Source organism: Nicotiana tomentosiformis, chromosome 1 (genome assembly GCF_000390325.3).
Source record: "Nicotiana tomentosiformis chromosome 1, ASM39032v3, whole genome shotgun sequence".
Taxonomy (NCBI): Eukaryota; Viridiplantae; Streptophyta; class Magnoliopsida; order Solanales; family Solanaceae; genus Nicotiana; species Nicotiana tomentosiformis.
In genome coordinates, this window is record NC_090812.1 from 3,828,163 (window position 1) to 3,888,048 (window position 59,886).

Sequence of the window (59,886 nt, forward strand, 5' to 3'; positions counted from 1 at the left end):
CCTTAGATGTACCTTTGGATCACCTGTCCAGTCGAACATTTCGAACTTAGGAGGTTTGTAACCCTCTGGCAGTTCTACGTCCGATTGAATACATTAATCCTCATAGTTCAAACCTTCGATGTTTTACCACCTTCAACACCTTGGACTCGACTTGTATGCTTCTTAAGTTCTTCCGCCATGTTCTTGATGAGCAGGACCTTCTCATATTACAGCGGCAGACGAGAATCCCATATTAGACAGGATTATGAGAGGATTTAGGGGGGGCGGCTAAGGTTCTTAGGAGGGAGAGGGGAGGAGAGGGATATTAGAGCGGCAGACGAGGGAGAATGAGATTAGGGTTGGGATTTGGGTTAGTTTAAAGGGCAGGGTTTAATATGGGGCGTTGCTCTCAGAGATCAACGACCACGATTAAAGGGTAGTTGGGTCTGGTTATTAGAAACGAGTCGCGACCGGGTTAGGGGATGGGTTAATTTGGTTTGGACTGGGGGTTGTTTGGGCTAGTGTATTAGGCTTTGGGCCTTTGTTAGGTCCGAAAATAAGTTCAAGAGTTGGCTAGTTTTTAAATACCCAATATTTTAGCAAAACAATAATTTATAAAAGTAATTAATAAAGAAAGAAAATATTACTTGTGCACTAAAATGATTACAAATAATAACTTATATTATAAAAATATAAAAAGTTACTTTTTGCATAAATAGCATAATTATACATGAATATGGGCTATTATTGCAATAATGTGCAATTAGCCTAAAAATGCAAATGTAATTATAAATAATGCAGTAAATATAAAAAAAAACATACATATGGGTGTAAATGATAAGTTTGGATGATTAAATCATCATAAAAATAATTTGAAGGATAATTATTGGATATTTATACAATAAAATGAAAAAAGAAATTGAATTAAAGCCTTTAAAAATTATGGAAAAACAAAACTTGTATAGATTTATAAACTAAATGATAATGCAAATATACTATTTTGAAATTATATATATATTTTAAAAAATAAGGGAAAAATTGGGTATCAACAAATGCCACGAATCATCGGGACCGGGGACTGCACAGTCAGCCCCGAAGAAACAAGTTATACAAGATAGCCACAAGTCATGGCAACTTATTTTCTACATAGCAAAATGCCTATGTAAACTATGAAAACAGAAGGAATGAAATGAAATCTTTTTGCTTTTATCTTGTTTCTTGTCTGCACGATAAGCTAATTTTGTTATTTGAAAGTTAAACTAGTACTTCAAATGTTAGTACCATAATGAACAGAAGACGTCCTTTTCAAGAGCACCGTAAACATAAGAGGACCCTCTCTTATAAAACCCCCCATGTTAAAGGGTTAGTTTCGAAAGAATATATCCCCGAAACTAAAAATACTATTGGGGAAAAACACACCCGAAGCCATATATGAAAAAGACGCAGAAACCAAACTTGTGCAAACACTTATAAAAAACCCTCATGTTAAAGGGTTAGTTCTGGAAGAATATATCCCCGAAACCAAAAATACTATCGGTAAAAAATACACCTGAAGCCATATACGAAAAAGACGCAGAAACCAAACTTGTGCAAATACTTATTGAAACCCTCATGTAAAAGGGATAATTCTCGGAGATAGAAGTGCATAGAAGAAAATGCACCCGAGACCACATGCAGATAAACAAGAAGACATGCATAAGGGCTAAAAAACTTGAACAGATATCCAAACAAAGTAAGACTCTGCCAAATAGTTAAGCAACAATACGTCTTTATTTACAAAGGTCTACCAAAGGGGAATACAAGACATGGAAAGAAAAAGCTAAACTACAACGTCACCAAAATCAGAAGGAAGAGAAGTATCTGCATTCCCGGGAGCAGTAGCCGGTTCAACCGATGGCACAACATCTTCGCCAGCTTGATCTTCGGCATCATCGCCTTCCGATTACTGTTCAGTGTCCGAAATCTTCGAACCAGAATCCGAAGGACCTGGAACGTCAGACCGCGTTGGGAGTCCTTTTTTGCAGCTAACTCAAGCTCGCATGCCTTAGCGATTTCGGTATTAATATCATTAATGTCAGCTTTAGCTGCTTCCAAGGTTTTTCTCCTCATGCTATACATGGTATAAGTTTTTTCAACAACGAGGGAAACCTCTCAGCACCTGAGTTCTTTTTTGAGTTGAGCGGTCTCGACAAAAAGATTGTCCCGGGCGGACCTAACAGACTGGAGGCTAACATCGAGACCACGAACAGTTGAACTATAGAGCCTGTTGTGCTCGATAGTTTTCTTATGCTTCTCCTCCAACCAGGCATATCTTGCCTCCATAGCAGTAAGCGTTTCGAATTTAAAATTCAAGGCTGCTTCTAAATTAGTTACCCTTTTGGCAGCAACAGCCTCACGGTCATTGGAAGCAAGAATGGCATCCTGGACCTCAGCCCATTTAGCTTTTACTTTATCAAAACTAGTCCTCAGCGTCCCAATTTTGTGGCTAAGGATCTCTACTTCCTACTCACTTTGCTACAAGCGGGCTTCCAAAGCCACGACCTCAGTGGCCCTGGTTTCCAGTTCCGAAAGGCGAAGAACGGTCTGGTCCCGTTCAGCCAAAACCCGATCCCGCTTAGAAGAAAGTTCCTCCTTCTCACAGATTAACCGTTGTAGGCCCTCGGAAGCAAGAAAATTGGCCTACGAGATAAAAAGTGGTAAAATTTAAAATGCACTCATTCAGAAGATGAGAAATAGCAAGAGAAAGACAGAAACATACCGATGCGGCATTATGCATGGCATTGTTCAACAAACACTCTCCCAAGAGTGTCTGAATCTTTTCCCAATCCTTCTCTTAAGCCAAGGGCTTCCAATAATTTGCAAGCTCCACCTGCCGGGAAAGAAGGTTGCACCCGGTAGATACCGAAAGGGTAACACTCCTCCTCCTCTGAGGATCTTCAGAAGGAGTAGCATAAATTTGCCCCAAATTCCCATGAACAGGGGACTGAGGAAGAGGAACGCCTTCAGCACAGTCAGATACGGCCGTTGGAGATGATGTTATTGGTAGAAACGTGGATGAAGACGAAAATGATATAGCAGTTGCTGGTGGCGAAGAAGGTGGTGATAAAGCTGGTGAAGACGAAGAATGGGAAGCAGCTACACCAAAGGCAGCACTGATAGTTGGGTGCTCACCGACCGAGGACGGCAAGGACCTGGTACTCTGCCTCGTAGTACCGGATACAATGATTGGGGCACGAGAACGAGAGTTGGCATTTTCCACCAAAAAAAACTCTCCCCAAAGTGCCGAGACATCATCCTCGGCGGATTTGACTGCATCAACAGGTTGAGCATCCTTTTGAGAGGATAAGGATCGTTGTATTCTATGAAGAGAAGCTCCCTCATCACTATCTTCTTCATCATCAATCACTACGGTGTCTATGACCGGCCCGGAGGGAGGACTGACCAACGTCGCCACCTGGGATGATTCATGGGGCATCAACCTTTGCCCTCTTATTCTTCTCCTTGGACGCAGAAGAAAGCCTTCTTTTTGGTTGCTTGTTCTCTAGCCGGGGACTCAGTGAAGAAATATTTGTGCTCGTAGTAGACCCGGAGGGACCCATCCGAGCAATTGCCTCCTGGAGCAACCTCGCCGCATCAGCAGGGGCAGCCAACACATCCTCTTCGGGGATCTCGACTGAGCCCGGTGTAGACCTAATTTGACAAACAAGTCAGGAGATTCAGCTAAAATCCACATATGCAAAAACTGAGGCAGAGCAAATTATAGTTACCATGATTTTTGGCCTTCCATCCATATTTAATGGGCAGTTCTTTCCACAAGTGAATTTCGGGCGTGGTGATATCCAAGATCTTTTGAACCCACCGGTCCAAGCCTTCTACCACATGTGGGGCCCATCGGGTCGCTATAACATACAAAAGTTGAAAGATCAATACAGGCATAAAAAAACATTTCGGAGGGGAGAACGTATAGAAAGAAACTCACGGGAACAGTTCCAAGCAACCGGAAATGATGAGGCCGTTGTTGGAACAATATCACCGGAGGCAACTGCAACAAACCGTTCCATCCACCCTCGGTCATTGTCATCATCCATGCTGGAAATCAAAGCATGGTGACCATACTTGCAAAGATTTATCATCCCTCCGGAAGATCTTAGGGGAGTACAGATTCATCATATGAGCCAGGGTCAGCTCTTCTCTTGTTTCAAAGCACAGGCGCCGAAGGCAGGCAACCGTCCTCCACACGGAGGGGCTTACTTATGCCAAACATACCTGGTAGCGAAGGAAAAATTTCGCTAACACAGAATCAAGCTTCACACTCAAAGAGAACGTACGCAAGGTAAAAGGGTAGGTGTAAAAATATGTAAAACCCTCTCTGGGAAGGGTCACTCGCTCCGATAGGTCGGGAGCGATGATATCCAAATTTGGGCAACAACAGTCTTCCTTCACATTAGGTATACTGGAAGGACGAATGGAAGATGGATACCTACTAATCCCCCAAGTACGGGGGTTATCAGTGGGAAATTTCTCCTCCAAATCCTTTCAAGTATTCAGCCTTTTGGGGATTATGGAACTCTTTATTAGCGGAACAGAATCTTTGTTTTTGTTCTTATTTTTCGAAGAACCAGAACATTTAGATGAAGAAGCCATTAAAAGAGGGGAAGAAGAAATTCTGTGTTTGGAAAAAATTAGAGAAGAGATGAAGAGCAAGAATGCAGGTTGGAAGTTCAAGCAACTGGTAAGACCCAAAGGAAAATAGAGTTGATACGTATAGGTAAAGTTTTGGGCGGCTAAAATACTTGGCTCTAATTACCTCGATAACCGACAGAAGGCGTGCTAAATCATAGGAGGACGCATGTTCTAGGCATTAAATGCGGTGAGACAGGCATCTAATCAATCGTCAGTAACCTACAAAAGGGATTATAGTAATTCCCACCAAAAGAGGATTCTAACCAACTTCCCGGTAATACAAAGTTGTGTCACCGGAAAGCGGGGGGACTATCTGTATTGGATAAAATACGTTATGCTACGTGGCCACCTAAGAAGGGACACGTGGAATAAAAACCGGGAGGATAAAAAATCGGGCACAACTACCTCGTGTGTCACCGAGAAAGGCAAGTTCGTAAGGGCATTAAGCATGCTGCGCCCGATGGCGTTTAATGAAAAATATTTCACAACATTAAAGATTAACGACTCATTAAAGAAATCTGAGCATTTATGTTTAGCGTTTGGCTTCCATTATCAAACTCCAATAATTGTCATTAGTGGTGGGCCCGACCATTACGCCCACTGAGCTATAAATAATAGGCTCAACTATCATTGTAAGGGACAGTGTTTCTGGAATACATTGACTAAATTTCACACAACAATCTGATACCTTTTTTTCTCTCTTTCTCGCTTGTTAATCTTTTCATCATTGTGTCTGGAAACCTTGTTCCCAGACTCTTCGAATCCATCATTTCATTTACATTTTGAGCTAAGTATCTTAAATCTAATCTATTGATTCATTATCTTTTGGGATCAAATTAATTCATTTGTCTAGAAACCACGAACAAATTTAACTGTACCGTTTTGCGGGCAAACAGTTATATGCCTTGAACTATTATATTACGGGTGTTAATAGAATTGAAAAAAAATCAAATCAAACTGGCTTTGATAAAACTATTTATACTTTGATTTGATTTAGATCGTTATTAAAAAAAAATTATATAGTAGAAATTGACAATATTTTGTTTAGTTTGTACTAACTAATTATTACCAGGAGAATTGTTTTTATTTTATTTACCAGGAGGAATGTATGTATTATATATAGTACCCCTAAATTAACTAGAGGTATCAATCGTATTTGTAACGCCGTCAATTCCATTGACGGTGAGATGAATTTATAGCAATTAAGAGACATATATGGGATAATCTAAAGGCACCGATCGGTTTGTTGGACAAGGAAATCAATATTCTCTATGGCAATTAAGAGACAATTATTACAGTTATTAGTCTTTTCTAATTTTGCTTTAGATCTTTTTAGGAGTTTAACTTCTTTGCACTTGTATTTTAATTTTTTTTTACATGTAAAATATATCCCAAGGAACAATATTTATTCTCCATTGGGGAACAACAAATAAAAAGAAGAAAGGCTATTAATATCTTCGTTTGCTGCTTCATATTTCAAACACACTAAATTCAAGAAAAAGTATGAAACTTAGATTTGGTTAGAATGACACAAAATGTTAGTCATCCTGGATCCACTCTTTAACTCGTTATGATGGCCCTTATTTCTACGATAATTAGAGCAAGAGTTGATATGGGTATTTGTCGTAAATTCATGTTGCGAGTAAACATAATATTCAAAATATTTTGCAAAATCTTAAACTATGAACATCATAATCAAGATTTGCATTGTTTATCGGATGTCCCCGAAGGGAGTAAGATTTGCATTGCCCTAATACTTTTTTCTATCATGCTGAAAAAAATTATTGAAGAAAGAACATAAAAACATACATGTAACGTTGTTAAGTGTTAACAACGATGGATCAATAGGCAATAATCATAAATTGAAATCAGATCTGGGTGGGTTGACAAATCAATAGGCAATAACAATTAGAGGAAGATTAACCCACGATTTGTATTTTCTTGATTTCTTTAAGTACCTGAATTGTCATTAGTACCTTTCTTTATTTTTTTAAAAATCAAGCACCATTGGGAAAAAGAAAAGATTCATACTCTAAACATCTTAAGCAGTTGAAGTGCGGCTACAAGTAATATTTAGTACAAGATATATGAAAACTATCTAACATTAAGAAAATTATACTTAGCAAGCAAATACAACACTACAAGAAATTCGGCAAAAACCAATCAAGATCGACCGACCAACTTTGGTCGGTCAAAAAACCAGCCAAAAAACCGACCAAAGTTGGTCGGTTTTTCAAAATATTTTACTTTTTAATTTTTTTTTACGAAACCGACCAACTTTGGTCGGTTTTCTTTAGTGCAAAAATGCGGAAAACTATTTTTGAGTTCCGCGAAATTTATTTTTCAAGAAGCCGACCAACTTTGGTCGGTTTTTCAATTAAAATAAAAAATAATTAATATTAAAAAAATCGACCAAAGTTGGTCGGTTAATTCGGCCGGTCATTTTAAAAAACCCACCAATTTTGGTCGGTAATTTTATTTTTTAATAAAACCGACTAACTTTAGTCGATTATTTTCATGCGAAAATATAATTAAAGAGTATAAATCAAATAAAAGACAGTCTTAAAACAAAATGCACAAATAGTCTAGTAGTAGAATAGTATCCTGCTACAGTACAGACCCCGGTTCGATTCCCAGATGTTGAATCTTTTGATTACATAATTAAAATACCGACCAACTTTGGTCGGAAAAAAACTTTCCGCCCAACTTTGGTCGGTATGCCTTTCCGACCCCTAAAATTTGATTACATAATTAAAATACCGATCAACTTTGGTCGGAAAAAAACTTTCCGCCCAACTTTGGTCGGTATGCCTTTCCGACCCCTAAAATACCGTCCACACGTACATGATCGCGTTTTGGATAGTTATTGACCATTACCGATCAAAGTTGGTCGATTTTTTGGTCGGTTTTTACCGAATTTCTAGTAGTGCAACAACGTTAAACCGAACATGCCTGTGTATTTCGGAGATCAATATTTATTGTTCATGAGTTTGATTCAAAGGCTGAAATCACATTTGAGTAGTGTGATAGACTCACCGTCAATGTGTGAATCTATGTGATAGTATGTGTGAAGCTAGCACACCACTCAAATATGGTATCAGACAATAAAAATCTTTTTCATCTCTCATTTTCAACTTCTGGTTGTTCATTACTATTCATTCAATATCCATATACCTATATGGAGTATAATAATAGTATGGTTGGAGCAGCATCGCCTAAGGATTCACATATGGTAAGTTTGCACTACGTATATAATGCGATATTAGATATTTAGAAGGGGCGGCTACATCAAAAGTTTCCGCAAAAAAGAAGAAGTCACATTAGGGTTAGCATGTGCTGCTACTAAATGGAGTAGGTATTTTTGAAAGGAAAACTAACCCTAGAGAAAGAGAAATATATTTAAAAATTTTAACGTAAGAGCTACGCATAACTCATTAGTTACCAAAAATGAAAACAAAAGTAGGCGGTGCCTTTGTTATATATAGCCATATAAGCTAGCCTTCAAGTAACGAAGTCTTAGGAGGGAGATGAAGAAGCTTTCATACATTGAAGTTTTATCTGAGTGGCATGGCAGATTCAGGACAAATGATCATCTATATTTGAATATGCCATCCTACTCAGATCTGATTTCAATCTATGATTAGTGCCTATTGATAACAGGTATGTTTTTATTTTCTTTCTTCAATAGTTGGCTTCGTACGCCCATGAAGGTGAAGGTTGCCAATGGGCAAATCGTTGATTGCCAAGAAGTTTGCAAAAAAATTAATTGGAGGATGGGTGATGAGGAGTTCCTTTTTGGTTTTGGATTATTAAAAGTTAGGGGTGTGATATGGTGTTAGGAATGGATTGGCCTGATACCATCGCTCCAGTGGTGTTACATACTCAGCCATTGAGTATTACTTTTATAAAGGATAACAAAAGAACAACACTCGTGGGGACAAGGAATCACAAACCTTGTCTATAGCAGATGATAAAACTATACATCGATTGCTAGTGACAGGCCAGTGCAACTGTGTGGGCCAGCTCTTTGAAATGGCCCATGAAGATCCAGACCAAATTCCTGTAGAGGTCCAAAGTTAGAGTTATATTCCAAGAGCTGCATTCCAAGCCTTAATGCATAATATTTTTGGGCCTTATCTCACGCATTTTTTCTTGGTATTTTTTTATGATATCTTTGGTCTATAGTCCAACATTACAAGACCATGAGAAACATTTAGATACTGTCTTTAAGGTTCTGAGAACAAATCAGTTGGTGGCCAAGAAATCAAAATGTACCTTTGCTAAAAACAAGTGGAGTATTTGGACCATATCATTTTGGGAGATGGTGTGAGCACTGACGAAGCAAATGCTGCAGCTATGGTTAAGAGGCCACAACCCAAAACATTAAAAGAGTTAAGGAGTTTCCTTGGGCTTCTGGGCTACTATAGGCGCTTCATCCGGAATTTTGCTACCATCAGTAAACCTCTCACAAGGCTGCTTAAAAAGGAAAATTTTCATTGGAATGAAGAAGCCACAAATGCTTTTGATGAACTGAAGCAAGCAATGAGCAACGCTCCAGTATTGGCTTTGCCAAATTTCACAACACCTTTTGTGATCGAGGTCGATACTAGTGGTAAGGGAGTAGGTGCGATTTTGACTCAAAATGGCAGACTCATAGCTTATCTAAGCCAGGCCTTATGTTTGAAACACTTGGGACTCTCAATTTACGAAAAGATCTCATAGCATTACTAATCGCGGTGGAGAAATTGAGGCATTATCTTCAACCTAGACATTTTGTGATCAAAACAGATCATTTCAGTCTCAAATTCTAGAGAGACCAAAGGATCTCTACCTCGTTACAACAAAAAGGGTTTACAAAATTATTGGGATTAACATATGAGATCCAATATAGAAAGGGAGTTGAGAACTTGGCAGCAGACGCTCTATCAAGGATATTCGAAGAAATAGGTAAAGGAGAGTGTTTTGGGTTGTCCACAATTCAACCAAAAAGGATGTTAGAGGTGATTGAAAGCTATGAAAATGATGCCAAGGCACAAGAACTACTCACCAATCTCCCTATAGATCAAAATAAAGTACCAAATGTTTCCCCTTCAACAGTGGATTTTAAGGTACCGCAACAGAATATGGGTGGGTGGTAATGGCAATTTGAGATCAAAATTAATCACTGATATGCATGACACTCCATGGGGAGGGCACTATGGTTCATTAGCAACACTACAAATATTAAAGGCCTTATTTTATTGGCCTGGTTTGCCTAATAAAGTTAAAACACAAGTGCAGAGTTATGAAGTTTGTCAATGCAACAAAGATGAGAACGTGGATACCCCGGCCTCTTACAACCACTGACAATTCCCTCAAAAACTTGGAAACATATGGCTATGGATTTCATTGATGGATTACCGAAATCTGCTAGCAAAGACTCCATCTTGGTGGTCATTGACCGTTATACCAAGTAAGCTCATTTTTTCGCGCTTTCATATCCTTACTCAACTAGCCACATTGCACAGTTATTTCTTGATAATATTTGCAAGTTACATGGGTTACCCAATTCAATTGTCTCGAATAGGGATCCTATTTTTGTAAGTACATTTTGGAAAGAACTCTTTAAAGGATTGGGGTTGCAGTTGAGGGTGCGTTCTGCTTACCATCCTTAAACTGATGTGCAATCGGAAAGATTGAACCGATGTTTGGAAACATACTTGAGGTGCATGACTAGTCATCGACCATCGGAATGGAGAAAATAGATAGCATTCGCAGAATTTTGGTACAATTCAAACTTCCAGTCATCAATTGGCATGACCCCTTTTAAAGTACTATATGGTTGTGACCCTACGCAACCATCATTTGAATTGGTTGTCTAATCCTCATTGAGTCCATCTGACCAAGTCATCAAAAGTAGGCAGGTGATGTCTCGAGTTCTCAAGGATAATCTCGAAAAAGCTTAGGTTAGAATGAAACAAAATGTAGATAGGCATAGAGTTGATAAGAAGTTTGAAATTGGGGATTGGGTTTTCCTTAAGCTATAGCCCTACCATCAAGTCTCTGGCAGTGAGGAGAAATTTAAAGTTAGCAGCCAAGTTTTTCGTCCCTATGAGATCATTCAGAAGGTGGGACCAGTAGCTTACAAGCTTAAGTTACCTTCAAATTCTCGGATTCACCAAGTTTTTCATTTCTCCCTACTGAAAAAGAAGATTGGGAATCAAGTTTTCACAACTCAAGATCCTCCAATTTACAACCAGAAGGGTCAAATGTTAGCTGAACCAGTGGCTATCCTCGTTCAAAAAATAGTGAAAAAGGGAACAGAGCGTCAACTCAAGTACTCGTTCAATGGGCGAACTTAAGCCCATATGAGGAAACATGGGAAGAATACTCTTTTCTAAAATCTCAATTTCCAAACTTCGACGAACCTTGTAGAAACCAAGGTTCTTGCTGAAGAAGAGTGGAATGTGGTGATTAGAAATCATCACTGCTAAGTAAGGAGAATCAAGAATGATTTGGGAGTTAGTGAAGTACTGATAATATCAGTCATTGTAATTAAAGAATTGACTTTTCATTTTTAATCCTTAAGTTTAGCCTTTTCCGTTTTGGTCCATAGGAAAGGGCTAGGAAGGGTTCTAGAAGATTACACGCGTCTATTTCTGATTTGGGGAGTACAATTAGAATAGATGTCTTTTCATCCTTAAAAGGATAGAATCTGAGCATTGTAAATAGCGTAATGTCATGAATACCAATCCTCTTTTTCTCTAAATCTTCTTATTTCTCTGTTAATTTCCTTTATTTTTCAAGTAGAATTGTTACACCGTCAATGTGTGAATCTATGTAATAGATTTGTCATCAATGTGTGAAACTAGCACACCACTCAAATATGGTATGAGGCAATGAAAATCTTCTTCATCTCTCCTTTCCAAAACTTCTAACTTGCAAGGGGTTATTCATTACTATTCACTCAATATCCATATATATATATATATTTACATATATACTAGTATCTATGAACGTGCGTTGCACGTTAATAATAACGCGTGATGATTTAAATATTTATTTATATGAAAGAACAATAAAATTTAATTAATGAGAGAAATTTTATGTATAATAATACAACAATCATCTAAATGCCAAAAAATATTATTACATTAGCATAATACATGAATTTAAAATAAAAAGACATCATCAAAACTTACACAAATGATCAATTTTGTCATGTTAGTTAGATAATTATGTATTATAATTAAAAAGTATTTAATATGATGGTATCTTGACGAACCCTTCTTTGTGGACAATATTTTTGTGTGTATGTTTCCTCCTAATGCCTTGGTTTCTCTGCCTTAACCAGAACTCTTGTTGTCGATCTTGATATTCCTCTTGATAGTGCAACATACAGTTATTCGTGCAAGAAAATATATTGCGGTAAATATAGTTCAATATTTAGGATGTTTGTCCTTGTCCTTTATTTATTATATTTGCAAAACATAAACATACTAAAAATTATTTTCACACAAATTTAAAAGGATATTCCTTAATTTCGAAAGACGAAAGTTTAATTCACGGATAAGAATATACTTAAAAGCACATTGATCAGTATCATAATTTTTGCACGTATGACTGTCACGACCCGACGATAATAACCTGCTAAACCCAGAAAACTCCGGATCTCTGTAACTGAAGTAGGTCTAGGCTAATTCTGAACAGGCTCAATCTTCTTAGGATCCACCTTTATGCCTTCTGCCGATACAACATGCCCCCAAAAGGCAACTGAGTCCAACCAAAATTCACATTTTAAAAATTTGGCATATAACTGATTATTCTTCAAAGTCTGAAGCACACTCCGAAGATGCTGCTCATGCTCCTTTCGACTGCTGGAGTAAATCAAGATATCATCAATGAATACAACCAAAAAAGTATCCAAATAGGGTTTGAACACCCGATTCATCAAATCCATAAATATTGGTGGGGCATTTGTCAACCCAAATGACATCACTAGGAATTCGTAATGCCCATACCGAGTCCGAAAAGCTGTCTTATGGACATCAGATGCCCTGATCTTCAACTAATGGTAACCAGACCTCAAATCGATCTTCGAAAATACCTTGGCACCCTGAAGCTGATCAAATAAGTCATCAATCCTTGACATCGGATATTTGTTTTTAATAGTAGCTTTGTTCAACTGCCGATAATCTATACACATCCGCATATAGCCATCTTTCTTCTTTACAAATAGTACTGGTGCACCCCAGGTCAAGACACTTGGTCTAATGAATCCCTGATCAAGCAATTCTTGTAACTGCTCCTTCAATTCTTTCAACTCCGGCGGGACCATACGGTATGATGGAATAGAAATGGGCTGAGTGCCCGGAACTAAATCAATACAGAAGTTAATACCTCTATCGGGTGGTATCCCCGGCAAATCTGCAGGAAATACTTCTGGAAATTCACGAACAACTGGTACTAAGTCCATAGAAGGAACATCCGCACTGGGATCGCAAATATAAGCCAAATAGGTTAGACACCCTTTTTCGACCATACGCTGAGCTTTCATATAAGAAATAACCCTGCTGGTGGAATGACCAGGAGTTCCTTTCCACTCTAACCGAGGTAACCACGACATGGCTAGGGTCACTGTCTTGGAATGACAATCCAATATAGCATGATAATGGGACAACCAATCCATACCCAAGATGACATCAAAATCTACTATATCAAGAAGTAGAAGATCTACACTAGTCTCAAGATTACCAATAGTAACCACTCACGAATGATAAACATGATTTACTACAACAGAGTCTCCCACCGGTGTAGATACACACACAGAAGCACTCAGAGAATCACAAGGCACAACCAAATATGAAGCAAAATAGGAGGACACATAGGAATAAGTAGATCCTGGATGAAATAGAACTGAAGCATCTCTATGGCAAACTGGAATAATACCTGTGATCACAACATCAGATGACTCGGCCTTAGGCCTAGTTGGAAAAGCATAAAATTGGGGATGGGCCCTACCACTCTGAACTGTGTCTCTAGGAAGGGTTCTATCTGGCTGGACTCCACCTCTAACGGTCTGACCTCCACCCCTAATGGCCTGACCTCCACCTCTAGATGCCTGACCCCTACCTCTAGCTGGCTGAGCAGGCGGTGAAGCAACCGGTGCCGGTATGATGGCACGAGAATCCTGCCGAGATCTGTTACTCGCCAACCTAGGGCAATAACTCCTGATGTGACCAATGTTCCCACACTCATAACACCCATCCTGATATCGTGGCTGCTGAAGCTGAAGCTGACCCAAATGGGCCGGATAACCATTGTAGTAACTCTGGAGTGGTGGTGCACTGATAGGAGCTGAATGTGCATTGAATGCTGGCTGCCCATAGTAAGGCACAATAGGACCGTGACTCCCTGAAGCACCGTGAGATGCATGAAGTGCTGAATGAAACGGTTTGGGAGGATGACCCCTACCAAAATTACCCCTGCCCCCAGACGAGGAACCACTGAAACCACCAAACTGACGAGGCCTCTTATCAGACCTCTGCCCTCTCTCCTATGCAAGAACCATCTCGATCCTCCTCGCGACATTAGCAACCGCCTGAAAAGAAATCTCACTTCCGGTCTCCTTGGCCATCTGAAGCCTGATAGGGTGAGTGAGTCCCTCAATAAACCTCCTCACTCTCTCTCCCTCAGTAAGTAGTAAAAGGAGAGCATGACAGGCCAAATCCACAAAACGGAACTCATACTGAGTAACAATCATACTGCCCTGCTGTAGACGCTTAAATTGCTTGCGGAAATCCTCTCTCAGTGTGATAGGAAGGAACTTCTCCAGAAATAGCTGAGAGAACTGCTCCCAGGTAAGTGCAGGCAATCCAACTGGTCTAGTCAATGTATAATCTCTCCACCACCTCTTGGCGGAACCCGTCATCTGAAATACAGCAAAATTAACCTCATTGGTCTCAACTATACCCATGTTCTGCAGCACCTCGTTGTAGCGTTCAAGATAATCCTGTGGGTCCTTAGAATGAGTACCACTGAAGTGAACTAGAAAGAGCTTAGTAAACTTATCCAGTCTCAATAAGGCCTCAAAATACATGGCAGACCTATCACCGGTCTATGCCGCAACAACTGGCTGAACTACCCCAACTGGCGGGGCTACTGGAGCCTGATTCTGGGGAGTTATCTGCTCCGAAGCAGGAGTAGTGGGAGTTTGTGCTCCTCCCCCAGCCTGTGAGACGGCTGGCACCACTGGAAATGTACCATTCTGGGCCACGCTCTCCATAAGACTCACCAACCGGACTAGAGCGTCCTGAAGCACTAGAGTGGCTATGAATCCTTCCGGGACGTGAACTAGTTCAGCTGGTACATTCTGAACTGGAACCTTCTCCTGAAGGTCCACCTGAGGTTTCTATAACAGGTGCAACTGCAAAATCTCTGGACTGAGCTCTACCTCGACCTCTAGCACGACCTCGACCTCTACCCCTGGCCATAGTTGCCACCGGGGGCTCTGGTCCCTGTCCATCGGTAGATGTATTACGTGTTCTCACCATCTGCGAGAGAATAAGAGTAGAATGGTTCAATCATCGATGATAGAATAAATTCACTCGACAGAATGAGAAAGAAGTGATGTTGTTACTAAACTTCATAGCCTCTGAGAGATAAGTACATACGTCTCCGTACCGATCCTTCAGACTCTACTAAGCTTGCTCGTGACTCGTGAGACCTATGTAACCTAGTGCTCTGATACCAACTTTTCACGACCCGAAATTCCCACCTTCGGACCGTGATGGTGCCTAACATTTCACTTGCTAGGCAAGCTAACGTTAGAATAATATTATCCATTTTAAAATAATTTTTTTTAAATTTATTAATAAAAAAGAAATAAATGCGTAAGTAAAGTGTGAAATGTAGTGAATAATCCATAAAAGAAACGGTGTCTAAATACCATCCCAGAATTTGGTGTCACCAGTGCATGAGCTTCTAGAATAATACAAATAAGGGTCTGAATAAAATAAAGCTGTCTGAAAATAAACACACAGCTAAAGTAAAGTAGACAGGGACTTCAGAACTGCGGACGCCATGCAGTTATACTTCAAGTCTCCTCTAAGTAGCTGAGATCCGAACAATTCTATGGTACGCTGCTAGGACCAACTCCGCAATCTGCACAAGAAGTGCAGAGTGTGGTATCAGTACAACTGACCCCATCTACTGGTAAGTGCTGAACCTAACCTTGATAAAGTAGTGACAAGGCTAAGACGGGTCACTTACATTAACATGTACGCAATATTAGTAACAACAACAAATAGTAAAAAATAAATCAGGTAACTCATTTATAATAATTGAAGCCAACTCAGTAGTCATAACCAATTTTTATTTTCATCAATTTCCGTTGCAGCGTGCAACCCGCTCTCACAATATATTCATATTCAATTTTGTTGTAGCGTGCAACCCGCTCCTCCAATATATTCATTTTAATCAAGTCTGTTGTGGCGTGCAACCCGATCCCCCAATATATATTTATATATCGACTTTTAAATAAACTTGTTGCGGCGTACAACCCGATCCTCCAATATGGAGTTTTAATAAGTCTGTTGCGGCGTGCAACCCGATCCTCCAGTATATTCATTTCAATCAATTATGTTGCGGCGTGCAACCCGCTCCTCCAATATATTCATTTACCAATTCTTATAGAAGAATTTTCGCAAATAAATGCAACAATTAATATAAAATTATAAGACAACAAGCATACAATAATTATGATTTAATTATGAAATAAACAATGACAAATAGCAAGTTATTATGGAAATCAGGGAGAAAATAGGCAGTTTAATATTTGATATGCTAAATGTCAAATAACAATTAAGACACATAATTCAAATAGCATTGTAACGACCCGACTTGTCTTTTTAAGAATTAACGTCTTGTTCAGTGACTTAAGGTCTCGAGCAACTTTGTAATAAGTATTATGACCCGCGGGGAGTGATAGAGTTTGATTTTCGGAATATTCGGAAATTAATTAAACGAACAATTATTATTTTAGAAGCTTAAAAGAAAAGATTTGACCGAGGAGTTGACTTTTTGATATCGGAGTCGAAATCCAATTCTGAAAATTAGAATACCTACAGTATGTTATTTATGACTTGTGTGCAAAATTTGAAGTCATTCCGGATTGATTTGATACGTTTCGGCGCAAAACATAGAAGTTGGGAGATTCGAAAACTAATAATTTGATTCGAGGTGCGATTCGTAAATTTGACATTGTTTGACGAGATTTGAAGCCTCCACTAAGTTCGTATTGTATTTTGGGACGTGTTAGTATGTTTGGTTGAGGTCTCGAGGGGCTTTGGTGTATTTTTGGATCATTGGTTGAGAGATTAATAAAGTTAAGAAATTTTGGAGTTTGGCCATGGTCAATATCGGGTCAAGACGACCTCTTTTCAGTACTTCAAGTGCGCGATCAGGTCCGTAGCGTGGTTTATAATTGAAATTCATATATGGTTTATGTCTGGGAGGTTCCGGGTAAGGTTCGAGGTGAGTTTTGAGCGAGTTCGGATATTTCGGCACTCTAATGTTGTTCTGACACTTTTGAGGGTGCGGACCGCACATTTTGGGGTGCTGAGGTGAAGGAGAGGCACGGACAGCAGCAGAATTTGACGGCCGCGCTTGGAATTTCGCAGACCGCGGCAAAATTTCGCGGACCGCGACAGAATTTCGCGAACCGCTGTTGAAAGTTATGCAGATCCGCTGCTCCAACTTCAGAAGCTTATATCTTTTGCCCTACAAGGAATTTTGAGATGATTCAAAAACAAAAGTTGTAGCCCTTCGTGTCTAGTTTCCAAAAAAATAAAGAAGTCATCATTTGGACTTCTGCAGAGAAAGTTATGGCTAAAATACTAAAGCCTGGCAGTGCAGCCCTAAGAATTTCGCGGACCGCACCAAATTTTCGCGACCACGGGACCTGGGGCGCGGCCGCGCTTGGAATTTCTCTGACCGCGAAATTTGAGTTCAGAGGATGTACTATATATCCGAGATTTAGGGCATTATTTCACATTTTGGACCTTGGGAGCTCTGTTTGTGGTGACTTTTTGTGGAGTTTTCAAGAAATTCATCGGGTAAGTGATTCTAACTCGAATTTGGTTAATATACATGAATATATCACTGATTTCATCATTTAGTTAGTACTTTGAGATGGAAATTGAAAAAAAATTTAGATACTTCATAAACCACAAATTTAAGATTTGAAAGTTCATTTGACATCGGAATCTGATAATTTTAGTATGGTTGAACTCTTATCGGAATGGGCGATTAGATTTCGTGAAAATTATGTCGGGTTACGAGAGGGGTTCCCCGTGTTGACTTTTGTTGACTTTTTGAAATAAAATTTTAAGTCGACGTATTATTATCCGAAATTTTTTTCGATAAATTTTAATGAAGTTATACAATTAAAGCAAGAAGTCGATTTTGGAATATCGGCCTAACGTCAAAAAGGTAAGTGTCTTGCTTAACCTAGAGTGGGGAAAATACCCCTTAGGCATTGAGTATTATGTGTAAATTATGTAATTGAATACCATGTACGCGAGGTGACGAGTACGTACTTGGTTTATGTGTGCAAATTTCGTTGATTAAAATCCCTAGACGCCCTTATATATTAAGTTGGAAATTAATTATACTTATTAAATCCTCTATTTGTCATGCCTAGATCCTTGTTTGTTGAAATTATTTTTATATGATGATTTGGTGTGATTGCCACCTTGAATTTATGTGAAATATTATTTTGTTGAGATATTCACTCCCGGATATTTTTGTTAAGATTTTTGTGCACATTACGGTCGAGCCATGTGCTCCTTATTGTGGAAAATGATGTAGTGTTGGTTTTCGTGATATGTTGTAATATTTGAGCACTTGATGAGCCATTTGTGATATGTGAGCACTTGATGTGCAATTGTTGAAATCATATTTACTTTGGGACTATGGAACGGTATTCCGGGAGATCCCCCTGCCCTGCATATTTACTTTGGGACTACGGAACGGTATTCCGGGAGATCCCCCTGTCTTGCATATTTATTTTTGGGACTACGAGGCGGTACCTCGGGAGATCCCCCTGTCTTGCATATTTACCTTTGTGACTACGAGGCGGTACCTCGAGAGTGTCCTTTTGTTGATATTTTTCTATGAATGCACTTGCCTTTGATTATTTTATTTTTTCGTGATATGTAAATTTTTGTATTCTTCCATGATGTATTATTTGATTTTATTATGTATTTTATGTTCCTTGTTGTATTGTGTTGGCTTTGGCTCTTCGTACAAGACTCTGCAGATTTGTGTTTATGGTTTTTACTGGTTTTCGAGAATTGAGTTATTTTGAATAAACGAAATTGCTATTATATTTTAATTTAATAAATTTTACATCCAAATTAGTAGTCATCAGATGCTTCATTTTAATTAAAATGTCATTTTCTTCACTCAAATGATTTCTAAAATAAATTCATTCCTTTGTGAAATGAGGTGTCACATTGTGACTTTTACTTGAAAATATATTTATTAGAAAGTATTATATCCTGAAGATTAGTATTTGAAAAACATATAGGCGAAAGAATTTATATTTGAAGGACTTGATTAATTGGTTGTACTTGTGTTCCTTATTCGTCTAAGCAATAATTATGATGTTCTTGTTGCATTGTTGTTATATCACTGGTTGATTTTGTTGTTATCATTGCTAGTTATTTTTCTGTATTATTTTGTATACTATATTGCAAAGATTATTAGACTAGTGAGTGTCTTGACTGTACCTCGTCTCTACTCCACTGAGGTTAGTCTTGATACTTACTGGGTACCGACCATGGTGTACTCATACTACACTTCTGTACATTTTTGTGCAGAGCCATGTATTGGAGGTATCGGACCCGGAAAGAGTTAGAGTGTGATCGCAAGGATTCAAGGTAGAGCTGCTTGGTCGTCGCAGTCCCTTGGAGTCTTTTCATTTCATTGTACTGTTAATTTGTAATCAAACAGTATTGTGTATTCGGTCCTCGTAATCATTCCATGTATTCAGTTAGAGTTCGTGACTCAGTACTACCAGTCTTGGGAGGTTGTATATTCATATTTATTCCGCTGTTAGTTTTGGTTACTTATTTAATTCAAAAATAAATAAAAAATAGTTTCAAAATGTAATTGAAATCGGCTTACCTAGTCTTAGAGACTAGGTGCCATCACGACACCTGTGGTGGGATTTTGGGTCGTGACAAGCATGTAATAATTAATGCAGGAATTCAAGAATTAACATTTGACAAAGAATAGGAAAGAAATAATTATTATAATAATTAATTCATAATTTAAAATAATTTATGATTTTTCAAGTAATTATGCAAACAATTAATTTGACGACGTATAGACACTCGTCACCTCGCCTATACATCGTTCACATGCATTTCACATAACAAATAGTTTAAGAGTTCTATTTCCTCAAGTCAAGGTTAACCACGACACTTACCTCGCTTTGCAAATTCCAATAATTTATTCGACCATAACCTTTCCTTTTGAATTTATCCCCAAAACCATTAAATCTATTCACAAACAATTCGATATACTCAATACAGATCATAGGAATTAATTCTATATGAATTTACTAATTTTCCGGATAAAAATCCAGGAAGATTTTATAAAAATCTGATTTTTCTCCCAAAATTTCACGGATTCATGCTATAAAGGAGTATGGAATCATGAAATATAATCAATATAGGAAAAGGAATACTTACCCCAATATTTTCTCGTGAATATCGCCCAAGAATCGCCTTACCAGAGCTCAAAAATTGGAAATGGTTGAAAATGGGTCGAAACCCCATTTCCAGAACTTAAGTTCTGTTTTTCAGATTTTTATTCATCGCGATTGCGTAGAACAACTTTTGCCCAGGTTCATTTTACTCTTCGCGATCGCGAAGCACATCTTGGCTGCCCAGACTTTTAACTCTACGTGATCGCGTAAATGATCATGCTATCGCGGAGTACCTTTTCTCAGTCTTACGCGATCGCGTACTTACTTGTGCGATCGCGTAGCACAATTGACGTGCCTAGCTTCTGCCCTCCTTCCTTCTACGCGATCGCAACTGGTCCCTCGCGATCGCAGTGCACTGGGAGTACCTTCTGCGATCGGGTTCCTATCTTCGCGAACGCAAAGGGTAAAACTCACTACTTACAATTTCCTCTTCGCGATCGAAGGAATGGCTTCGCGATCGTGAAGCACAATGCACCAGATGACAGCAGAAGCTCAAAAACCAGCTTTTCTAAGTTCAAAATCATCTCGTAGTCTATCTGAAACTCACCCGAGCCCTCAGGTCTTCAAACCAAACATGCATACAAGTCCTAATACATTATACGAACTTGCTCGCGCAATCAAATCGTCAAAATAACACCTAGAACTATGAATCGGACACCAAATCAAAGGAAATTTTCAAGAAAACTTTAGAACTTATATTTTTACAACCGGACGTCCGAATCACGTCAAATCAACTCTGATTCTCACCAAATTCGGCAGACAAGTCATAAATATTATAGTGGACCTATACCGGGCTCCAGAACTAAAATACGGATCCGGTATCAATAAATCCAACATCAATAACTTCTTCAAATCTTTAAGCTTTCAAACGTTTAATGTTTCATCAAAATTCCATATCTCGGGCTAGGAACCTCAGAATTAGAATCCGGGCATACGCACAAGTCTCAAATCACGATACGGACTTACGAAATTGTCAAATCACTGATCCGAGTCTGTTTGCTCAAAATGTAGACCAAAGTCAACTCAGTTGAATTTTAAAGCTCTATTTCACATTTTAATCCATTTTTCACATAAAAACTTTCCGAAAAATTATACGGATGCGCACGCAAGTCGAGGAATGATAAATAGTACTTTTTCAAGGTCTTAGAACACATAATTAATTATCAAATTTAAAGATGACATTTTGGGTCATCACAATGACGTTATTATCAAAACTTCTATATACCATGTGTGTGCTATTACCTAAGCTATTTGGCGTATCTAAATTTTTCAGTAGCATGACGGACATATTTTTCTTCAAAATAAAACTATATACAATGGAAGATCAATTTTAACTTAGTCTATTATATATACGGTGACATTAACATACGTACAAAATAATAAACTTGACAACAAACATGTATGGTAGAAGGTCATTTGGTATTTAAGTATTCTTCTTGGTAGTAATTATTGATATCATTTTCTGCTAAGTCAAAAATAGAAAAATATTTTATTTTTACTATAAAATTTTGCAATAAACCTTTTATTTAGTTTATCAACATATTCATTTCTGCTAGCTAAGATATCTTTTTAATTCTATCATGTGATTTGCACAAATTGCGTTTTAATCTAATGATAGAAATATTTCTCTTATTAAATGCACTACTATTACCATTGGGATTGATAACCAAATGTTCATGAAGAATCAAATGATCTTTTATTGGATGCTCTTCTTCGTTTCCGACATGAAGCAAGAAGACACTTAATACTGGATCTGTTCTTACTTTATATTTCTTGCCAGTTGAATCTTTTTCATTTGATGCCAGAAGTATAACTTTGGCAAGCTAGCTTTTACAGTCTCTGCTTTTGTCAATTTTGGAATTACTGGTAGTACTTGACATAAATTACCTCCAAAATCATTAATATTTCACCAAACGGTTCATTAATATCCAATATATATCTAGAACTCCGGGCAATTATTTCGATCATTTGACATTTAGCCATAAGTGCTTCATCCTATATTATCATTTTTGCTTTCCTTATTAATTTAGCATCATTGCTCTACTTTGATATATTTGTGATAGTTATTTAAGTTGTTTGAAGAGGTATATCAAATCTAAAGTGGGTGGCCTTACAATAAAATCTTTATTGGTACACCACTTGCTATTATTGCTAACAGTGTCATGCCTCTTGATATGATATTTGCAAGTAATGCATGACGTAGAAATATTATTTTGATTCCGCCGGAGGCACTTACAAAGAATAATCCCGTTATAGCAGAGTCGACTCTTTATAATATAGTCTTGAAAGCTTGTTCTTGTTTAGGATTTAGCTTTGATTGTGCTTTCTCAGACACGTGTATATCATTTTGATTCTTAATAATATACTAACCTTTTTACTTTGTGTTCTAACGCTCTTTTTATGGAATAAATTTATGTACCCTAAGATTTTTATTTAACTTGAATAAGAATTTTAGCGATTAATTTAAAAAATAATTGAATTGGGTTCTCTTGCTAAATAATTAATTAAAAGATTTAATTATTTGGTTTTAACATAAAAATAATTTATTCTATGTTGATTTAGATCTTAATATTAGTTCATCTCTTGTTTTGAATATTTAATCTTAACTATAATTTTATCCACCATAGATTTTATTTTCAAAGTGTAAAAGATTGATATGATATTTCACTTTTAGATCTTTATGTATGTAGAATCATTAGTGGTATTGACTTTTACAAATCACTTTTTCTTTTTCTCACACATTTATATTGCAGTTATGTCCTTTCCCTGTGAGTTCTTCTGTTTAATATTTTTGGTTTATTTTGGTATATTAATATTGTATTTATGCTTTTATAATAATATTGTCACGACCCCAAAATTCCAACCTATCGTGATGACGCCTATCTCGATACTAGGCAAGCCAATAATCTCTATAAACCATAGTTTCTCTTAATTTTGAAAATATAATAATTTAATACAATACAAAATCCCGTAAATATTGACACGAACACTCCCTAAAACCTGGTGTCACAGAGTACATGAGCATCTAATATGGATTCAAATCTGGAACTTAAGGTCTATAATAGTCTAAGACCAAAATATAGTAAACAATGAGATAGGGAAAGAGAGACAAGGTCTGCGAAACACGACAGCTACCTCGGAATCTCCTGAAAATCAACTGCGCGAAATGATCAACACCCGCTATGTCCGGGAACACCTGGATCTGCACAGGAAGTACAGGGTGTAGTATGAGTACAAACAACTCAGCAAGTAACAATAATAACCAAGGAACTGAAGATAATGACGAACTACACAGTTACAGTTCACTTTCAGTAATTCCAGAAAAGAATAGACATGCTTTCAAATCCGACAGTTTAAGTCAAAACAATTTTTATACAATTCAATTTCATGTAATCCGGATATATAATTTTTTTTTAGAGATTTCACAACAATGACAGATAGCAATCAAGTGCAATAACAAATGCAAAGCAAGTACAACCTCTCAGGCAAAAGTCACTCCACTTATCTTTCGGCTCTCAGCACTCACACTGAATGGGTACCCGTACTCACTGGGGGTGTACAGGCTCCGGAGGGGTTCCTACAGCCCAAGCGCCATAATCTGCACGGACAACTCACGTGCTATTATATCCTGCACGGACAACTCACGTGTCATAATATCCTTACCTCACCGACAGGCCCTCAGCCTTTTTCAGTCCTCAACCTCTCTAGTCTCTCGGGCTCTCAGAAATTACAAAGATCATCCCAAACAAAGATAACATAATGCATCAATAAATATCAAGAAAGACTGAGGTAAGATACGCATGTAAAATCATGATTGAGCACAAGATACAAATTAGCAATTGATTCAATAAGTACGTGCCCTCTATGGGTCCCAACAGTACTATCACATAGCCTAAGCATGATTTCTAACATTATTTATAGTCAAATGTCTTCAACACATAGAGAGCATATAGCTTAACAACAAATTATTCAACTTTACAGTTTCACGGGACGGACCGAGTCACAATCCCCTCGGTGCACGCCCACACGCCCGTCACCTAGCATGTGCGTCACCTCCAAAATAATCACATGACATAATATTCCGGGGCTTAATACCCTCACGACCATATTTAAAATTGTTATTTACCTCAGAACGTGAAATTCTTTACTCTGCTACGCCTTTGCCTCGCAAATCGGCCTCCGAATGCCTCGAATCTAGTCACAAATAATTCGTTTCAGTCAATAAAATTTATTGGAATTAATTCCATAAGAAAATGCTAATTTTCCATAAAAATCCGAATTTTAGCTCAAAAATTACCTGTGGGGCCCACGTCTTGGAACTCGACAAAAGTAACAAAATCCGGAAGCCCATTCAACCACGAGTCTAATCATACCAATTTTATCAAAATCCGACCCCAACTTGACCCTCAAATCTTCAATTTAAACTAAGAGGGTTTTCAAACTTTTCCAACTTAATTCACCAATTCAATGATAAAAACAATCATGGATTCGGGTAATTTAACCAATATTGAGTTAAGAACACTTACCCCGTTGTTTTCCCTGAAAAACTCCCAAAAATCGCCTCTTCTCAAGCACAAATTGGGACGAAGTCCCATTTTTAGAACTTAAACTCTCTGTCCAAACCTCTCTTTTTCGCGAACGCGATAGGTCCTCCGCGTTCGCGAAGCACAACTCGACTGCCCACAAATTTAACCCTTCGCGAATGCGACACCTCTCACCCGCTCGCGATGCACACACATACATACCTTCGCGTTTGCGTCATCCCCTTTGCGGACGCGATGAACAAAATCTCACACTCAGAAAACACTCTTCGCGAACGCGAGGGCCCACTCGCGAACACGAAAGAGAAAATCAGAAAAATGCAGCAGCAAATATCATCAATCTCACCAAGGCCAAAAATGATTCGTTAACCATCCAAAACTCACCCCGAGCCCCTCGGGACCTCAACCAAATATACCAACAAGTCCTAAAACATCATACAGACTTAGTCGAACCCTAAAATCACCTCAAACAACGCTAAAACCATGAATTACACCCCAATTCAAGCCTAATGAACTTTGAAATTTCTAATTTCTACAAACGACTTCGGAACCTACCAAATCACGCCCGATTTACCTCAAATTTTGCGCACAAGTCATAAATGACATAACAGAGTTACTCAAATTTTCAGAATCGGATTTCGACCCCGATATCAAAACAATCAACCCCCCGATCAAACTTCCCAAAAATTAAACTTTCGGCATTTCAAGCCTAATTCCACTACGGACCTTCAAATAATATTTCAGACACGCTCCTAAGCCCAAAATCACCATACGGAGCTATTGGAATCATAAAAATTCAAATCCGAGGTCGTTTACACATAAGTCTAAATCCGATCCACTTTTCTAACTTAAATATTTAATTATGAGACTAAGTGTCTTATTTCACTCTGAATTCCTTCCGGACCCGAACTCACTAGCCCGATAAGTCATAAAATAACTATAAAGCATAAATTGAGTAGTAAATAGGGGAGCGGGGTTGTAATACTCAAAATGACCGGCCGGTTCGTTACATTCTCCCCCTCTTAAACAAACGTTCGTCCTCGAACGGGTTTAGAACAATACCCGCAGTCTCAAATAAGTGTGGATATTTGCTCTGCATCTCCTGCTCAATCTCCCAAGTGGCTTCTCCGGCTGGCTGGCCTCTCCACTGCACCTTCATTGATGCTATGCTTTTTGACCTCAGCTTTCTAACCTGCCGGTCTAAAATAGCCACCGGTTCCACGTCATAAGTCAAATTACCGTCCAGCGGTATTGTACTGAAATCCAGAATATGAGACGGATCCCCGACATACTTTCGAAGAATGGATACATGGAACACCGGATGAGCACCTGAGAAACTAGGTGGCAAAGCAAGTTCATAAGCAACCTGTCACGACCCCAAATTCCCTCCGTAGGATGTCGTGATGGCACCTAGTCTCTAAGACTAGGTAAGCCTATCAATGCGGAATAATAATAAATATCTTAAATAAATAAACTACAATTCAAACAATTTTAACTCCCAAAACTCGGTAGAAATAAGTCACAAGCTTCTAAGAATTTATTCTCAATGTCTCTATATGTCAAGGTCTAAATAAAATATAAAGAAGCAACATAAAATGATATAAGGGGACTTCGGAGTCTGCGGACGCTGGCAGATATACCTCGAAGTATCCGTGCGCAGGTAACTCACTAACGTCTAGGCTGGTAAAATATACCTGGATCTGCACAAAAAGATGTGCAGAAGCGTAGTATGAGTACACCACAGCGGTACCCAGTAAGTGCCAAGCCTAACCTCGGTAGAGTAGTGACGAGGTCAGGTGAGGCCCTACTGGAATATAATAATGGCATGGTAAAATATTTATCAATGTAGTAAAATAAAATAACATTGAAAATGAATCAAATAGTATGTCACATTTAATGACATCAAATAATTACAAATAATATCTCGTGGAATCAAAACAGAATTTCCTTCAACTTTATGAAAATCACAACAATTAATCGAAAATAACTATGGCCATAAATCAATATCAACAAGGGCACTCCCGAGGTACCGCCTCGTAGTCCCAAATCATAAATAAATTCACAATATCTCATTTCCTTATATCACCGCGGGAGCCTTCACAATTTATTTAAAGAAAATATTTTTTCCCGAAATAGCATCCCGCGATTTAGCCACCCTTATCACACCGCATGACTTCTAGTAGTTCCCCTACTAGCCACGCGTATCAAGCCACCCTTATCTCACCGCATGCGTTTCAACACCCAGACCTTATACCACCGCATGCGTATCAATATCACAATATATCACAATTTGCACCTCAAGTGCTCAAATAATTTAACTTGCCAAAATAATTCAACAACAATATTTTTCCACAATAAAGAGCTCACGGCTCATGCCAAAATAAATCATCAATAATAGTTTTCCACAATAAAGAGCTCACGGCTCCCTCACAATGAGTATAAAAATATTCAGGAGTAAATAATTTAGGAAAATAATATTTCAAAATCTTTACTACGTTGCTTCAATATCAAGTTTAAAAATATCAAATACTTCATATTAATAATATTTAATTTAAAAAAAATTAACCTTCAAATAATGCACAGAATAAAAGAAACCAAGTTTCAACTAAACAGGTAAAACAATTAGTAAGAAAAGATCAAACAAATTTGAAGTCTATATCTCATATCAATGATGAAGAATATAACAAGATAAAATAATTTAATAAATGCGCAATAATGATTTACACAATTTTAAAATATAATCTTTTGCAATTTAGCTCGTGTACACACTCGTCACCTCGTGCACACGACTTTCAACACATTTCAATAATCACATCAATACCAATCCTAGGGAAAATTTTCCCCACACAAGGTTAGACAAGTCACTTACCTCGACTTGCTCCAATTTAACCAAGTATTATGCTTTTTCCTCGAATTTCCGACTCCGATCGACTCGTATCTAGTCATAATTAATTCGATACAGTCAACGAAAATTATAGTTAACAATTTCATAAGAAAATATTACATTTTCATTAAAATCCGAAATTAGCTCAAAATTTGCCAGTGGGGCCCACATCTCAGAATCCGGCGAAACTTACAAAATCCGATAACCCATTCAATTACGAGTCCACCCATACTAATTTTACCAAAATCCGATAACAACTCGACCTCCAAATCTTAAATTTTTGTTTTTGGAAGATTTTGCAAAAATCTTGATTTCTTCCATTTAAATCCGAAATAAATGATGAATATGACCATGGATTTATGAAATATAATCACATTTGGATATAGGACACTTACCCAAGTTGAAGTCTTGAAGAAATCCTCAAAATCGCCCAAGAACCGTGCTCCAAAACTCCAAAACGAAATGAAGGAAATGATCATTTTTGGTCCTTAAGTTTCTGCCCCAAAAACACTATTCCGGTCGCTAAAAGTCCAATCCCGTCGCTAAAAGTGTCACATCTGGTCGCTAAAGGTGCACACCTGGACTATTTACACCAGCAGTTTTATTTTACTAAAAAGGCTCTAACTCCATCATACGAACTCGGAATTCGACGATTCTTGTTCCTATGAGTCACAAATAAAACTACGAACCCATTCGTTCAATCGAAACTCAGTTCGGAGCTCATTTGCTCAATGTGATACCAATTTCGCTCGTTAAACAATTAACTCATATTTCGCGCTTAAAACTCAATTGCGACTTGATGAAATTAGACCAAACTTTCCAGATCACTCCTATTATTCATTATCAAAATGTCGAAAGTCTCAAAATCGAATTTCGATCTCTAGAACTAAAAATGGACTTTTGGATCATTACATGCTTATGTTGAAAACATCAAACCCTTCCTCGACAGCCTGTAGTGTATCAATCATAACTTCTTGTACTCAACTCCAACTGCCAAACGGTTTAAAGTTCTGCAAACTAGATACAAAGTACTACAACTTTCATCTTACAAAAGGCAACGATGATAGGGTCCAGGGGTCCCAGGATGAAAGGATAAATATAAACACTTAAGAACCCTTCGACGTAGGTAGTAATTGATTCATCAGGCAATGGGATAACTACGAGTTTATTATCCCAGTTGCATTCTTGTATGACTTATTCGAGAACTTTTTCGGTGATTGAACATTGGTACCTCGACATCGGCTCACACCGACCCGGTCTCGGAGAAGGCTTTTCAATTTTAAAATCACCTACGGTCGAACACCCAACCGGAACGAATTCCTCAGGGCGGGGCTCTTCCACATCCTCGCCACCAGTAGGTCGAGATGAAGAAGCACTCTCTTTTTGCGAAATAATTGTAGACGTTTTTGCCATTTAAAATTTCGTAAACAAAGAATGGAAGTATTTGGTGTTCTAAGGAAGAATTTGCAGTAAAACTCACAGGTTTACAGACAGAAAACTCAGAAAAGACGAAAAGGAACTTGAAAAATTTGGAAGATTGAAGACGTAAAAATGATGAATGGTGGAAGGAAAGGCTATTTATAGATTGAAGCAGTGACTGTTCAATATCAGAGGTGGTCGACCACCGTCTGACACATTAAATGCCTCGGTAAAATCGAACCGAAGGGACAGCTATCACATACGTTATGGTGAGGATCGATGAAAATGTCAGATCGGACCAAGACCGAAGGCTCGATCCAATACCGAGCTCGAGCCAGTATCGAGCTCGCAGACTAGGGCCGTTGCAACCGCATTATGGGAGAGAATCTTGGCGGAAATCGAGAAAAAGATAATACATCATGGGCTCTCCACTACGTATTTTGTATTGTATATAAAGTAGGATCCCTTTACTATAAGAGGGACATGGATTGTAAGTAAGCTGGACACACTATAACAAAAGATCACTTCTCAAATTGAAAGATATCCCCTTGTGCTTGTTTTACTTTATCTTATTCATTCTTTTTACTCACTATTCTCATTCTCATAGTCAAGAATACACATATTTCTATTTCTCTACACGATTTATATCAAATTGTATCGCATATCCTTAGAACCATACATAAATCTAACGTTATCCGATTTTTGGGATAAACAATATTGTATATAGTAAAGAAGAGAGATCAATCATGCATACTACACCTATCTTCTTTTTTTTCCCCCTCAGAATAAAGTGATACTTTTACCTTTCTTGAGTAATGAACTGCATGTGTTTACAAGTAATAGTAACATTTATAAAAGAAGAGGATGCTATGAAATTGCCACGTATTGATATGAAGTTCTTGGATTCTTCAGCCTGTGATAATATAAAATACTTTTACCAAACATCATGTTATATAATAATTTGTACCAGAATTCATACCAGCTCAATGCAACAAAAAGGATTTAACACACATGTAGATATGTGTGTTTGACTCCCAATATTGTTCTTTTGCGGTAATTCTACAAGCAATAAATTACACACCCTGCATGCCTTTCTATTGATTATACTATACCGTTGATGTAAACTAATATGAATACTTAGAACAGATTATCAACACGGGTTACGTTGCGGTGGAAAATGGATACGATCATTTCATCCTTAGTTGAAAAAATTTCAGTGGAGACAAAAAACGATTTCTTCTTTAATAAGCATTTATATGATGTGAATTCGGATTAGTCTCTATAATAAGACACCGAATACCAGGTGGAAAGCAAAAAAATACTTAGAACATTCAAAATCCACTAAGTGAAAAAAATCCTTATGATGAATAATTATGGTTTGGAAGGAGAGAATTAAGCAAAGATAAAGCATAATCAAAAGATTCACACCATCGCTTACTCCTATTTTTCAAATTTTATTTCCGAATGAACACTCATGCTTTGCCACGTATATAACAGAAGGATCTAGTTATAGTAAGATATTTCAATCATACTCTACATTTTGAATAAAAAAACTGAAATCAATTCAACAAAACGTGCTTAATAAAAAAATAATTAATTTTTATTAAAGAACATATGGTGCCACGCCACTTCAAAAGGAGCAATTTTGAATGCTTTGACTGTTGCAACAAAATTAAGTTACACTTTGAGTGAGTTCAATCAATAACTCATTTCAATATACGTAAAAGGTCCAAAACTACCCTCACACTATTCGATTTGGTACAAATATGTCTTTCGTCCACCTATTGAGCCAAAAATATCCCCATCATTATCTTTCTAGCTCACTTATGCCCCTGCGACTAATGGTCAATGCCAAATAAAAAAAATTTTACTTAAATTATAAGTGGCAACTTTTTATTCGTTCAATTTTCAACCATGACCCCAATTAAATAAACTCACCCTTAATCCATTTTTTACTCAACCCAAAAATCCGACCCACCTTAAAAAAAATGGACAAGCTCTTGATTGTCAAAAAATTAACCTCTCCATCTTTTCAATTCTACCACCATCATAGCTGCCACTATCCCCTTTTCGCCATAGCAACCACGCTGCCACCACATTTTTTAGTCTAGGGGCAGTTTTGGTTCTTTTCTATATTTTTATCATCTTCTTCATTTTATATTTATCATTGGAGCTGTCATTTTTCGAAAATGTTCGTCAAAAGACCCTAATTTTCACATTCAAATGTCACTTACAATGGTAAATCTTTTTTTCTTTTTCATCACATAAGATAATCAAAGAACCCATCATAAATTCATGGGCTTTAAATTCCAGAATCTAGTTTTTTCTTCATATTTTTTGTAAATTTTGCAAACTCTTAATAAGTTGTTAGGCCCAAACGGCAATTTATTGTAAAACATAAAAACTTTATGGCCTAGGTAGTCCTCTGATGTTTGGCTATAATTCCATATTTTTAGTGCATTATTTACCTTATATTTTAGGTGCTTTAATGCTAAACTATACTATATTGCACTTAATTGAGTCTATTTTATGTGTAGGTATATTGGAGATGAAATTGGAGCAAAGTGAATATTTAAAGTGTAAATCATGCTCGAAAACAATAGGAAAGAAGAAAGAAAGAATTGAGCAGATGGAAAATGAAGCAGCAGGCGAAGCAAGCCTAGTGGCTCGCGTTAGAGCAGACGAGGCGAGCTCTTTAGCTCGTGTTGAAGCGCGCAAAGCAAGGGTTATGGCGAGGTTGAGCGTGCGGCAGGGCTTGCGCCGCACAGTCTGAGGCGAGATGAAGCTCGTGTTTTGCCTCGCGAGGCGAAGTCCGTAGAGAGCCTGATCCGGATTTTAAAAGCCTATTTCGTCTCCTTGTTAGACTTGGGCTATGTCGTTTAGGTCTTTTCCTACACATATAAATAGTCATTAAACACCACTTTTCAGGGAGTTTTGCGACCAGAGGCAAGAATATTTCTGAAGATTGATTACGTGAATTTGTGCGAGTCTAGTAGCTGTGCTTAGTAGGTTAATTTCCTATGGGATTCGACTCCGGACTTATTAACCAGATTATATTTGCAACGACTACTTAGTCCTTTTTATAAGGCATAGTTGGGAGTGATCAAATTTTGGCTCTATTTCCGAGGATTTAACGGTGTTATTAATTGCAGCTAAAAGAAGTGTTAGAATTCTTAGTGTAGTCAATTTTCTTCATTTTAAACTAAATCCATTGAAATTCTAATGTTTGTAGTCTTGGGTGTTACAGGTGCATGCCTAGAAACTCCTCAAGAACTGGTGAATTGTTCGAAGTATTATCAGATCCTGAGAAAGTTTTCAATTCGTTGAATCGTGCAAACAAGAAGGATAAACAGCAATAGAACTCAACAGAACGAATCGAACTAGACATGGATGATGTAATAGAAAACCCAAACAACAACGAAGCAGCCTTGTATGATTGGGCACAATCTACCACTGAAAATCTGGCAACCACAATTGTTGTCCCTAAGATACAAGCGGAATCATTTCAAATCACAAATAACATGCTACATTTGTTGCAGAACAAGGCACTGTTCTCAGGGTCTTACATTGAAGATCCTCAGCAACAACTGACAAATTTCCTATCGATATGTGTCACGCAAAGGCAACCAAATGTGACACCGGAAGCAATAAGGCTATTGTTGTTTCCATTCTCGGTGACGGGAGAGGCTCAGACTTGGCTCAATTCACTCCCAATAAACTCCATCACTACGTGGGAGGAATTAGTCAAGTAATTTTTGAACAAGTTCTACCCACCTAATAAGACTGCCAAACAAGTTGATGAGATATTGAGCTTCAGGCAGAAACCAACTGAAACACTGCAAGAAACGTAGGAGAGATTCAAAGGAATGCTGGTTAAGTAACCACATCATGGCATTCCAGATCAAATGTTGGGGGAAAGGTTCTACATGGGATTGGCAGACAGCTTGAAGGCCAATGTTGATGCTTCAGCAGGTGGAGAATTTTTGAGCAAATCATTCAGAGAATGCAAGATCTTACTTGATAAAATGGCTCAAAACTCAGGATGGATGACAAGAGACTCTACAAACACTCCTATCATTCACTCAGTAGCTTTGGACCCAAACAACTCCATAGCCGAGAATATGGCCACTCTGATGACGCAAATGAGTATCCTCACCAAAAAGATCGATGAATCAGGCCAGAAGCATGTACATATAGTTGATGTTACTAATGGGGGCTTATGTACACCATGCATTAACTAACATATGTATGCTCGTGGAGTGCTGAAAGTGACAACCAGAACTATAAGGAAAATATGAACTATGTGGCCAACTATGGAGGACAGAGGCAAGGTGGTCAGAATTGGGGGCAGCAGAATCAGCAATATAGACTAGCACAACAGCAGTACAATAATAGCAATAATCCTGGGGCTATGCGACCACAGGGTCAAGTTGTGCTTTACCAAATGGATGAAAAGGCCCAACAAATGCAAGAAAAGGTTGTATCGCAGGACTCAACTATCAAAGGCATTGAGGTTCAACTAGGGCAGATATCGATGGCTTTGAATAATCGTCCCTAAGGGACGTTACCTGCGGACACCCATGTCGATCCAAAAGAGCAAGGGCCCGAAGCAACTTATGGCGGTGAGTTTATGAAATGGTAGAGATCTAGATCTAGAGCAAGAAATTGCTCGCGAAAGCCGAACAAATGAAACACTTGTGCCAGTACCCATTGAGATAGATAATTCAACAAGTTTAACTGAGGTAACGATACAACATGCACAAGAGAGCAAAAGCAAAGAAAAAGAGGTTGCGAAGGAGACTGAGGTAGTGCAAGAAATGACAGTAGAAGCAGTGCTCGAGCAAGATCAAACTCAAATCACAGGAAGGAAGCGACCTCCAACACCCTTCCCACATAGATTGGCAAAATATCGGAAGGATGAGCAGTATAAGAAATTCATGGAGATGTTGAAACAAATCCAGGTGAATATTCCACTGATTGACGCCTTGAGGGAGATGCCTGGGTATGCCAAAATGATGAAGGATTGATGTCTTGCAAGTTCGACTTCCAAGACTTGGCCACTGTTACACTAACCTAGACCTGTAGTGCTGTTATGACGAGACCCATAATTGAGAAGTTGTCCGACCCGGGGAGTTTCACAATCCCATGCACAATAGGCAGCTATGCTTTTGCTAAAGCATTGTGTGATTTAGGGGCAAGCATAAACTTGATGCCCTTGGCTATCTATAAAAGGTTAGGCATTGGAAGAGCAAGACCCACATCCATGTTACTATAGTTAGCCGACCGGACATTGAAGAGGCCATCAGGTATCCGTGTTGATGTACTAGTGTAGGTTGGAAAGTTTGTGTTTCCAGCAGATTTTGTCATTTTGGACTGCCGGGTTGACGAGTAGATTCCCATAATTTTGGGAAGACCATTCTTGGCCACCGGAGAGCTCTAATTGATTGTGAAACTGGAGAGCTAAAAATGAGACTGAACGATGAAGAGATAACGTTCAATGTGCAGAAGTCTATGCGGCGACCAAGTGAATTTGCTATCTGCTCTCTGATAGAAGCTGAGGATGTAATTTTGGAGGAGGAAGATGAGGCTCTGAACGCTAAAGACCCCCTAGCAGCCTGTCTCATGAACTTGAAAGAAGTAAATAGAGAGGACATGGCGGAGTGGGTGTTGACTCTTGAAGGCCAAGGGTTCTGGAAAAGAGAGCTCAAATTTGAGTCTTTGCACTTAGAAGAAAGAAAGACTCTTACTGCTAAGCCATCGATCGAAGAGCCACCACAGTTGGAACTGAAACCGCTACCACCTCACCTCGGGTATGCTTTCTTGGGATCTAACTCAAGTTTACATATTATTATCACATCTGGTTTGTTAGATGTGCAGGCATAGCATCTTTTGAAGGTATTAATATAGTGCAAAAACTGCAATTGGTTGGACCATTGCAGACATTAAGGGTATCAACCCAATCTTCTGTATGCATAAGCTTTTACTGGAAGATGGGGACAAAACTTCCAGAGAACATCAAAGAAGGCTGAACCCCAACATGAAAGAAGTCGTGGAAAAGGAGGTGATACAGTGGTTAGATGCGGGAATCATTTTCCCCATCTCCGACAACAACTGGGTTAGCCTAGTTCAATGTGTGCCAAAGAAAGATGGAATGACTATAGTGCAAAATCAGAACAACGAGCTGATCTCAACAAGAACAGTCACGGGATGGCGAATTTGAATGGACTACAGAAGATTGAACAAGGCCACCCGAAAAGTCCATTTTCCCCTGACGTTCATTGATCAGATGTTAGATAGATTGACTGGGAGGTCCCACTTCTGATTTCTAGACGGATACTTGGGATATAATCAGATCTTTATTTCCCCAAAAGATAGAGTGAAAATGTCATTCACTTGTCCATGTGGCATCTACGCTTTCCGAAAAATGTCGTTCGGCCTATGCAATGCATCCGCCATATTCCAAAGGTGCATGATGGCCATCTTTACAGATATGGTAGAAGACATAATGGAAGTCTTCATGGATGATTTCTCAGTTGTGGGAGACTCGTTCGATGACTGCCTTAAGAATCTGAAAAGAGTGCTGAAAATATGTGTGGAGACTAATCTAGTGCTTAACTGGAAAAAGTGCCATTTCATGGTACATGAAAGGATAGTTTTGGGGCACCTAGTGTCAAGTAAAGGCATTGAGGTGGATCGTGCAAAGGTTGATGTGATAAAAAAGTTACCACCACCCACTTCCGTCAAAGCAATAAGAATCTTCCTTGGCCACACCAGTTTCTACAAACGGTTTATAAAAGATTTCTCCAAAATTGCTAACCCCTTATGTAAACTGCTTGAAAAAAATCACCCTTTTGTGTTTTCTGATGACTGCATGGTAGCGTTTGAGGAGTTGAAGAAGAAACTGGTGACTGCACCAATCATAGTGGCCCAGACTGGGGCAACCTTTCGAGCTGATGTGTGATGCAAGCGACTATGCCGTGGGAGCAGTTCTTGGGCAGTAATAAAGATAAAGCCATGCACCCGATCTACTATGCAAGTAGAACCTTGAGCGGCGCCCAACTGAATTACATAGTGACAGAGAAAGAGATGCTAGTTATGGTGTTCGCTTTTGATAAATACAGGTCATACCTGATAGGATCGAAGGTAATTGTTTACACTGACCATGCTGCCCTCAGGTACCTAATTGAGAAAAAGGAGTCAAAGCCGCGCCTAATTCGATGAGTGCTACTGCTACAAGAGTTCGACTTGGAAATTCGTGACCGAAAGGGAACAGAAAACCAAGTTTCTGATCATTTGTCCAGGCTTGAAGGAGCGGAAAAAAAGGTTGAGGTGGAAGATATCATGGAGACATTCCCATATGAACAACTTTTAGCCACGAGCCTTGAGGCTACGCCATGGTATGCGGATATTACAAATTACCTGGCAAGCGGTATTATTCCCTATGACTTGTCTTTTGTGCAAAAGAAAAAGTTTTTTCGTGATTGTCGCATATATTTCTGGGATGAACCATATTTGTTTAGGATTTTTCTTGATAACATGATCCGGAGATGCATTCCCGAGATAGACCAATCTTCTGTTTTGCAGGCATGTCATGCTTCGCCGTATGGAGGTCACTTTGGAGGAGTAAGGACAACTGCTAAAGTGTTGGAGTCGGGCTTTTATTGGCCGACGTTGTTTAAAGATGTACACTTCTAGGTGAAAAGTTATGATTAGTGTCAACGGACGGGGAATATTGTTTGTCGACATGAGATACACATGAACCCAATTCAAGAGGTGGACGTATTCGATGTATGGGGAATCGATTTTATGGGACCATTTGTCAGCTCATATAATAGCAAGTACATACTTGTAGCGGTGGACTATGTCTCTAAATGGGTAGAAGCCGTGGCACTTCCAACAAATGATGCGAAGGTAGTTATTGGTTTCCTGAGAAATAATATCTTCACCCGATTTGGTACTCCAAGAACGATCATCAGTGATGGAGGCACCCACTTCTGCAATCGAGCCTTTGCAAAGTTATTGGAGAAATATGGCATTCGCCATAAAGCTGCTACTCCGTATCACCCACAAACAAGTGGGCAAGTGGAGGTGTCAAATATAGAAATCAAGCATATTTTGACCAAAACTTCAAATGCTACTCGGACTGATTGGGCGAGAAAATTGGATGACGCGCTATGGGCTTACCGCACTGCATTCAAAACTCCAATTGATATGTCACCGTATAAATTGGTATTTGGAAAGGCATGTCACTTACCGGCGGAGTTAGAGCATAGAGCCTTCTGGGTGTTACGACAATTAAATCTGGACTTGGAGGCCATTGGAACTAGTAGAGTCACAGAGCTGCATGAACTTGACGAGTTCCGTTACCATGCTTTTGAGAGTATACGGTTATATAAGGAATGAATGAAACTGGTGCATGACAAAAACATTCTTGAGTAAAATTTTAAACCGGGAGATGTGGTATTATTATTCAATTCGAGATTGAGGTTGTTTCCGGTTAAATTGAAGTCAAGATGGTCAGGACCATACTGTGTGCTAGAGATTCATCCCACCAGAGCCGTAGAGGTTGAAACATTAGTTGGGCATGGATGAGACGAAAGTATTATCAGCGACTCATTTGCATGAGCCAAAATATTTGAGCAAGCCTTAAGTTTGATTATCTGTATCGTGCCGCGACGTTAAATCAGGCGCTTCAAGGGAGGTAACCCATTGTAATGTTTTATTCGTCATGCCGTGATGTTAACTAAGGCGCTCGTTGGGAGGCAACCCAATTCATAGTTTATTTTTGGCGTAACTAGAATTTTTCTTTTTGTTTGTAGGCACTAACATGTTTGTAGGCAGTACCAGTGGACCGGGCACTAGACCTCGTGACACCATGTCCCCAGCGCGCTTGGCTAGATGGCAAGTCTCGCGTCGCCAGGTTTGTATCTCGCGTGGGAGCTCGCTTCGCAAGCGGTACATCGAGGTGCATCTCGCGACAACCCTCGCACCGCACACCCCATAGCTCGCGTTGCAGCTCACTTCGCGAGGGGGATAGCGAGCCAGTACCCTCGCATCGCCAGGTAAGTATTTTTTTTGTTTTCTTTTAATTTCTTTTGTTTTATTTCTTTTTACCCCTTACCTTAAAACCTAAACTAAACGCCTCAACTACACTGCCTCATAACAATCTCACACACTCACACCTCAAGACACACTTCCAAAAACCCCTCCCTCACAAACCCATTGAAGACAAACATTCTGCTACTCCTTCCTTCACTTGCAACATCAATTCAAGGGCAATCCCTCCTCCTAAACATCTAAGGTATGGATTCTACCTCCATTCTTTGACAATTTCGAATTGGGTAAATTCATGAAATCAGATAAAAAATTTGGAGTTGTTCTTCATAGTAACAATGTATTTGTGTGTCCCAAACCCATAAACCCCATAGGAATAGTGTTGTTATTGTGTGCAAAAGTGGTAGCACAGAATTTCCAAGTCGATTTGGGAGGGTGAGGCAATCCCTCATCCCTACAAGCACTCCCGTGGCACTAGTGCATGTTAAGTGTTTGTCAAAATGCCTCAAAGGCATTCTTTGTCCCCATTGGAGCCCGAGTCTCCGGGATTGTAATACTAGTGCTATGTCGCCATGCACCACTTTAAAAATTTAAGTGTAGGGTGGCTCACCGGTAGCCTGATACTTCGAAATTGGAGAAAATATCCTTGTGTCATTGCTTGATTCTCATGCTAAAATAACGAGGTGAAGTCTGAGTAACCTCGAAAATTGTTGAACATCATGTGATGAACTCTTTAGTGTAGGGTCGCAAGACCATATTTTGAAATGTTGCAATGCGTCTTAAACTGACTAATTCTCACCTGTGTAGGTACGAACATGCCTCTAAGGAAGGACACTAGTAAATGCAAGGGCACAACCACTGCTCCGTCCAAGGCTAAGGCTCCTTCCGCGCCTCCATCGAAAAAGAAAAAAAAGGGGGGAAGCCACTTCAAGTCAGGTTGAAGGACTGCAAGCAGTGGCAGCTATAGCAGCCACTCATCCACAACCTCAGGGACAACGGGAATTTGGAATCAAGAGCATACCCCTACATGTCAAGGACTGGTACAAGCGTTGTCGGCCATGACATATACATCCGGAATCAGCTGTTCAGGAGCGTCGCCTACAAGCCAAGTACCAAGCAATCTGGAGAGGTATTCATGATATGGGGTTGAGTTATGTGTTTCAAAACACCGAGGATATCAATGTCAATCTAGTTTGGGAGTTTTATGTCGGTTTTGATCCAAATAATCCTGAGCAGCTGATGCCTATTAGGGGAAGGTTGATCGATTTTTTAGCATCGGTAATATGCAATTTCTTAGGTGCGCCAGATGTTCCCCGGGAACCCTTGGACTACTTCATTGCCCGTCCTACATATCGAGAACTGAGACACACTCTTTGTGGTTTCAATTCTGTGGCAGCTTGGGTTCGGTACAAGAAAATAATTTGCCATAGGAAATTCCCTAAGAAGAAAATGAGGGTAGAGGCTCAAGTGTGGTTGAAATTGATTAAAACGCGACTCCTACCTCGCAACCATGACACTCTTATTAGCCGTGAGAGGACGTGCGTGTTATATTTCCGCATGACTGGCCAGAGGGTGAATGTTGGCCACTTGATCCGCTACCAGATGACTCTAGTGAGAACTAGCAAGAGAATTGATCGAATGCCCTTTGCAAACAAGTTAACTCAGTACTTGAGACAAGAATAGGTTGAGGAGGAGACAACTTTCGATCACATCATTGATCAGCCCCTACGACTAATGGACATTATAAACGTCCGGGTTAAGGAGGAGAATGATATGCCATCAATGACAGGTGCCGAGCGCAATGCTCGCAATGACAAGTTTATGGCCCATTTATATGGGATGATGGATTTGCAGCTTCGTATTGGGGGACGGCCGGCCACTAGAGAGGAGAGGTCCATCTTGGAGAAGCGTTTCCCATTCAATGCTCATGCTCAGCAGCTGGTTGGGCTTCGTGATGGCTACAAACTCCCAGAGGATGAGGATGTCAACACACCAGAGTAGTTCGAGGCCGAGCCGGAGCAGTCGGATGATGATGATGATGAAGAGGAAGCGGAGGATGAGGAGTGGGTAGCCTTCGAGGATGAAGGCGATGACGAGGCTTGATCTGGGAGTTTTAATACACCCTACTTGTGTTTTTGTTTTCCTCTTATTTTGTCAGTTTGTGTATGTAATGAGGATAGTGCATGAAATAAGGGTGGGGTGGGAACTTGTAAATATTAGTCTTGTTTTATTTATTTATTTAGTGTCGTCTTAGCTATTGAAAAAAAAAGTAGAAAAAATTGGACTCTTCCCGACGATGGATCTCCTAGACAATATTCTTGAGGGAATTAAGTCTAAAGAAAAAAAAAAGATTTTCTTTATAGGTAGTGTAGTAATTCCCCCTTGTTTTTTCTTTGTGTCACGGTTCTTTTTCAAGGGTTTTGTTTGAATCGGGTGTAGTTAGTTTTAATTATTTTTAGGAGTAGGAACCATTGTGCTATGAATTGAATTGAAACAATATCTCTTGACTTTGTTATGCCTTGAGAATAATGAGTACTCTGGTTGTAATACTTAGGCTCAGTTTCTGACTTTAGTATAAGTACCTTAAATCGTATATTCTTAAATTTGCTTAACTGCTTTGACTAGAGTGTCGTGATAAAACCAATCCTGAATGAGTTATAAGCCATGTGTGTGTGAGGTTTGTGTGTGTTATGTACATTGCAGTTGATGTCTAGAACTTGCCCTGTGTGTTTGCAAAGCAAAATAGTAGTGTCATTTAGTCTGGGAAGTGATATAGATGTTTCTTTGTTGAGCCAAATATGTATAGTTTACCCGCCTAAATGTTATGTAACGTAGTTAACCTCTTTGAGCCTATAATCCTGTTTCTTTGGTAATCACATTACAAGACTTACCCCTTTGTTTGAATTAACCATCTATTTGAACCTTGCCGCCTCTCATGAGCACTTGAATTGTTATGAATTATGTTAAAATTAAAGTGTGGGGTGGTGGTTCGGCTTTTGAGTGGAACAAATGAAATAAGGAGAAAGGTGCACTGTTTTAGAAAAAAAATATATAAATAAAAGCCACTTGGATTGAAGAAAAAAAAAAATATAGTTGTATCGTATAAAACATATTTCTTGAAGGTGGTGGCTAGTGATGCAATTGTGCTTAAAGAAGTATGGGGTAATATACATTGATGTGAAGGTGGGGTTTTGGTTTGACATAAGTATTTGCTTGAGTGTTAAAGTATATGTATTAAAGTGCTTAGGGAGGTGTAGTCACTCTTATATCCAAATTAAATGTATCCTACCCGACCAGCAGCCTATATTACAATCAATTAAAGTCCTACTTGATCCTAGACTGAATGAGCTCGATTAGTAGAGTATTACACTACGGGCAAACCTATGGTGCATCTATTGTGGCATATGAATGTTATTTCTGAGAGCGAGTGAATTTTTCCTATCTTGAGTTCCTACGTTCTTAAAATTTACTGTGTGTGGAACTAATCTCCTTTTTTGTGTGAGGGCACGTGATTCATGACGGAAAGGTAATGTCATTGACCTCTATGTTAGAGTAAGTGAGTGAGTTGTGAATAATGCATGGTACTTGTGAGTCAAATCATGAGGTGAAGATGTTACACCTTTATGCTTAGTATATGTTAAAGATTCTTGGTGTGACAAGTTAAGAGAATTGCTTAAAAAGGTCGTGTCTATAAAGTGTAGTTTGTTTGCTCGAGGAAGAGCAACGTTTAAGTGTTGGGTAGTGATGTTGGCTATAATTTTATATTTTTAGTGCATTACTTACCTTACATTTTAGGTGCTTTAATGCTAAACTATACTATATTTGCGCTTAATTGAGTCTATTTTATGTGTAGGTATATTGGAGATGAAATTGGAGCAAAGTGAATATTTAAAGTGTAAATCATGCTCGAAAATAATAGGAAAGAACAAAGAAAGAATTGAGCAGATGGAAAATGAAGCAGCAGGCGAAGCAAGCCCAGTGGTTCGCGTTAGAGCAGGCCAGGCGAGATCTTTAGCTCGCGTTGAAGCGCGCGACGCAAGGGTTATGGCGAGGTTGAGCATGTGGCAGGGCTTGCGCAGCACAGTCTGAGGCGAGGTGAAGCTCGTGTTTTGCCTCGCGGGGCGAGGTCCGTAGCGAGCCTGATACGGATTGTAAAAGCCTATTTCGTCTCCTTGTTGGACTTGGACTTGGGCTATGTCGTTTAGGTCTTTTCCTACACATATAAATAGTCATTAAACACCACTTTTGAGGGAGTTTTGCGACCGGAGGCAAGAATAGCTCGTGGAACAACTTTTGGAGGAAAGAATCATTGAGTTCTACATTCTTTCATCTTTTCTTTATAATTTGTTTATGAAAAATACTTGGGAAATTGTTACTATGAATATGAGTAGCTAAAATTCTAATCTAGGGTTTTGATGGAACCTATTGGAGGATGATTTTCCTATTACGTTTAATACAGATTTGCCGTAGCTTTTTCTCTATTTGTTCAACTACGTTTATTTTGTGGTTGATTGAAGAGCTCTCAATCGACTGTGCCTATTTAGTGTGTATTGCTTGGAAGAGAATACGTATTTAGGTAGTTGTTGAACAACATCACTCCTAACGTATGTGAGGGATCAATACAGAGGGTTTAAAGGTGGGATTAGGAATAACGAAACCTTGGTGCGATCTGAGTGAGCCGTGACTTAGTGCCAGCTAGCATAGTTCAGAAGAATATGTCTAGTAAAATGTGGTAGTTACTCGGAAAAGAATTACGACACTCAAAGTGCTCATGATCGATAGTGAAAACTTAGGCAAATTTATAAGAAACGTGGCGGAAAGGATTTCGACATTAGGGGAAATCATAACCTTAGATCATTCCAAGTCTTATCTACAACCTGTTCTTCGTTAGTTATTAATTCCTGCATTTTTATTACTTGATCTTTAGTTAGTAAACATCTAATTCATTATTTAATATTTCTGAAGATTGATTACGTGAATTTGTGCGAGTCTAGTAGCTGTGCTTAGTAGGTTAATTCCCTGTGAGATTCGACTCCGGACTTGTTAATCGGATTATATTTTCAACGATCGCTTAGTCCTTTTTATAAGGCATAGTTGGGCGTGATCAAATTTTGGCGCCGTTTTCGGGGATTTAACGGTGTTATTAATTGCAGCTAAAAGAAGTGGTAGAATTCTTAGTGTAGTCAATTTTCTTCATTTTAAACTAAATACATTGAAATTCTAACGTTTGTAGTCTTGGGTGTTACATGTGCATGCCTAGAAACTCCTCAAGAACTGGTGAATTGTTCGTAGCATTATCAGATCCTGAGAAAGTTTTCAATTCGGTTAATCGTGCAAACAAGAAGGACAAACAGTAACAGAACTCAACAAAACGAATCGAACTAGACATGAATGACGTAATAGAAAACCCAAACAACAGAAATAATGCGAATGACCCGAACAATTAGGGTGTGGCGCCTCTTGTGCCAGAAGCAGCCTTATATGATTGGGCATAACCCACCACTGAAAATCTGGAAACTGCAATTGTAGTCCCTAAGATACAAGCGGAATCATTTCAAATCACAAACAGCATGCTACATTTATTGCAGAACAAGGGACTGTTCTCAGGGTCTTACATTGAAGATCCTCAGCAGCATCTGAAAAATTTCCTGTCGATATGTGTCATGCAAAGGCAACCAAATGTGACACCGGAAGCAATAAGGCTATTGTTGTTTCCATTCTCGGTGACGGGAGAGGCTCAGACTTGGCTCAATTTACTCCCCATAAACTCCATCACTACTTGGGAGGCATTAGTCAAGTAAGTTTTGAACAAGTTCTACCCACCCAATAAGACTGCCAAACAAGTTGATGAGATATTGAGCTTCAGGCAGAAACCAACTGAAACACTACAAGAAACGTAGGAGAGGTTCAAAGGTATGCTGGCTAAGTGTCCACATCATGGCATTCCAGATCAGATGTTGGGGAAAAGGTTCTACATGGGATTGACAGACAACTTGAAGGCCAATGTTGATGCTTCAGCAGGTGGAGCATTTTTGTGCAAATCATTCAGAGAATGCAAGATCTTACTTGATAAAATGGCTCAAAACATAGGATGGATGACAAGAGACTCTACAATCACTCCTATCATTCACTCAGTAGCTTTGGACCCAAACAACTCCATAGTCGAGAATATGGCCACTTTGATGATGCAAATGTGTATCCTCACCAAAAAGATTGATAAATCAGGCTAGAAGCAGGTACACATAGTTGGTGTGACTAATGGGGGCTTATGTACACCATGAATTAACTAACATATGTATGCTCGTGGAGTGCTGAAAGTGACAACCAGAACTATAAGGAAAATATAAACTATGTGGCCAACTATGGAGGACAGAGGCAAGGTGGTCAGAATTGGGGGCAGCAGAATCAACAATATAGACCAGCACAACAACAATACAATAATAGCAACAATCCTGGGGCTATGCGACCACAGGGTCAAGTTGTGCCTTACCAAAGGCAACAAGGATACAACCAGCAAAATCAGCAACCAACTTATCAACAGCCTCAACAACAACAGATAGTGTGACAAGATGGTGGGTTGTTTGAAATTAAAGGAATGTTGCAACAACTCATTGGGGCTAGCGGGAAAATGGAAGAAAAGGTCCACCAGATGCAAGAAAAGGTAGTATCACACGACTCAGCTATCAAAGGCATTGAGATTCAACTAGGGCAGATATCGATGACTCTGAATAATTGTCCCCAAGGGATGTTACCTGCGGACACCCATGTCGATCCAAAAGATCAAGGGCTCGAAGCATCTTATGGTGGTGAGTTTAAGAAATGGTAGAGATCTAGATCTAGAGCAAGAAATTGCTCGCGAAAGCCGACCAACTGAAACACTTGTGCCAGTACCCATTGAGCTAGATGATTCAACAGGGTTAACTGAGGTAACGATACAACATGCATAAGAAAGCACAAGCAAAGAAAAAGAGGTCACAGAAAAGACTGTGGTAGTGTAAGAAATGACAGTAGAAGCAGTGCCCGAGCAATATCAAACTCAAATCATAGAAAGGAAGCGACCTCCAGCACCCTTCCCACAGAGATTGGCCAAATATCAGAAGGATGAGCAGTATAAGAAATTCATGGAGATGTTGAAGCAAATCCAGGTGAACATTCCACTGATTGACGCCTTGAGGGAGATGCCTCGGTATGCCAAAATGATGAAGGATTTGATGTCTCACAAGTTTGACTTCCGAGACTTGGCCACTGTTACACTAACCTAGACCTGTAGTGCTGTTGTGACGAGACCCATAGCTGAGAAGTTGTCAGACCCAGGGAGTTTCACAATCCCATGCACAATAGGCAGCTATGCTTTTGCTAAAGCATTGTGTGATTTAGGGGCAATCATAAACTTGATGCCCTTGGCTATCTATAAAAGGTTAGGCATTGGAAGAGCAAGACCCACATCCATGTTACTACAGTTAGCCGGCCGGACAGTGAAGAGGCCATTAGGTATCCTTGATGATGTACTAGTGTAGGTTGAAAAGTTTGTGTTTCCAGCAGATGTTGGACTGCCGGGTTGACGAGTAGATTCCCATAATTTTGGGAAGACCATTATTGGCCACCGGGAGAGCTCTAATTGATTGTAAAACTGGAGAGCTAAAAATGAGACTGAATGATGACGAGATAACGTTAAATGTGCAGAAGTCTACGCGGCGACCAAGTGAATTTGCTAACTACTCTCTGATAGAAGCTGATGATGTAATTTTGGAGGAGGAAGATGAGGCTTTGAACGCTTAAGACCCCTTAGCAGCCTGTCTCATGAACTTAGAAGAAGTAAATAGAGAGGACATGGCGGAGTGGGTGTTGGCTCTTAAAGGCCAAGGGTTCTGGAAAAGAGAGCTCAAATTTGAGTCTTTGCACTTAGAAGAAAGAAAGACTCCTACAGCTAAGCCATCGATCGAAGAGCCACCACAGTTGGAACTGAAACCGTTATCACCTCACCTCAGGTATGCTTTCTTGGGACCTAGCTCAAGTTTACCTGTTATTATCTCATCTGGTTTATTAGATATGCATGCAAAATAACTTTTGCAGGTATTAATAGAGTGCAAAACTACAATTGGTTGGACCATTGCAGACATTAAGGGTATCAGCCCGGTCTTCTGTATGCATAAGCTTTTACTGGAAGATGAGTAAAAAACTTCCAGAGAACATCAAAGAAGGCTGAACCCCCAACATGAAAGAAGTCGTGAAAAAAGAGGTGATAAAGTGGTTAGATGCGGGAATCATTTTCCCCATCTCCGACAACAACTGGGTTAGCCCAGTTCAATGCGTGCCAAAGAAAGATGGAATGACTATAGTGCAAAATGAGAACAACGATCTGATCTCAACAAGAACAGTCACGGGATGGCGAATTTGAATGGACTACAGAAGATTGAACAAGGCCACCCGAAAAGACCATTTTCCCCTGATGTTCATTGATCAGATGTTAGATAGATTGACTGGGAGGTCCCACTTCTGCTTTCTAGATGGATACTTAGGATACAATCAGATCTTTATTTCCCCAAAAGATAGAGTGAAAACGTCATTCACTTGTCCATATGGCATCTACGCTTTCCGAAAAATGTCGTTCGGCCTATGCAATGCATCCGCCACATTCCAAAGGTGCATGATGGCCATCTTTACAGATATGGTAGAAGACATAATGGAAGTCTTCATGGATGATTTCTCAGTTGTGGGAGACTCGTTCGATGACTGCCTTAAGAATCTGAAAAGAGTGCTGAAAATATGTGTGGAGACTAATCTGGTGCTTAACTGGGTAAATTGCCATTTCATGGTACATGAAAGGATAGTCTTGGGGCACCTAGTGTCAAGTAAAGGCATTGAGATGGATCGTGCAAAGGTTAATGTGATAGAAAAGTTACCACCACCCACTTCCGTCAAAGCAATAAGAAGCTTCCTTGGCCACGCCGGTTTCTACAAACGGTTTATAAAAGATTTCTCCAAAATTGCTAACCCTTGTGTAAACTGCTTGAAAAAGATTACCCTTTTGTCTTTTCTAATGACTGCATGATAGCGTTTGAGGAGTTGAAGAAGAAACTGGTGACTGCACCAATCATAATGGTCCCCGATTGGGGCAACCTTTCAAGCTGATGTGTGATGCAGGCGACTATGCCGTGGGAGCAGATCTTGGGCAGCGAAAAGATAAAGTCATGCATCCGATCTACTATGCAAGCAGAACCTTGAGCGGCGCCTAACTGAATTACACAGTGACTGAGAAAGAGATGCTAGCTGTGGTGTTTGCTTTCGATAAATTCAGGTCATACCTGATAGACTCGAAGGTAATTGTTTATACTGACCATGCTGCTCTCAGGTACCTAATTGAGAAAAAAGAGTCAAATCCGCATCTAGTTTGATGGGTGCTACTGCTACAAGAGTTCGACTTGGAAATCCGTGACCGAAAGGGAACAGAAAACCAAGTTGCTGATCATTCGTCCAGGTTTGAAGGAGCGGAAAAGAAGGTTGAGGTGGAAGAGATCATGGAGACTTTCCCATATGAATAACTTTTAGTCACGAGCCTTGAGACTATGCCATGGTATGCGGATATTGCAAATTACCTGGCAAGCGGTATTGTTCCCTATGACTTGTCTTCTGTGCAAAAGAAAAAGTTTTTTCGTGATTGTCGCATGTATTTCTGGGATGAACCATATTTGTTTAGGATTTGTCTTGATAACATGATCCGGAGATGCATTCCCGAGACAGACCAATCTTCTGTTTTGCAGGCATGTCATGATTCACCGTATGGAGGTCATTTTGGAGGAGTAAGGACAACTGCTAAAGTGTTGGAGTCGGGCTTTTATTGGCCGACGTTGTTTAAAGATGCACACTTCTGGGTGAAAAGTTGTGATGAGTGCCAGCGGACGAGGAATATTTCCCGTCGACATGAGATACCCATGAACTCAATTCAAGAGGTGGACATATTCGATGTATGGGGTGTCGATATTATGGGACCATTTGTCATCTCATATAATAACAAGTACATACTTGTAGTGGTGGACTATGTCTCGAAATGGGTAGAAGCCGTGACACTTCCAACAAATGATGCGAAGGCAGTTATTGGTTTCCTGAGAAAAAACATCTTCACCCGAGTTGGTACTCCAAGAGCGATCATCAGTGCTGGAGGCACCCACTTCTGCAACCGAGCCTTTGCAAAGTTATTGGAAAAATATGGCATTCACCATAAAGTTGCTACTCCGTATCACCCACAAACAAGTGGGCAAGTGGAGGTGTCAAATAGAGAAATCAAGAGTATTTTGACCAAAACTGTAAATGCTACTCGGACTAATTGGGCGAGAAAATTGGATGACGTGCTATGGGCTTACCGCACTGCATTCAAAACTCCGATTGGTATGTCACCATATAAATTGGTGTTTGGAAAGGCATGTCACTTACCGGCGGAGTTAGAGCATAGAGCATTCTGGGCGTTATGACAGTTAAATATGGATTTGGAGGCCGCTGGAACTAGTAGAGTCACAGAGCTGCATGAACTTGATGAGTTCTGTTACTATGCTTTTGAGAGTACAAGGTTATATAAGAAAAGAATGAAACTGGTGCATGACAAAAACATTCTTGAGCAAAATTTTAAACCGGGAGATGTGGTATTATTATTCAATTCGAGATTGAGGTTGTTTTCGGTCAAATTGAAGCCAAGATGGCCAGGACCATTCCGTGTGCTAGCGATTCATCCCACCGGAGCCGTAGAGATTACATCATAAGATGGCTCTCGCAAGTTTAGAGTCAATGGTCATAGGTTGAAACATTAGTTGGGCATGGATGAGACAAAATTAGTATAATCGACTCATTTGCAAGAGCCAAAAATTTTGAGAGAGCCTTAAGTTCGATTATTTGTATCGTGCCGCGACGTTAAATCATGCGCTTCAAGGGAGGCAGCCCATTGTAATGTTGTATTCGTCATGCGGTGATGTTAACTAAGGCACTAGTTGGGAGGCAACCCAATTCATAGTTTATTTTTAGCGGAACTAGAATTTTTCTTTTTGTTTGTAGGAACTAACATGTTTGTAGGCAGTACCAGTGGACCGGGCACTAGACCTCATGACGCCAGGTCCCCATCGTGCTTGGCCAGGCGGCCAGTCTTGTGTCGTCACGTTTGTATCTTTCGTGGGAGCTCGCTTCGCAAGGGGTACATCGAGGTGCATCTCACGAAAACCCTCGCGCCGCACGCCCCATTGCTCGTGTTGGAGCTCGCTTCGTGAGGGGGATAGTGAGCCAGTACCCTCGCTTCACTAGGATCCTACCTTGCAACCATGACACTCTTATTAGCATTGAGAGGACGTGCGTGTTATATTTCCTCATGACTGGCCAGAGGGTGAATGTGGGCCACTTGATCCGCTACCAGATGACTCTAGTTAGAACTAGCAAGAGAATTGATTGAATGCCCTTTGCAAACATGTTAACTCAGTACTTGAAACAAGAAGAGGTTGAGGAGGAGACAACTTTCAATCACATCATTGATCAGCCCCTACGACTAATGGACATTATAAGCATCCAGGTTAAGGAGGAGAATGCTATGCCATCAATGATAGGTGCCGAGCGCAATGCTCGCGATGACAGGTTTATGGCCCATTTATATGGGATGATGGATTTGCAGCTTCGTATTGGGGGACGACCGGCCACTATAGAGGAGAGGTCCATCTTGGAGAAGCGTTTCCCGCTCAATGCTCATGCTCAGCAGCTGGTTGGGCTTCGTGATGGCTACAGACTCCCAGAGGATGAGGATGTCAACACACCAGAGCAGTCCGAGGCCGAGCCGGAGCAGTCGGATGATGATGATGATGAAGAGGAAGCGGAAGTTAAGGAGTGTGTATCCTTCGAGGATGAAGGCGATGACGAGGCTTGATCAGGGAGTTTTCATACACCCTATTTGTGTTTTTTTCCTCTTATTTTGTCAGTTTGTGTATGCAATGAGGACAGTGCATGAAATAAGGGTGGGGTGGGAACTTGTAAATATTAGTCTTGTTTTATTTATTTATTTTTTTAGTGTCATCTCAGCTTTTGAAAAAAAGAAAGTAGAAAAAATTGGATTCTTCCCGACGATGGATCTCTTAGATAGTTTTCTTGAGGGAATTAAGTTTAAAGAAAAAAAAAGATTTTCTTTATAGGTAGTATAGTAATCCCCCTTGGTTTTTCTTTGTGCCGCGGTTCTTTTTCAAGGGTTTTGTTTGAACAGGGTGTAGTTAGTTTTAATTCTTTTTAGGAGTAGGAACCATTGTGCTATGAATTGAATTGAAACAATATCTCTTGACTTTGTTATACCTTGAAAATAATGAGTACTCTGGTTGTGACTCTTAGGCTCAGTTTCTGACTTTAGTATAAGTACCTTAAATCGTATATTCTTAAATTTGCTTAACTGCTTTGACTAGAGTGTCGTGATAAAACCAATCCTGAGTGAGTTATGTGCCATGTGTGTGTGAGGTTTGTGTGTGTTATGTGCATTGCAGTTGATGTCTAGAACTTGCCCCGTGTGTTTGCAAAGCGAAATAGTAGTCTCATTCAGTCTGGGAAGTGATATAGGTGTTTCTTTGTTGAGCCAAATATGTATAGTTTACCCGCCTAAATGTTATGTAACGTAGTTAACCCTTTTGAGCCTATAATCCTGTTTCTTTGGTAACCACATTACAAGCCTTACCCCTTTGTTTGAATTAACCATCTATTTAAACCTTGTCGCCTCTCATGAGCACTTGAATTGTTATGAATTATGTAAAAGTTAAAGTGTGGGGTGGTGGTTCGGCTTTTGAGTGGAACAAATGAAATAAGGAGAAAGGTGCACCGTTTTGAAAAAAAATATATATAAATAAAAGCCACTTGGATTGAAGAAAAAAAAAATATAGTTGTATTGTATAAAAAATATTTCTTGATGGTAGTGGCTAGTGATGCAATTGTGTTTAAAGAAGTATGGGGTAATATATAATGATGTAAAGGTGGGGTTTTGGTTTGACATAAGTATGGGCTTGAGTGTTAAAGTATATGTAGTAAAGTGCTTAGGGAGGTGTAGTCACTCTTATATCCAAATTAAATGTATCCTACCCGACCCACAGCCTATATTACAACCAATTAAAGTCCTACTTGATCCTAGACTGAATGAGCTCGATTAGTAGAGTATTACACTACGGGCAAGCCTATGGTGCATCTGTTGTGGCATATGAATGTTATTTCTGAGAGCGAGTGAATTCTTCCTATCTTGAGTTTCTACGTTCTTAAAATTTACTGTGTGTGGAACTAATCTCCTTTTTTGTGTGAGGGCACGTGATTCATGACGGAAAGGTAATGTCATTGACCTCTATGTTAGAGTAAGTGAGTGAGTTGTGAATAATGCATGGTACTTGTGAGTCAAATCATTGAGTGAAGATGTTACACCTTTGTGCTTAGTATATGTTAAAGATTCTTGGTGTGACGAGTTAAGAGAATTGCTTAAAAAGGTCGTGTCTATAAAGTGTAGTTTGATTGCTCGAGGAAGAGCAACGTTTAAGTGTGGGGTAGTGATGTTTGGCTATAATTTCATATATTTTAGTGCATTACTTACCTTACATTTTAGGTGCTTTAATGCTAAACTATACTATATTTGCGCTTAATTGAGTCTATTTTATATGTAGGTACATTGGAGATAAAATTGGAGCAAAGTGAATATTTAAAGTGTAAATCATGCTCGAAAATAATAGGAAAGAAGAAAGAAAGAATTGAGCAGATGGAAAATGAAGCAGCAGGCGAAGCAAGCCCAGTGGTTCACGTTAGAGCAAGCGAGGGGAGATCTTTAGTTCGCGTTGAAGCGCGCGACGCAAGGGTTATGGAGAGGTTGGGCACGCGGCAGGGCTTGCGCAACACAGTCTGAGGCGAGGTGAAGCTCGTGTTTTGCCTCGCGGGGCGAGGTCCGTAGCAAGCCTGATACGGATTGTAAAAGCCTATTTCGTCTCCTTGTTGGACTTGGACTTGGGCTATGTCATTTAGGTCTTTTCCTACACATATAAATAGTCATTAAACACCACTTTTGAGGGAGTTTTGCGACCAGAGGCAAGAATAGCTCGTGGAACAACTTTTGGAGGAAAGAATCATTGAGTTCTACATTCTTTCATCTTTTCTTTGTAATTTGTTTATGCAAAATACTTGGGAAATTGTTACTATGAATATGAGTAGCTAAAATTATAATCTAGGGTTTTGATGGAACCTATTGGAGGATGATTTTCCTATTACGTTTAATATAGATTTGCCGTAGCTTTTTCTCTATTTGTTCAACTACGCTTATTTTTGTGGTTGATTGAAGAGCTCTCAATCGACTGTGCCTATTTAGTGTGTATTGCTTGGAAGAGAATACGTATTTAGGTAGTTGTTGAACAACATCACTCCTAACGTATGTGGGGGATCAATACAGAGGGTTTAAAGGTGGGATTAGGAATAACGAAACCTTGGTGCGATCTGAGTGAGCCGTGACTTAGTGCCAGCTAGCGTAGTTCGGAAGAATATGTCTAGTAAATTATGGTAGTTACTCGGAAGAGAATTACGACACTCAAATCACTCATGATCGGTAGAGAAAACTTAGGCAAATTTATAAGAAACAATGCGGAAAGGATTCCAACAATAGGGGAAATCATAACCTTAGATCATTCCAAGTCTTGTCTACAACCTGTTCGTCGTTAGTTATTAATTCCTGCATTTTCATTACTTGATTTTTAGTTAGTAAACATCCAATTCGTTATTTAATATTTCTGAAGATTGATTACGTGAATTTGTGCGAGTCTAGTAGTTGTGCTTAGTAGGTTAATTCCCTGTGGGATTCGACTCCGGACTTGTTAACCAGATTATATTTGCAACGACCGCTTAGCCCTTTTTATAAGGTATAGTTGGACGTGATCATCCTCCTTGAACAAAATCCTAATTTTACAACAAAGAAAGGACATCAAATAATTTTATTTTTCTTTCTAATCGGACCCTTTTGATTAGCAAAATATTCTCAGTGTTATGGTTCGAAAATGGATGGATAGAGCAAACATGAGAATCATGGTTGTGGTGGCAGCGTGATTGTTGTGGAGGAAAGGGGGTGGTGGCAAATATGGTGATGGTAGAACTGAAAAGATGAAAAAGTTAATTTTTTTAACAATCAAGAGTTTGGCTATTTTTTTAGGTGGGTCAGGTTTTGGGGTTGGGTAAAAAAAGGGTTAAGGGTGAGTTTATTTAATTAGGGTCATAGTTTAAAATTGAACCAATAAAATTTGCCACGTGTAATTTAAATAATTTTTTTTTATTTGGCATTGACCGTTAGTCGTAGGAGCATAAGTGAGAGAGAAAGTTAACGATAGAGGCATTTTTGGCTCAATAGGTGGACGGAGGACGTATTTGTACCAAATCGAATAGTCTGATGATACTTTTGAACCTTTTCCGTTGAATATATTCATGATTTTATTGGTGTACAGTATATAACAGTAAATTAAATGTAAATAATCGTTGGTGTAATCCAATTAACTCTAACATTAAACACGATTTAAGTAAATACAACAACATTCACTTGAACGGGCAAGCAAAGCACGTTACCATACCTTTATTAGGTGATAAACTGAAACAGTAAAAGAAACTCTCATAAATTAACTAAATGAAATTATTAAGATGTCTAACCTTTTTCCTTTATGTTATGTCAGTACAAAAAACGTTACCTATACATTTTAATATGTTTGTCAAATGTCGATGTACTCTCCTTGACCTAAACTTATTATCGTGTTTGGCATTTTTATTTTCCCTTCCACTAATGTTCTAAAATGTGCATTTTCTGAAAAGCGATAGTATGAATTCAAAGCAAAGAGAGAACAATTGAGTTTTGCATGAAATCGAAAAGTGATTCTCTAAATTTTGTTTGAAATTAAAGTTGTACATTTTAATAAGTGCATAAACCCACAACAAGTCACAGTTTTTTGTAAGTAAAATTATTAAAAGAATTTAAATGTTATAATCAAATGAAGAATATATAATGGAAATACAGTTTACAGAAGTATGGTAGCCGTTCTTCGTTTTAATAAAAACTTTGGGAGTCCTTTCGAAAAAGATTAAACTCACCAACAAGGGTTGTGGTCTCGGATTCGAGCTCTAGATATATAGTCGTTTTTGTTAGGGTACATTTTATATTTCAATTTGACACTTTCCTACTTCAATCCGAATCGAGCTCCAATGTAAATACTGGACGCCTAGCGGGAAATTAAAAAAAAAGAAAGAAAGAAATAAAGATTAAACTTAAAAAGTTTTATTTGACTAACGAGGATGATCTTAATGGGACATAAATGCCATTTCATTTTTTGTGGGGGCATATTTTGGTCTTTACAGAATTTAAACCAAACTGTCCAGCCGGTAACTACATGTAAATTGACCAAAATACCCAAAGAGTCTACTATAAATATAGCTTGAATTGAAAGAGATCTTCACACAGCCAAAACAGCAACTCTAACTTTGTCTCCAATAAAAACACACACAAAACACAAACTTTCAACAAATGGCAACTTCTAATGATCAGTTTAAGGCTCTCACCAAGGCTTTCTCAGGTTCTTATTTTTAGAATAATTAACTTTCCATGTTAACTTTTCGAATCACTCTTTCACTTTTTAGCTCATAAAATAAAAAGTGAATTTATGTTATAATTTTAATTCATAATATCAGGTCACAACACAAACGGTCAACAAAAGGCAACGAGCTCTAATGAGTTCAAGGTTCTAACCAAGGCTTTCTCAGGTTCTTGTTTTCCCCCCGAAAATTAAACTTAATTCCCTTATTTCATAGATTATAAAATTCGAGATGACTTTACAGGTTATGCCTTGTAGTGCAATTTATACATGTAAAAGTGTTCGATGAATACGTTAATCGTGTTTGCATGCATTTACTTTACTGTATTAGTCCATCTATAAATTAGTTAAGAACGCCATTTGTTGGTTTCCAGAAAGAAAAAAAGAGAGTTCTTTCCCTTTTTTCATAACGTATCTATAGTAGTACTTTATTATATATACAACATCTGCTGAAATCTGAGTTTTTATTTTCTGCATTTTCAAATTTTAATGTTTATCGTTTATGTTAATTTATGCCTGGCCAAATTCTTGGCATTTCTGTCACCCCACTGGTTTTCTTGAATTTTTTTTGCTACTACTTAATTCTTTTAAGAATTAATTCGGAGAAAATGTATCAAATTGGAAATGAAAATTTTATATTTGGGATTTTTCCTTTTTAGGGCTTGGAATTGATGAGAAGTCATTCATATCAATATTTGGAAAATGGGACACAAAGCAAAGGCAATTCTATAGGAAAAACACTCAAGAATTCTTCAAAGAAGATGAACGTCAATTTGAGAGATGGGATGAAGCACACATGTTCTTCAAATTCGCCAAGAATTTTTACGCCTCAAGGTACTACATCTTTTTACTTTTAATTTATTAATTTTTGCTAACCCTGGATGAGAGACTTGAAGCAACGGTAAAGTTGTCTCCTTGTTCGCAAGCAACAACTAATACTTGCATTAGAATACGATGTCTACATAACACCCCCTTAGGGTGCGTTACTTCCTTGGACTCATGCATGATGTCTTGTGCAACGAGCTACCCTTTTTAATTGTTGCTAATCTTCCATAGTAATATTAATTAATATTGTAGGATGTAGTGGTGGTATACACAATGCATCCATGGGAGAGAGATGCAAGACTGATTAAGGAGGCATTAGTGAAGGAAGCTCAACCTCAACTTCATATTATTATAGAGACAGCTGCCACAAGATCTTCTGAACAACTCTTGGGAGCAAGAAGAGCTTACCATTCCCTCTTTGAACACTCAATTGAGGAAGACATTGCTTTCCATATCCACACTCCTGAAAGAAATTAAGGTACAGACTTTAATTTGTATATGTACATATGTTTTGAGTTTAACTTGGCAATGTGAAAGTTTTTATAGTATTATGTCATTCAAATTATAATTACGAGTTTAATTTGTATGCATAGATAGTGTACTTTTTTTTTTTACACAACCAAGGTTATTTTTACTTGTTGCAGTAGGTAACTTTCGTTATTTTAAAGATTACAAATCCTATTTTTTATGGAGTATTACATGCATGTAAATATCTTGTGAGCAATGTGATAGTGTACAAAGATATAATCTGATAGTATTTTATACTGCCGGGGTAGATAAGTTGAATTATTGGTGAATTTCTATAATAAATGAATAGATAATTAAGACAAATAACCTTCTATATCAACTGCCTGTTTGGCCAAGCTTCTTTTTGGCTAAATTTTCTTTCCTAGTCAAATGTATTTTGTTAAGTTAAGGTGTTTGACCAATCTTTTAGAAGGAAAAAAAATTAGATTTGAGTAGAAGTAGAAGTAGTTTTTGAGAAGAGAAAAAAAGTTTTTCCCCAAAAATACTTTTGAGAAAAATACATTTAGAAACACTTTTTTAAAGTTTGGTCAAACACTAATTGTTGCTCAAAATTACTTTTCAAATTAATTAACCAAACACAAATTGTTTTTCACCGAAAAGATTTTTTTGAAAATAAGCTGATTTTAGAAGCTTGGCCAAACATGTGACAAGTTAAATTGCACCCAAAATTTCATTAGGTTGTCACTGAATATAAGTTAAATATAGTATTTTCTAATTTTCTAAAGTGGGATTTGAGTACTGATCGATTAAGCTTTTCTTGTTTGAAATAGCTTTTAGTTGGCATTGTGAGTTCATACCGTTATGAAGGACCAAGAGTTAACGAAGAACTTGCAAAATCTGAGGCTAAGGAGTTTCTGAAGGCCATTAAAGATGGTGGTAAGAAGGAGCTTATTGAAGATGAGGAAATTGAGAGGATATTATCAACAAGAAGCAAACTCCATCTCAAGGCTCTTTATTCCTATTACAAGGAAATAAGTGGCAACTATTTGGATGAGGTAAATAAAATATTTATGGTGTTTGCTTAGTTAAATATTGAAAAAGAAAAGGGCAGTTCGATGCACAAAGCATCCAGCATTCACGTAAGGTTCGGAGAAGGGTCGCACCTAATTTCAGCTATAGTACTTTAGCTGATGAAGCATTTTAATTTCCCAAGACGTTTGTATTTCCTTTGGCTATCTACTTTTGTGTTCTTTCCTGTTTTGTAAGACTTATATATGTATTCCCTTCTACTGAAGAATTTTACTATTAAATAAGTGCTAATTAAATATTTAGGAATTAAAAAGGTAGTAAAATGAATTTTTCTTAATATCCTTGGTCAACCCTAAGAAAGAACGAAAAAGTAAGATGACCCTTTGATTATTGTAACAAGAAAATTAATGTTAGATCTTAATCTAAACAAAGAAAGTGTGCAAGGCTTTCAATGGGATAATAAATTGTGACGTTCGTGACGGAGGGCGGGCCGATGAGAGTGGGTCAAGTACGACCGACAGATTTCTAGGTTGGGAAGCTTCTGAAAGACAGTGCCCTGTCACCTTAGGTGAATCCTTTTCAATCAAAATAAGATTTGAAAGTAAAGAGATTTATAACGTACAATACAAGTTCACATGGTACACGCGTTTTTGGGTTCGAGGATGGTATAGCTCAAGGAATAAATTCATGAGATCTGTTGAGTAACAACAAATAATACGTATCATGGGCTTGGATCGTGATAAACATAATATTAGAGCCTGACTCCATCAGTACGATCACGGGGCAAACTCAACTTGGACGCCGAGTCCCAAATTAAAGGAGGGGCGAATATGATGCCCATAACGGAGGGCAGATCGATGAGGGTAGGTCAAGCAGGACGGACATGCTTCTAGGCTGGCAATCTTTCAAAAAAATATAAATTCGTATGTGCCTAATTTCTAAGCGGACAATCCGTGTCATCGACTTGAGTCGTGATATCAATTTATTAACACATCTCTCCCCGGAAGTATTGCTCTCAATTCATAATGTGTTCTTGCTACCACCTAATTCTTGTCAACCTAACAATTATTTAAAAAAATCTCAGACAATGTTATATTTTCTAAGAATTTCTGTTAGTTAATATGATTGACTACATTAAAACGAACTAAAGAGGATCGGAGATACCGGTTTTTGATAGAGAAGTACTTCTCTATGTTTTACTTAGGTGCAAATTTAAAAATATTATTCATTCCAACCTTTTTATATGTTCCTTTATCTAAACAAATTTGGTACAAGTCACTTTAAAAAATTAAGAAAGAATTTTTTTTCTCATTTGTGATTCTTGTGAGTTTTTAATTCTCCCTACACTAGGAGTGGTTTTTTAAACTTTGACCCCATTAAGTATAAGGGTTGCATACTTGCATGAGTCCGTGACGGATCTTGTACAATGAATTTTTTCAATTCATGAGTTCGGCATAAGTTAGTGCTTTGGGTTGAACTTCATATATGTGTTGCATTGCATTGCATGCACAAACAAATAAATGTAAATATACATTTCAGAACTCACAACTATCTAAATACAACTAGCTCATTAATTGTGTGTATGCATATATACACACACATACATATATGTATAAACTTGAAATTTTGCATTCTTGATAAGAACTCGGATTGAATTTGTATATCAATTAATAAGGATTCGATCCTACCTCTTTGGAGTTGGAATAATTTGATAGCAAATCGCAAAAAACTTAATAATCTTCTATTTTTAATGAATGAAGAGATTGCTTTAAAATCATTAACCCTTCTCTTACCCTGATTATATGCTTCAACAAGAACCAAATTAGGGTCGATTAGAAATTTTTAGTAAACTTTTAGTGAAATGATCTTCTATAGCCAATTACAATTTAAATAGAAAAAAATGACTTTTCCAGATATCATGTGTGTAATTTTCAGATTAAAAGACATAAAATTAAAAAATAAATTTTTAAAGAACTATAAAAGTAATCTGATTTAGCATTTAAAATACATTACAAAAGTTCAAGAATTGGGGATTTACTACTGGATACATAATGTAAAAATCAATTTAAAATCCTAGACCTGCCTCGGTACAACATAGGAGTATACCATAATTTTCCGCAAACCCATGTCAAACTGCAACTTAGCTTATCAAAGCGTAACGATCATGGCACAATACGTGATTGGTCTTGAAGTCTTGATCAAGTAGAGAAGGAGAATGGAGCTTCGTTGGTACCGAAAAGGAGAAATTAGGAATTTGAACATCTACAAACTCAACTTAGTCCACAGCAAAATTGAACGGGAATCCATACTTGCCCATGTAAGCTTAAAACTCTAGGTCTATTCATTAGTTCGGATGATCCAATGGCTTCAACAATTTCCTCTGGAATCAATTACTGGCAGCAACAAGTTTTAATGGTAACTTTCTTCTGATATATAAAAAGCATTTTGTTGAAAGCTGATTTAAATGTTTCAAACGCACATCACTCCAATTTACTTCATTTCCATTGCTTTTTTTTTTGTCTGTGTGTGTATTGTGCGTGTACTGTTGGTAATCCATAACCCTTTCACTGTAGGGCTAGTAAGCATAGAGTTTCTAGTCGAACCCGCCCAACTCAAATACCCAACTAAGAAGAACCGAACATAACAGACATATCTATT

The 59,886-nt window shown here is 38.6% G+C and overlaps 5 protein-coding genes and 1 non-coding gene across 6 annotated transcripts; 5 read left to right on the forward strand and 1 right to left on the reverse strand.

The window, feature by feature from the left end:
- Nucleotides 1-32,646: 32,646 nt before the first annotated feature.
- On the forward strand, nucleotides 32,647-33,012 carry LOC138896449 (uncharacterized). Its single transcript, XM_070181412.1, has one exon. It carries the CDS (start codon nucleotides 32,647-32,649, stop codon nucleotides 33,010-33,012), a length of 366 nt encoding a protein of 121 aa, XP_070037513.1.
- A 174-nt stretch (nucleotides 33,013-33,186) lies between these two features.
- LOC138896455 (uncharacterized) lies at nucleotides 33,187-34,287 on the forward strand. The gene is made up of 3 exons (XM_070181423.1): nucleotides 33,187-33,447; nucleotides 33,540-33,810; nucleotides 33,911-34,287. Exons 1-3 carry the CDS (start codon nucleotides 33,187-33,189, stop codon nucleotides 34,285-34,287), a joined length of 909 nt encoding a protein of 302 aa, XP_070037524.1.
- A 1,945-nt stretch (nucleotides 34,288-36,232) lies between these two features.
- Nucleotides 36,233-36,955, forward strand: LOC138896464 (uncharacterized). Its single transcript, XM_070181464.1, has 2 exons — nucleotides 36,233-36,435; nucleotides 36,562-36,955. The coding sequence occupies exons 1-2, from the start codon at nucleotides 36,233-36,235 to the stop codon at nucleotides 36,953-36,955; spliced, it is 597 nt and encodes a 198-aa protein (XP_070037565.1).
- Nucleotides 36,956-37,015: 60 nt separating this feature from the next.
- On the forward strand, nucleotides 37,016-39,255 carry LOC138896476 (uncharacterized). The gene is made up of 2 exons (XM_070181492.1): nucleotides 37,016-37,640; nucleotides 39,122-39,255. Exons 1-2 carry the CDS (start codon nucleotides 37,016-37,018, stop codon nucleotides 39,253-39,255), a joined length of 759 nt encoding a protein of 252 aa, XP_070037593.1.
- A 4,896-nt stretch (nucleotides 39,256-44,151) lies between these two features.
- LOC117278300 (small nucleolar RNA R71) lies at nucleotides 44,152-44,258 on the reverse strand. The gene has a single exon (XR_004508674.1). It is a non-coding gene; the product is annotated as a small nucleolar RNA R71 (small nucleolar RNA).
- Nucleotides 44,259-54,839: 10,581 nt separating this feature from the next.
- LOC104102438 (annexin D4-like) lies at nucleotides 54,840-57,284 on the forward strand. Its single transcript, XM_070181550.1, has 6 exons — nucleotides 54,840-54,888; nucleotides 55,004-55,075; nucleotides 55,566-55,740; nucleotides 55,795-55,807; nucleotides 55,984-56,203; nucleotides 57,028-57,284. The coding sequence occupies exons 1-6, from the start codon at nucleotides 54,840-54,842 to the stop codon at nucleotides 57,282-57,284; spliced, it is 786 nt and encodes a 261-aa protein (XP_070037651.1).
- Nucleotides 57,285-59,886: the final 2,602 nt, after the last annotated feature.

Coding starts and splice junctions, on each gene's coding strand:
- LOC138896449 (XM_070181412.1), top strand. CDS start 32,647: ATGGATGATGTAATAGAAAACCCAAACAACAACGAAGCAGCCTTGTAT.
- LOC138896476 (XM_070181492.1), top strand. CDS start 37,016: ATGAACCCAATTCAAGAGGTGGACGTATTCGATGTATGGGGAATCGAT. Junction 37,641..39,121: donor CCGTTACCATGCTTTTGAGA/GTATACGGTTAT, acceptor TCACCTGTGTAG/GTACGAACATGCCTCTAAGG.
- LOC104102438 (XM_070181550.1), top strand. CDS start 54,840: ATGGCAACTTCTAATGATCAGTTTAAGGCTCTCACCAAGGCTTTCTCA. Junction 54,889..55,003: donor TCTCACCAAGGCTTTCTCAG/GTTCTTATTTTT, acceptor TCATAATATCAG/GTCACAACACAAACGGTCAA. Junction 56,204..57,027: donor TATCCACACTCCTGAAAGAA/ATTAAGGTACAG, acceptor CTTGTTTGAAAT/AGCTTTTAGTTGGCATTGTG.
- LOC138896464 (XM_070181464.1), top strand. CDS start 36,233: ATGCCGTGGGAGCAGTTCTTGGGCAGTAATAAAGATAAAGCCATGCAC. Junction 36,436..36,561: donor ACTGACCATGCTGCCCTCAG/GTACCTAATTGA, acceptor TCATTTGTCCAG/GCTTGAAGGAGCGGAAAAAA.
- LOC138896455 (XM_070181423.1), top strand. CDS start 33,187: ATGGGATTGGCAGACAGCTTGAAGGCCAATGTTGATGCTTCAGCAGGT. Junction 33,448..33,539: donor ATGAATCAGGCCAGAAGCAT/GTACATATAGTT, acceptor AGTGACAACCAG/AACTATAAGGAAAATATGAA. Junction 33,811..33,910: donor ATCGATGGCTTTGAATAATC/GTCCCTAAGGGA, acceptor GTAGAGATCTAG/ATCTAGAGCAAGAAATTGCT.